The sequence below is a fragment of the Eulemur rufifrons genome, chromosome 23 (assembly GCF_041146395.1).
Source record: "Eulemur rufifrons isolate Redbay chromosome 23, OSU_ERuf_1, whole genome shotgun sequence".
Lineage (NCBI taxonomy): Eukaryota > Metazoa > Chordata > Mammalia > Primates > Lemuridae > Eulemur > Eulemur rufifrons.
The window spans coordinates 10334940-10405926 of NC_091005.1; the positions used below are offsets into that span (position 1 = coordinate 10334940).

Consider the following 70987-nt stretch of genomic DNA (forward strand, 5'->3'; position numbering starts at 1 on the left):
TGTAAAAGGAAGGCAGATTGGCGAGGAGGGACACAGATGGCTTAGAGATCGGTGCTTCTTCGAATACTGTCCACCTCTGTCAGGCCAGTCACCAGCCACTCTGTCCCCACCCCAGCCCCTCTTTCAGAATCCGGGAAGGAAAAGCCACGGATGCAGAAAATCTCCCAGGGGCTTCGCACTGCGGGAGAGAAGCTCTTTGCAGAGGACTTTGGCTCCCCCCGGTGGCCATCAGGGGCAGCAGCACCCGGCCGCGCTGCCGTTCTAAGCCGGGACCCAGGCCTCTGGCCAGAGAAAGGGAAGGTCAGGTCCAGCCAGCCGGAACCGCCCGGGCACCGCTCCCGCCCCTGGCTCCGGAGCCGAGCCCCAGCCCGAGACAGCCCCGGCTGGCAACGCTGGAGGCAGGGTCTGCACGGTGCCCCGGAGGCCCATGGAAATTTCATTAGCTCAGAATTCGGAATGTTTGTGAAGGTTCTTTTCCCCCAAAGAACCTTCCTCACCAACGCTTTAAATATTATCTTGAAGCTGGAAATTAATAACACTGCTGTTGACACTATGTGGGCTTTAAAGGTGTCCCTAAAAGCTTTTTTCTCCAGTTTCCCATATCTGAATAATTGGTAGTTTTTAATAGCTCTTATTGAGCCAATGGCAGCCACTTATTCAGGTACTTACCAGAGTTTTGTGCCTCCTTTTGCCTTGGAGGTAAGAGAGGAAGGTGTCTGGTTTTCAGTAACCAGTGGTTTGGGGGCTATTGAAGGGCCTGAGCCTCCCAAGGGAAGGACGATCTCGCCCCTGCCCCACCCTCTTTGGAGCCGGGACTGCCCCAGCCTCCTGTGCAGCCCAGCGAACTGGAGTCCCTGTGATCTGTGCAGGATTGAGGGGGAACACCCCCCGTCAGTGCTGCAGTGTGAACCACCCACAAAACAGCTCCTTGGGGAGAAATTGCCTTGGAGTTTCAGCTCCTTAACTGCCGTGTGCACAGCCCGAGAACCTGCCATATTCCTTCCTTTCTTTTATTAAGGATTTTTTTTTTTTAATTAATGAAGTTCTTCTTAGTCCACTGGTTTCAAATGAGTGGCTTAAAATGTAATGCCACTTAATGCTTTTAACACAATAAATAATAATGAAACAAGGACTCTCATTTGTCGAAGGTCTGCTGCGTGCCGAACCCTGCCATAGAAGTTTCCCACGCGAGAGCAGCTCTCACGCCCAGCTCTGCGCACCGGAATCGCCAGAATTTCCCCATAAATTCTGATGAAATCGGTCCAGGTGGGACGTAGGGTGGAGCCAGGCACCGGTGCTTGTTTTAGTCACACTGCTGATTCTAAACGGGTTTGAGAAACACCCATTTGATCCTCACCAGGACCCTTTGTGGGTCCTGGTGGTTGTAGTTAGTGGCTCCATTATGTAAATGGGGAAACTGAGTTCCGGAGGCCTTAGGAAGAGGTGGAGGAGGGAGGAGGGGCTGCCCAGACTGGGTAATTGGCCTGGCTGTTGGGGGCAGGATCCTGGCTGGGGTTGAGGACGTCGGGTACAGCCAGGGGCCACGCACAGCGAGTCACCAGTGGGTGGCAGCGGGCGGAGGAAACAGGTTCCGGCCACCAGCCCCAGCAGACGAGGAGGAAGTCCAAGCAAGTGTCCCCACCTGCTTAGGCATCAGCCTCCCACGCCGCTTCCCCAGGGCCCGGCTACAGCAGGAACTGGCAGCCGGCCGCGTGGGGCTGCCCAGGCTGAGGCAGGAAGTAAGGACAAATTTCAGAGAGGACGGAATTTTGCAATTAAAAAAAATAATAATGGCATCCCCATGAATAAAATTCCATATGGGGGTAGAGAGGGGGGTTAGTCCTCCCGGCCCCAAATCCTCCTGCTTCAATTCCCACAGCCAGCAGCAGGGGCAGAGGGGGCTGCAGAATCAGCAGCTGTTATCACATGACCGTGTGCGAGCCATGCTGGTTAGATGCCGCTAACACGGAAAGAACCTGGACGACTCATGCCCCAGCCCCGTCTGGTAGAAACCAGCAGACCGGAAGGCGCAGGGAAGTGGTCAGGGGGGGGTGGAGACCCCTGGCTGAGCTTCCGGGCCTCTCAGAGCACCCAGGACGTGCCCCACCCACCCACAGCCCCCCGCCCCCGCCCCTGCCTCCATGGGGCTCTTTTTCTTCCCGGGCAAGTGTGGCTCGCCCTGTCGGCCCCTCAGCCTGCTGGCCCCAGCAACCCCTGCCCCCAGAGCGCCACTCCAGGGCCGGCAGCAGCGACACTTAATATTCCCCGTCAGGCTCTCGGAAGACGTTAGGCATGTTAATAACTTCAGGACGCTTTGGGATTCTGAGCAGCGATTTCAAAGCAGCGTTTCCCAGGGTCGGGCAGGCAAGCCCTGCCCGGGACTGACACCAGACAGGCCCCCGGGCCCAGAGTAGCCTTCCCGGGCCTGCTGAGGCTGGGGGGAGTTGTGCTCTAAAGCTACCACCCCGCCAGTTTGCAGAGGTGAGTCCTGGGGTGGGGGGCGGTGAGGGATGATGGATACTGGGTCTCCCTCAGGACTGTCTAAGCCACCATCCTCAAAGTGTGTGCCACGTGCCACCCGCGTCACCCTTGGTGCCTGTGAAAATGTAGATTCCAGGCCCAACCCCAGCCCTGCTGAATCACTCTGGGGGGGAAGGCCTGGGAATCTGTGTTTAACAAGCTCCCAGATGATTTTTATGCACATAGAAGTTTGGGAAGCCCCGATCTGAGGACACAGCGAGGGGCCACATGGTCGCCAGCACGAACAGCCGGACGGCTGAGGCCGAGGGCGTTGCTCAGAGGCCCAGGGCTCCAGCTCCACACAGAATCTCCATGGCAACATCGGGGAGCGGGCATGTCTCCATCACCATTTTACAGATTAGGAAACCGAGGGTCACGAAGGTTCGGGTCTTGGCTCAACCCCTTCCCTTCCTCTCAGAGGCAGGACCACCAGGGCCAGCGGAGCCCCCAGTCCCTCCCTGTCATGGGACTTGCTCACAGCACCTGGAACGGAAATCGTTCTGTTTGGGGAGGCGTTTGTGTTTCTCATCTGCCTGTCCCCCGTCACCGTGACCATCCTGTCCGCTGCCACGGCCCCAGCACCGGCGTGGAGCCGGGCACAGGGTAGACGGGCACTGAAGGAGGAAGGTGATGGGGTCACCTGGGTTTGTGACTTCAGTGGCGGCGGGGGATGGGGGATGGTGGTTAGAAGGGGCAGGGAGGGGGAGGGGAGAGGGGGAGAGGAGGAAGAGGAGGGATGGGGCAGGGAGGGATGAGCCGGGCTGGCATGAGCAGACATCACCTGGCCTTCCTGGCGCTGCCAGCAGAGGAGCCGATTCAGAAGCAGAGCCAGGCAGGGTCGCAGCTCCTGTTTTGCTGGAGAGGAGGCAGATAGAGCAGGGGGACCGAGGGACCCAGGGCCCCCAGCAAATGCACCTCAGCCATGCCCCCCCCCACGCTCCTCCTCCCTCCCCGCCCAGGGGTGGAATTCTTTCCCATCAGGGCTCTGGGGGCTGAATCCCGCCTTGGACCCAGGTCAGCCCACACCCAGCCTTCCAGGGTTCTGGAAGGGTCTGCTGAGCGGGCGGGGCCTGGACGGAATGTGGGCAAACAGCCAGTCACGTCCATCTGCCAAAGACAATGGCAGTTGAGCCTCTTTCTCGGAGAGACTAATATTTATGCTGCATGCTAAGCAGCCGCGGCAGCTGGGCCACGCGAGGCCTTCAAACCCGCCCCACCGGCGCCGGCTCCGGCCCAGAAAATGGACTTTTAACAGGCAGCAAATGAACGTGTCAAGCCCCATCACTCCACGGCCTGTGGGGGGTGGGGTGGGGGGGACAGTGAGGGACGGTGACCTCTCGTGGCACAGCTGTCCCCGATAGCGCCGGGCTCCTCCTGTGCGTGGCAATCTGCTCAGCCCCTGAACCGTCACACCCAGTCTCTACACAGCTGGGCCTGGGCAGGCACCACGCGGAACCCGGGGACAGCTGTCAGGGGGACACCGATGGGGACAGGGGCTGGGCGGGTCAACCCTGCACCGGGCACAGCGGAGCACTCTGGGGTGGGGGACAGGCCTGACTGGCAGGCGACAATAGACAAGTCTGCAGCCCCACAACCAGGGAGGCGGCGCCCTTCTCCACCCCACAGCGACTCAGCAGCCGCCTTTGTTCTCCGCTCTGCTCCGCCCAGAAACGCTTTGAGGGAAAAGTCTCTGCTTCAGAGGAACCATCCTGATGCCGGTTTAGAAACTCAAACCCGGCCTGAGGTTCCCCTCAGACCTCGCCCACCACCCCACACACCCCTCCCCTCCGCAGGCTCAGCATCGGTCACCCATGGGTGTCGGGGACCCACCCCTGACTCCACAGCACGGGGCTGTCTCTCCCCTTAGGCTGTGCCGTGAGCTTCCGGAGGACAGAAAGAAGCGTTTCCTGCCTGTGTCCTCAGGCCCCAGCCCAGCACAGTCTCTGCCGAATGACGGCAGAGGGGGGCACCGCTGGGTGGCAAGCACTGGGCTGGGGGCTTTGCTGAGCTCTCTAGAGGCACAGTGACCCTGAGAGGTGGTCATCAGCATCACTTCCTCAGGAAGACTGAGGTCAGTGGGGTTGAGACTTGCTTTGGTCACTTGGCACGTGGAGCACACCCAGGACACACAGGACACACCAGGAGCATGGGGCACACCCAGGACACACAGGACACACCAGGAGCATGGGGCACACCCAGGACTAGAAGCCGGCGTCCTTTCTGGTGTCCCAGCTGGGGCTCTTCCCACCGCAGAGCCCAGCCCGTCTTCACCAGCTCATTGAGTCATTCTGTGTTTACGATTCCGGCAGAGAAGAGGAGTCATCTTGCTCTTACACGGCACGGTTGTTTTTTGAACTAACCGCCAGAAGCTGGGCACCCTTCCTGCCTGTCCAGACTCCACAGAGAACAGCCAGCCCCTCCCCCAGCCGCCCGCCTCCCTGCCCTTTCCCTGAAACCTCCCTCCGTGGCCACAGACGTCACTGAACGCCGTCCCACCGCCCAAGGCAGCAGCCGGCTGGACAGACATTGCTCACGTCCAGATCTCCTGCCAGGTGGCCGCCGACTGGTCACTCCAAGACCTCTTCAGGAGCCACGGCCACCTCTGCCTGCCCCAGGGCCGCGGCCTGCCCTTCCGCTCCTTCCCCGGGGGCAGGGCCAGAGTCAGGGGTGACCCGGGCTCCGGACAGAGAACAGACCCTCCGGAGGTGCCTGAAACCTGCTAGTCACAGACGGTCGAGGCCTGCAGGGTCCATTTCTGGTGGGATCTGCTCCCATCAGGATTTCAAAGGGCGGCTCATCTCTCCTAGAAGCTCGCTGGCAGGAGTCCTAGACAAGCCAGGGTTGAGGGGTTGTTAGAGACCCCGGGAGCAGAGCCAGCTGTCTCCTTTTACAGATGGGGACGCTGAGCGGAGGGAGGAAAGGGGCCTTGCCTGAGGCCACACGAGAAGTCAGTGGCCCTCTGAGAACTGCAAGCACCACGCCAGAGCCCTTCCCACTCCCCTCCACCTCCTGGAAAACACACCCAAACTCCTCAGTCCCACTTGGTCCTCAGATCTACTGGGCAGGGTCACTGAGCCACATCGATTAGGTTGTCACTTGCCTAGGTCTCCCCTTTGTGTCCCTGTAAGCAGGGGGACTGGTGGGAAGCAGGGAACACGGGCTGGCTCCCTACCTGGGAGGGCTGATACTTCTAAGTGAGGCAAGACTCAACGCACGATGCGTTCAACTAAAGCCTGCCTAGACGGCCCCGCTGTGGACAGAATGTTTACATTCCCCCAAATTCGTATGTTGAATCCTAACCTCCAGTGTGACAGCTTTTGGAGATGGGGCCTTTGGGAGGTGACTAGGTCATCAGAGTGGAGCCCTCTTGATTGGGATTAGTGCTCTTACAAAAGAGGCCCCAAAGAGCTCCCTCACCCCTTCCACCATGTGAGGACACAGAGAGAGGACGGCCGTCTGTGAACCAGGAAGCAGACCCTCGGCAGATACCAAATCTGCCAGCACCTAGATGTTGCACTTCCAGCCTCCAGAATTGAAGTAAGGGAGAAATAAGTTTCTGTTGTGTACAAGTCACTCAGTCAATGGTATTCTGACCGCCTGAACGGACCAAGACACACCCCCTCCCGGCTGGTGGCTGATGGAGATGATAGGGTGTGTGGGGCTTGGGGGATTGGAGTTTCTCATCTGGCAAGAGGGTAAGAACTGAAGCCAGGGAGAGAGCAGAGCCAAGAGCCCAAAAGTTAAGTCCCAGGGGAGCTTCATCACATGCATTCTCTCTCTAAACTGAAAGGGCTGGGCGGGGAGGTGCCCAGTATATTGCTTTGCTAAGTTAAACTTAAGGCCAATTATCAGAGTGAACAGGTGATGACAGAGAGAAGGGCCATTCTTGGGCCACATCCAGAACACGGCTCAGGTGCAGGTGGGTGTGGCCTGAGCGTCTGGCAGGAGCTGGCTGGTGTGAGTGGGGCTGGGTGCCCCAAGCTCTCAGAATGAAGTGTGCGAGGTGGAGGGGGCCTTTGCAGTCAGGCTCCTGGCAGAGGGACACTGTTTGTGCTTCCAAGTCCTCAGCAGAGACAGTGCGCCTGAGCCCAGGCCAGCAGGACACACTCAGCTCACCGGGGAACCTGAGGAAGTTGGCATATCTGCCTCTAAACACAGACCTGGCATCCAACTAACTTGGGCAGCATTTGGCAGAAGAAGCTGGATGTTCATCCCTCAGTGTGTCTCCTCTGGGGTCTCGCATACAAATTAGTCCCACTCCAGCTCCTTCCCTTGCCGGCTGCAGACCCAGCATCACCATCCATGCACCCTCGCATGCATGCATGCACCACAAACACTCATGCATGCACCCATGCACCACAAACACTCATGCATGCATCCAGGCACCCTCACACACATGCATGCACCACAAACACTCATGCATGCACCCATGCACCACAAACACTCATGCATGCACCCATGCACCACAAACACTCATGCATTAATCCAGGCACCCTCACATGCATGCATGCACCACAAACACTCATGCATGCATCCAGGCACCCTCACACACATGCATGCACCACAAATACTCATGCATGCACCCATGCACCTACAAACACTCATGCATGCATCCAGGCACCCTCACACACATGCATGCACTCACAAACACTTGTGCATGCTCATATACTCAACCACACCTATTCTGTATGCACAACACACACATCCTCTCACACACACACACAAATCCACACCTGGGTGCATGCACACCTTTCCATAGATAAATCGGTACAGGCACATACGCTTGCACACACCAATTCACAACCATACCTTGAAGGCTGTGGACTGCAATTCACAGAGTTTCGCACACGCAGAGAGCTCTCTTTCATAATGCCCAGCCTCACAATGGCACCCATGGCTTATATTTAAAGCATTTTCCTGGCTCACCAGTGGAACGTAAATTTCTCTTCTCACTTTCCAGATTTGCTATCATCAACCTGGTGCCAATTTCCATTTAAAAAATGGTGCCCAAGAAAGACCAAGAAGCTAGAAAGGAAAATGAATCTCAGCCCCGATAGATGGACGGGCTCCAGAGCTTCCCTACTGTGTGGCTGATGCTGTAACAGCCTGTCTTTGTGGCTGGGGTGCAAGGTCATGGGCAGTGGGGAATATTTGAATAGGTCTGTGAAGCTGGTGCTGAGGCCAGTTGTCAGTGGAAATGAAAGGGTGAGGGGTGAGAGTTGAGGGGTCCCACGGCCAGCAGCAGGCAGACACGGGGGCAGGCAAGCAGGCAGGTGAGGGGAGCAGGAGGAAGAGACAAGGGCTCAGGCACATAAACAGGCCCAGGGCCACTCACTAGGATCAGCCCGGTGGGGTGGTGCCACCTCTGAACTAGGAGTGGGGAGGGAGAGTCCCATGGTTTTCCAAAAGTTACTGCGGCAGCTTGGGCCCTCATCAGGAAGTTACTTCTGCCTCTTTGGGGTAGTAGAGGCAGAATGAGAAGAATGGAGTGGCTTGCTAAAACTCAAGAGCATTAAAAGGAGAGAAATCAGGAAAGTCCACTGCATTCCTTTGCCAGGGCTGTTGTCAGAAAGTACCACAAATGGGCACTCAAACAACAGGCATTTATCGTTTCCAGTTTCTGGCGGCTAAACGTCTAAAACCAAGGTGTTGGCAGGGTCAGTTCCTTCTGAGGACTGGAGGGGAAGAATCAGGACTCTCACCTTGGCTCGTAGATGGCCATCTTCCCACTGTGGGTGTTTTGTTTTGGTTTTGGTTTTGGTTTTGAGAAGGAAAGAGAGATTTATTAATTTGCTGGCAAATGAGGAGGATAGAGACTACTGTCTAAAAATCCCATCATCCTACCCGCTGTGACTTCACATAATCTCTCCCCTGTGTGTGTCTTTCTCTGTATCCAAATTGATCCTTTTTATTAATAGAAGGACGCCAGTCATATTGAATTAGAGCCCACCCTAATGACCTCTTTTTAACTTGATTACCCCTATAAGACCCTTTCTCCAAATAAGATCACATCCTGGAGTACTGCAGGTTAGAACTCTAACATATCTTTTTTTTTTTTTTTTTGCGGGGGGCGGGGGAGGGGGGTAGACACAATTCAGCCCATAACACTGCCAGAAAAAAAATTGCCTTAATAACAGAACTGACAAAGACCCTGGGGTTGAACTTAGCTCTCGTTGTTCATGACCAAGCAGTTTAGCAGTTAGACCCCAATTTCAGAGGGTCAACCTATGACCGCCCTGACCACCTCTAACTGCTCCTCATGGAAAATCAAGGCTCTGCACTGTGTTTGAAAGTTTTCTGTTAGCGTCACTTATTTATTTTTCTTGCAAAATAATCTTTCTACAGGGATGAATGGCTTTATTTGTGTTCCTAATTGAGAATCAGCACAGTCTTTTGTGTTGGTTGAACTCATTAGAAATAGGTCCCTGAGGTCCCCAGGAACCCATTTTCACAGAGTTGCTAAGTCTTAGGAAAATTGTAGTTTACAACTTTAAGTGAATAAACACAGTTTTCTACAAACATTCTAACAAATTTCGTTTCCTATAACAAATATTCACAGTCTCCAATGTAAAAGTCTACAGTCCCTGGAACTATTAAAATAAACCTTTCAATATTTCAGGAAAGCTCCCTGTCCCCTTAGGAAATACACTTGGACAGAAAATCAACTTTATGATGACGAGATACAGAATAAATACGGATTGAACTTGAATTTCATGGTAACCGGAATGTAAATATTTGCTGCACTTCTCTCATCTATCTAAATAAAGGCTAATGGTTAATCCAGGGTTTTGCACTCTCAGAAGTGCTTGTGCCCTCTCAGGGCACCTGCTACTGAAGCTCAAAACCTCTGGGCTCAACTTAATTTTAATCAAGTTTCATCCAACAGTGTTTGGAGTTTATAATTTTTAATTTTACAAAGCTACAAGGAAACACTCCCAGGGCCCCTTTTGTAGAAGTCATGACCTTGTGAGGGGGTCTTAGGGCAACTCAGGGGAGACAAAGACGGGCCCAGAGCAAAGACTTTGGGGTTGGTCTGCACAGGTTGGAATTCCAGCTCTAACACGCAGTAGCCATGTGAACTTGAACAAAGTATGTTAAGGGCTCTGATCCTCAGTTTCTTCATTTGTGAAATAAAGGCAATAATAGTGCCAATTTTGTTAGATTGTTGTGAGATAACATACGGGTGGTGGATATTGGGATGTGTCTCCTCCTTCAGAAGCAAAGCCCTTTCCCCCCAGCTGCTGGGTGTGCTGACAGAAGACAGCTTCAGCTGTCAGCCCTCTTTGGGGATTGTCTCAGGGGCAGAAAACTGCCTTGCCCAAGGTTACACCTCCTTCCGGGGGCAGCTTATGTCAATGACTGACCAACATAGGAATGTAAAGGTGTGGTCCCCCCTTGTCCCAATCCAGGCAGCTCTAGGGGACCTTCCCAGCTCCAGGGCTCCCTGTGGGGCTGGGGAGCACTTTGTTAGGACAGCGTCACAGCTCAGCTTCTCCCTCTGCCCCGCCCTGTTTCCTCCCCCCCTTTCTTCCCCAGGTCCTGATCCCAAGACACTTTCCCTCCTTCATAACCATCCTGCACTCTAATCTTTTACTCAGAGTCTGCTTCTCCAGCAAGGACAGTATGTGACAACATGTAGAGTGTTCAGAAAAGTGCCTGACACGTAATAAGCATGATTTAAGTGTCGGTTAAACAGAAAGTTAGAAGATGAAGTAGAAGTTGGAGGAAACACCATCAGACTTCAGGCCTCCAGGCCAGGGGCGCCCTAATCCAGCTCCCTGGAAAGGAGAGAAGGAAGCAAAGATTTGGGGGTTGCTCTACACCTCCCTGCCTGAAGATCTCTGGCAGAGACTTGTAGAAAGGTGGGAGATGTAGAACTTTCTTCCAGAATTTTTCAAATTCTATTTTTTTTAATTCTATTTTTTCAAACTCTATTTTAAGATGAGATCTCTGGATGATTTATACTACTATAGCTCAACACTTTCCCAGAGCAAGAACACCTGGGACAAACAGAAGAGCAGAAGTTAGACCAGACAGGAATAGACATCTGGGACAGCTCTTAGCCCAATACGCCTGAGACACAATGTGAGTTTTTCATTTAAAACTTTCAATGTCCAGCTTTTAAAGGGAGTGTCTCTCTCTCTCTACTGTGACATGGGCCCACTCACAGCCAATGAATGAAATGGCTGGCCGCATACACCCTGACTCTTACCATTGGTCAACATGGAAGTCAAAAAGCAGACATCAAAGGCATGAGACTAGGGCTATGCTAAGAAAGGCCTTTAAATGCAGTGGAAGCCCATGGCGGGGTGGGGGTGGGGTAGACATTAATTCTGTCTGGAGCAGTGATGGTGGGCTTCCCAGAGGAGGTGATGGTCAAAGTGGGTCTTGACAGATGAGTGGAAGTTCTCTAATCACACAAAGAGCAGAGGGATTTCTAAACAGAGGAAACAGCACATTTGTTGACACCTAGACACAAACAGGCAGAGAATGTTCAAAAAAAATTTAGGTGATTTGGTTTGGCTGGAGCTTGGGGTACTTGAGAACTGGCTTGAGAGAAAGTTGGAGAATCACAAAGGGACCCGACCACGGCTGGCCCCGAATCCCAGACCAACTTGAATTTTGTTCTGAAAATGATGGGGCACCCATGGGATCCCCTAAGCACAGGACTGACTGGGCCAGACATGTTTTTTGGAAATATCACTCAGGTGGATGAAGTGAAGGGCAAACCTGGCCACAAGGCATGTTGTTCTGGTTTGGGCTGGCCAACGAGGAGACAGAAACCTGAGTTTTGCACTTCTAAATGAAAGCCCGAAGACAAACACTGGTTTGGAATAGACAGAAGGCCCCCAGTTGGAGGAAACCAGGGAGCTGGAGCAGCTTCCTCCTAAACAGCTGTGGTGTACAAGCGTTTGGATTTGGTTTGATTATTTAAATGTAATATACTTCTCACTGCCTTTCCTTGTTTTATATCAACATCTGAGGTGGCCGCAACAGTATCCGAATTATCCAGGGACGTGTTCAGCAAACAGCAGACGCTCAGCCATGAGCCACAGCTGGAGAGCCCGTTTATCTCTGGAATTTTTCAGCCATAAAAGGACCCAGATGTTCTAAGACGATTTTCTTGGTGCTGAAAAGACGCCAGATCTTAGCAAAGAACTGCCAAGAAGATGGGTGTCTTACGGTGGGTTCCTTGGAAACTGACAGCCTCCAGAAGCTGCCACATTCCTGTCTCCTGGTCCCTCCCTCCGTCATCAAAGCAGCAATGACTGTCGTATCACTCCAACACTCACTCTGTCTCCCTCGTCCACATTTAAGGACCCCTGTGAACATACTGGGCACCCCAGGATAATCTATTTAAGGTCAGCTGCTTAGCGACTTTAATCCCATCTGCAACCATAATTCCCACTTGCCATGTAGCATAACATGTGCACAGTTTCCAGGGGTTAAGATGCCGGACTTCTTTGGGAGGCCATTATTCTGCTGACCACAGCCCCAACAAGTACCCTGGACCAGGCACTGCACCTGCTGTGCCTAAGGGATAAACTGGCTCTGGGCTTAGTGTTCCCACTTTACAGCTGAGAAAACTGAGGCTCAGAGAGTAGCAGCAATTCACCCAACGTCACACAGCCAGGAAGCATGGAGCTAAAATGCCAGCTTCACCTTGCCTGACTCTGAAGCCAGGGGTGCGGTGGGTGGCTGTGGTCAGGGTCCTGGGGAAGGTCACGCTGGGGCACCAAAGCTATCTGCCCCAAAGGGCATGGCCCCTGGGAAGGCCCGGGTTGGGTGGGGAGGGGAAGCAGCACTGGATGGCCGGGACTGAGCTAGTCCCCTTCTGCCAAGGCCCCAGTACTCAAGCGGGAAAGCGGTGCTCCCGGAACTGCTCAACGGCTCAGGGGCTGGGGGGTCCCGGGCTCTGTGATTCACAGCCCAGCAGATGCCTCCCTGAACCAACGTGCTGATCCTTAATAAAACAGATTCATTTATCTCTGACATTTATGACCAGAGACAGAAATCATGTTGGGGGAAATGTATGACTTTTCCAATTCACATTTGTTTCTCCCTCGTCACCTACCAATAAGCAGATGGGGCTGGGAGTTATTTATCTGAGGTTCCTATTAACCGGTGGTTAGGTTGCTAACACGCTATGAAAAATGCAGTTATGCAGGGAGGGGGGAAGCTGGGATGCAGAGTTAGCTGGAGACCCCCATATGCCCGTGCCATGTGGGGACTGTGACCCAGGGAGCCCAGAGAGGCCAGGAGTGGAGGGGAGGAAAGGGGGCAGGGGGCAGGGACTATTGTCCAGCAGAAATCAAGGACCCTGAATTCTGAGCTTGGGATTTAAGGGAAAGTTTAGGAGCTCAAGGGGCACCAGGAAAGGTGATGATGGATTCTTTCTGGGGGTCACAGCAGGGCTGACAGCAGGACACAGTGTAGTGAGGAAGATGAAGCATCTAGAACTTCAGGGTGGAGCCCCAGAACCTCGTTAGTGCACCTCAGAATAGCATAGCTCCGCTTACAGAGCACCTACTAGGTGCTGGGCACCTGGAAGACGGCTTCTTCTTTAACTCCCACAGTGTGAGAGCCGTAGTTGACATGTATTGGCATGCTGGCTATGGATGGCACTGTCCCTGCGTCTCACACGATTCCTGCCACAAATGTTCCCAGTTTGCCAGGTGAGAAAACCAAGGCTCAGAGAGGTTCATTCACATGTGCATGATCACACAGCTCAGGGACTGGGACTCACACATAAATGGGTGGGCACTAAGGGCCAGAGAGAGGCAGGTACCCCCTCTCTCTGCCAGCCACCACGAGTCTCAGCGAGGCCCTCAGCCCCTCTGCCCGTCCCCAAATCCACCACCCGCCAGGCAGCCCTGGTGGAGTCTCTGTCGCTGCTGCTCGCCCCACAGTGGCCGAGAGTCTCAGAGTGGGAGCAGAAACGGAGGCAGGTCAGCGGGGTGGGAATTAACCACCCCTCCCTCCCCAGCTGGCCGCCCCAATCCCCTTGCAGATAATTCTCCCTAACGTTTATTGCCTTTCCGCTTATTTATTAGTCAGGCTATCTCGAAATTTATGCTAAATCAATGTTGTGGCAACAGCTCAGCTGCAAGGATTGATTTCTTTTATCTAAGGTGAAGCGAGTTTAGTTTGGAGGCCCAGAGCAAAATTCCAACGTTTGCTGAAAAGACACTGCTTGGCAGGAGGACTCCTCGGGAAGCTTCCAAAAGCCGCAGCCCCTCTGGGCGAACAGCCTTCAAGGCTCATAGTTCCCAAGGTAGTGCCACCAGCGCCAAGGAGGACGAGAGAGAAGGAAGACTCTGCTCCGAGTACCTCCCATGTGCCAAACAGGGCACAGGGCAAAGCCGAAGCCACCTCCTCAGCAACATTGGGGCAGGGGTGTCCCCTCACCCCCACCCCCATTCCTAAATGAGAAAACTGAGACACAGAAATATCGAGAAACGCATCCAAGCCACATAGCTCGCTCGAGTTTGTCTACCCCTAAATATATGAGTCTTCCCTGAATCTGGTGCCTGTGGAGTTTTTTCTCCCAAAGTAAATTTGCTGAGTTTCTGAATCCGCATCGTAAAATGAACTGCTGTAAAGCAGGACACATTTTTCCCACAGAAACAATGCAAGATATTCAGTCGGGGTTCCTGACCAATGACCGGGCATCCCGTACATCATAAATGTGACCAACCCTCTGTCATAAATATAAATGTACAATAAGTATAAATGTCATAATAATCAGCTGAAACGTAAACCCTAAATGGCCACGTAAAATTTGTCACAAGTCCTAGAACTCAAGAATAAATATAGTGTGTATACTTGCCGTCTGAGAAACCCTGAAGTATTATAAATAATGCATACATTCCATGCATAAAAAATATAGTTCTCCCATATCATAAACTTGACTTTAAAGTTGTAAGTTTCTATAGCAGAATTGTAGAATAGCAGAGGGAGGAGGGACCTTAAATATTATTTTTTCTAGACTCTACCAGATGCTGGGATTCTCATCACAACAGCACTGCCAGGGTCTTCCAGTCTCTGCTTGAACATCCCCCAGGACGGGGAGCTCACTACCTCCTGGCCTCCTAGTCCAGTTTGGGTTAAACTTCCCTGTGGCCGTTCCCTGTGCTCACACTGCAAGGAATGAACATGTGCCCCACTCGAGGTCTGGCCGGGGCAGGGCCAGCAGGCCCAGAGGGGAGTGCTTGTTCTTGGTTAATGCCCCATCACCTATTAGCTCTGTGACCTTAGGCAAGTTATTTAACCTCTATGAGCCTCAGTTTCCCCATCCGTGGAATGGGAATCAATTATAATGATACTTATCTCATGCATTGTTGTGAAGGCCAAATAAGGTAATCCATGTTAGCTTCTGTTATTTTTATTATTATTACCCCAACTATTGACCAAATGGTCCTCAGTTTCTCTCCCATGTGTCTCCCCTGTCTCTGGGAAGATACGCCTGACTTTTTTCTTAACCCAAGTGCAGGCCCTTCAACTCACAGTTGTAATGTTACATGTTGATATTTTGAAACATTTCTTCACCCTGTCGAGACCTTGGGATCCTGACCTATTCTCCATCCCATCAGGGTCCGAACAGCCCATTGATGTTTTCTTCTAAGTCACTGGTGGAGAATGCTGGTCTGGAATGCCTGGGACAGAGCCCTGTGGCATACCACTGGAGACCTCCCTCTGGGTCAGTGTTTCCCAAACTGTGTTCCTTGGAATTTCTGTCTCCCATGAGATGCACGCATGTGTTTGGGAATAAAGGAGCCTGTGATCAGGTGAGGCTGGCACACAGCAAATGCCGAAACAGCATTTACAGGAAAAAGCAAGGACACAACATCTAACGCTAAACTTCCACGCTAGGGGGTTTACCTTCCAATAGGAAAAGCCCTTAAATCTCTTTTGTCCACTAAGATTTATTTTTACAAAAGAACTGCATCCTATGAGCGCCCTGAGAGTAGTCAGTAACTCCCTCCTTCCTCAGATAGCCTTATTCCTTCCCACGCCCTGCCCCTGGTGAAAACCCCAGGGACACCAGTCCCAAGATAAGCCCCTGGTGGCTCTTGTCCGGTCCCACGGAGCCAGCAGGGTGGGCAGCGGCCCTGAGTTCGGACTCATCTCTGGGGGCTCCTGTTCAGACCCTGGGCACCAGCTCCCAGAGGCTGCCCCATCCCACAGCCACCTCAGGTCTCCCGACAGGGAGCATCACCCCCTCCTCACCCCACCTGCCTCAGCAGGAGCTTCTGCCCAGGGCCAAGAGCAGACCTGCTTGGACTATGGGGGACTGAGCACGCAGAATATTCCATGCTTCCCGCCCTGCTGTCTGAAAGCCAATGCAGCCTCAGAGGTGACCCGCAGCAGCTGTTTGTCGAATGAATCGGTGCCCAAACTAAGGTCTGACAGCCGCTGAGGGCAGACCGAGCCCTCCTGCCTGCCTGCATCCCCTTCCCGGCCCTGCCTGGGACCCAGCCTGGGGACCAAGGGTGAACCCTCATCAATGGCTCTTAAACTTGAAACCCGCCATCATTCTGCCCTTCTTCTCAAAGGACACTTTTTGGGAAAATGAACCCACGTCTCCCAAAAGTACCTGTCTGAGCGATTGCGAATGATTCCTCTCTCCACAGGTGTCACCTGGGAGCCTGGTCGCGCCAAGTCCAGAAGATGCGTGTCAGTTCGCACCGGTAACCACTAGATGGCGCCATCGGGAACCATTCACTTTTCCAAAGGAAGCGGCTTGGGGAACCACGGGCGGTTCTAAATCGAGCAAAGAGTAATGAGAGGAAGAAGGGGAAGTGGAATGGCAGGGATTTACGATTCCAGCGCCCCATCCCTCTCCATGGCTGTATAGCCAGGACACATCCTTTAATCCAGCGGTCCAGGGACTGATTTCATGGAAAATAATTTTTTCCATGGATGGTGGGGCAGGTGGGGAAGGGTTTCGGGATGATTCAAGTACATTACATATATTGTGCACTTTATTTTTATTATTGTAGAGCAGGAAGGAAAACAAGAGTAACTCCATGACAGACTGGACCTCCTAGGATAGGCCTAAGTTTCGGTTTCTCCGAAGCAGGCCTTCCCCCTCCCCGGAATGCCGCTAGTAACAACTGAAAGCCCCTGGCTTGGAAACTGGCCAATCAGGAGCCAAGCCCCCCTCCCCCGCTTGGAAACTGGCCAATCAGGAGCCAAAGCCCCAGCTTGGAATCTGGCCAATCAGGAGCCAAAGCCTCAGCTTGGAAACTGGCCAATCAGGAGCCAAGGCCCCGGCTTGGAAACCGGCCAATCGGGAGCCAATACTATCAGCCACTTTTGAAAGAGCAAATGAACTAAAAGGGGGGTGAGGTGATGGTGTGCCCGATACATGTACCCTACTGATGAGTATAAAAGCTTAGTGCCTACCCTGGGGGGGGGGGGGTGTCCTGGCTCGTGGAGAGGCCACTGCGTTGGTGCTCTGAGCCTTGGACCCTAGCTCGAGCTAGAGAATAAACTCTTTTGTCTGTTGCAGCCTCAGTGACTCTGCCTATCTGTTCCTGGGGCTGAGGGAAACCGGTTCAACATTATTATTACATTGTATTATATAATGAAATAATTATACAACTCACCATAGGTTGGGGACCCCTGATTTAATCTCCCAGAGCTTCTGCACCTGCAAAATGGGGCCAAGAGTGGGACCTCCCTCCTAAGGCAGTGATTAAAGCCCTGGGTGCAACATTTTATACACATTAATGTTCTTGGGAGCTCTAAAAAATAGTGAAGTCCAACCCCCACCAGACTGATTAAATCAGAATGTCTAGGTGTGCCTTCACCCCACCTAGAACTTGGGGTGGAGAGGGGGGCTCCCCAGGCTATTCCAGGGGACAGCCTGAAGTGAGCATCTCTGCTCTGGGGCAGTAGCTCTCAAGCCTGAGCCTGCAGCAGAATCTCTGGAAGCTCTTAATGACACAGATTGCTGGGTGACACCCCCGAGGTCTGGGGTGAGACCTCAGAATTTGCTGATGCTGCTGGTCGGGGCCACACTTTGAGAACCACTGCCTTGGCGAGAGGGCAGAGAGAGAGGGAGAGAGGGAGAGAGGAAGAGGGAGCAAGCCCACGCTTTAATGCATATAAAACCCCAAGCACCAAGCCTGGCCCAGAGGAAGCTGTGTGGTCTTTTCTAACAACCAATTGTCCAACTCTCCGACACCGCTTGGGTTTCCAACAATTCAAGTCAATTCTGACACTAGCTACTGAGGGTTCATGCAGACCCCACAGGTTAAGGGCTGTCCCCACAAGGCTGCCCCCACTTCAGACACCAGCCACAAATGGGGTCCCTAGGTGACCCACACTTCTGCCTACCCACCTACAAAGTCAGGGGAAGCCTCCCTCAAGTTCGATAATTTGCTAGAATCACTCCTAGAATTCAGGAAAGGGCTTTACTTATGATCACTGATTTATTACAAAGGATACTACGCAGGCACAGTTGAACAGAAGAGCTACATAGGACAAGGTTCGGGGGTGGGGCACAGAGCTTCCATGCCCTCTTGGGCCACAGCAGAGGAGGAGAAGGCATTTCTCAGAGTTTACAAAGTACATTGACATTTGTTACTCTTGTGACCCTCTCGGGCCGTCTGTGAATTGAGCAGAACATGGCAAGTCACAACCATTTCACGAATGGTAAAACTGAGATGAAAGCACTGATTAGCCGTGAGCAGCAGAGGCTGAGATCAGAATCAGGACATGTGGCCAAGCCCGCTGCTCTTATCACTGTGCTCCTCTGCCCTGGAGAACCAGGCTTGTTAGACCTGTATGTAAACAAAGAGTTAACAGGCTCGGAGACACCCCATAAGTGTGGAGCTTTAGCACAGGAGTTGGAAGGATTTCTTTTGCCCGGTCAGACCCTCTCTCATTTCCCCCTTGGTTCTCAGTGGCACGGAGGGTGGGTACGGCTGCAAGGCCTCTGCCGGCCTGTGCAATCAGTTCCATCCCATCCACCTCGGCTTCTTCCTGGCACTTCCTTCCCCAGGACTAGGTCTAGCTGGATTGGGCCCAGAAGACCCGCCTTGGGCCACAGGGGCAGGAGCACTGCGGGGTGTGCAGATGCCCTGGGGAAGAGACCCGGACAGGCAGGAGGCTGGCGAGCTAGGCTGGCCTGGTTCTGGGCTCACCGCCACTCTGCCGAGCCCAGGGCTGCTGCAGGAGCCGTGTCTGTTTGCTCCATCAAGAGGCGGGACAGACGGGGCCCCGACCCACCTTCCTGCCCCACAGATGGCGAAGCCTCTGACCCATTGTTTTCCAGGACGCTTTGACGGAGGGCGCGAGGAATGTGGGGCAGAGAAACAGGAAGTCCTGGCTTCCTCTGGACAAGGTTTCTGCCGGCCTCGGGCCTGCCCTCCAGACGGCGCGGCAGGGCCCTTGGTCCCGTCTTACCCGCCTGGCTCATTGGGCCACGCTGAGGAAGGCCCTGCCCTGTCTGGGCCTCTGCAGGAGATGGGGAACCAGAAGGCTTGGTCAGTGGGGTGACACAGGCCGATGACTCCAGACAGGGGACGAGGAGGATGCTGCCCAAAGCATGGCCCTCCCGTGGCCCGGCTACACGCACCCCTCAGCCCACTCATGAGCCACAAACACAGCACACGTGGTCACCATCCATGCGGGCGCCTTACGCACTCCATGCCTGTTCCTGCGCGTTCATATATAGCCACACGGTTGCCCGGCAAACACCGTGCACACGCCGGGCCCATGCTGACACCCTCACATGTGTGCACACTCGCAGGTGCCCCCACAATTAACGTCTCTGCGCATCACTGTCATGACGAACATTTATTGAGCACCTACGGTATACCAGAGACCATGCTAGGCACTTTACATAAATCTCAATTAGTCCTTCCCGCAACACCGTGAGGAAGGCATGCAATCACCCCCATTTTACAGAAGGGAAAACTAAGGCACCAAAGGCTACATGGCTAGTCCAGAATCAGCCACACAGTAAGTAACAGATGCGCCCCAGCGTGTCACCGCAGGCCACCACTTTCCCTCAGCCCCTTGGAGCACCATTTCCCTACAGCCTTCCAGGATGTTGTGAGAGAAAAGCGAGAAACATCTGGGAAAGTGTTCTGAGCAGCCTCCCGCTCCCTCCCAGGGGCTGCGCATAGGGTATTGTTCTCACTGTCGGGAATTCAGTCCCTGTTCAGTCGGTCCTTTCCTGGCCAAAGAGAGGCCTGGGTGTCCCCCAGGTCTAGCACAGGGCTAGGCAAAGCCTGGGCATCGAGTGTGTATTTTTAACAATAAATGAGCATTCAACATTGGTAAACAACAACAGGTTATCAGAAGAAGGACGATGTTGTGCGGGGCGCATTAAATCGGGAACAGGAACACGAGGGTTGAAATGCTGGCTCTACTACTCAGAAGCTGTGTGACCCTGGGCAAGTCACTCGGCCTCTCTGAGCCTCTGCTCCGTCATCCGGGAAATGGGAACACAAATAGTATTTGCATCTGTCGGGGCTGTTGTGAGACATCATTACATGAGAAAATGCGGGAAGAGGCCAACAGGCTTTGAAACTGAGCAAGCGGGGTGCAGGCAGGGTGGACAGACAGCGTGTGGCATGGGGACAAGATGCTTTCCAGAATGGAAGCTAGGAGGCTGGATGGAGGGGTGTGTTTGAGTTGGGCACTGACGTGCTGGGAGGATTTGGGGCTGGGAACGGGAAGAAGGTGGCAGGGACAGGGCAGGCAAAGGCTCGGAGGCAGGACATCGGAGCAGCTCAGCCTCAGGTTGGATCTAGAGTGTTCTGCAGCAAGGCTCGGCGGACTCACCAAAGCCTGGTTTGCACTGGGCAGTGCCACACTGGGCAGCCACTTAATCCTGTAAAATGAGAGGATCCATACCCCCTCCCAAGGCCACTGTGGGTATTAGAAAGAAAATTCTGACCCTGACACAAGATGAGGCATAGTAGGTGCTCAGGTCTTGGTCCTGTTGGTGACTCTAATTAACTCCACCCCAGTCGTGGAGCTTACCAAGGGACAGTCTTTTTTATTTCCCTGAATCCCCACCCCCAGCCTGGCACAGAGCTTGGTACCCACCTGGGCTGAGAGACTGACCGACTGATCTGGTGCCTCCTTCATGCCTTAGAGACAGGATCCGCTCTGCACCGGACACCAGAACATTCCACAGCAACACAGGTGTGCAGCCAGCCCCCACCCCGTGTCTGCCTCCACATGCCAGTGGTTCATCTACCCATGACTCGCCCACGCGTGCACGCATTCATTCATACAAACCGTGGGCCCTTCCCCCCCATGCTGTGCCCACCCTGAGCTCAGATCTGGGCACCAAGCTGAGCCCGGCCCTGTCCTGCTCCGGGGCGCTTTCACCTGGGCCCGCAGCTCCCATCAAAAGATCCCTGTTCCCTTTGGAACCACATCTGCAGGCAGGACCCCTCCCTGCTCCTCCTCCGTCCTGCTCTCCCTCCCCTCTGAACCCCAGACTCCCCCAGACCCACCCTATTCTATTAATAATTTTTCCCCTGAAGCTCTGCCTGCCCCCCTCACCACAGCCCAGCCAGCTCACCACGCCCATCAGACCGCCACCTGCCCGTGAATGCAAAACGCTCAGCTGGCCCCTTTGCACCCTCTGGCCCCGGGACATTCTGAACCTCGATACCCTCACTCCTCAGGAGGCCACAAATGCAGCAGCCTCCTGCATCTGGAGCAATTATCTGGAGAAAAGAGAAAGGAAAGAAAAATTCTTCAGCAGCCCAGTCAAGCTGCCGACGGAACCGTGGAGTGAATTCCAGGTGCTTCCTCACAGGCAAATCGAACTTCATTCCTCAATTTCGCGGCGAGACTCAACTCAAACAAGCAGGAGCAGCTGGGACTGAGCCCACAGCAGATAAAGAACCTTAAATAAGAAAGAAAGAGAGAAAGAGAGAAAGAGAGAGAGTACGAATACGGCACTCATGCCAGCCACACTGAGAAGTGGCGTCCTCCCTTCCAGGCAGGAGGGAAGCCGGGCGGGAGGGAAGAAGCAGGGGGCGTGGGGAGGGTCGCGGGGACCCCAGCTCTCTGCAGAAAGGCAGGGGCCATCCAGAGCAGAGGGGAACAGCCCTGCACCCCCAGGGGGCCCCCGAGGAAGCGGAGATCCGGCCCGCAGTGCACTGACTGCGGGTTCCAAGGAGCACCCCGTTTCAAGTCCGCACTTAGGGAGAACTTACCCTGTGCCCAGCGCCAGGGACCTGCACCCAAATGAGACATGACCTGGGTGGGGAGGGGAGGTGGGCCGTGGAGGGGCTCTGTTTAAAGTGCTCCGGGAGCACAGAGGAGGTGAGACCTGGGTGGAAAAGGCTGATGGGGCTCTGTGAGCAGGCGACGGGGGAGAGAGAAGGACACACAGTAGGTGGAGCAGCCTGGGCACCGGCCCCCTCTGCTAAGCCAAGGGCATCACCCCCCTGTCCCATGCTCTCCTCGGGTGTCTCACACTGTGGGGAGGAAGAAAAGGGAGCTCTGAGGGCCTGGGTGAGAATTTCTGTTCCACCACTGACAAGCTCTGTGATCTCAGGGAGCACTTAACCCCCAGCCTCTGTTTTCCCATCTGTACAATGGGACCAACAATAGCACCACCTTCCAGGATTGTCCTGAGGGCTGACTGAGGAGTCCCATGAGAGCTCAGTGTGCTGCCAGCACACAAGGCAGCTGTGGTCCCCAGACATGAGCATGCAAACATGTCACCTGAGGAGCTACAGACATGTAGGTCTTGGGGTTCTATCACCAGCCATTCAGACCCCATTGGCCTGGGGTGGAGCCCAGGAATCTGCATTTTCAACACCCACCCCAAGAGATCCTGGGGTAGGTGGCTCAAAGACCACACTTTGAGAAACACCTACTCAGTAAGGCTTGTGGGTACTGTCATTTATCCTCATTGTCTCATTTGATCTTCCCAGCAGCCCCGCAAAGTCCCACCGGGGGATCCATTTCACGGGCGAGGAAAGAGGGAGGCTCAGGGAGGCAGGTCGCTGCCCCGGGTCATACAGGCAGCGACTGGCCACACTAGGATCTGATCCTGGGTCTGCAACCCCCACGCCAGTCCCTCTCCCAGCAGGGCTCCCTGCCGGACAAGCCAGCACCCTGGCAGGGGCTGGGTGGGCGTCCCTGGGGCTCGCTGTGGGTACACCCACCCACCACGGCTTCCACTGTTGCTTCCTCCTCCCTGCTAATCTGGCCTCGCAGATCATCCCACTTCCTGCCGGTCCACTACTGGCTCCTGCCCTCCAATGGCACTTCCTGACCTTGTGCCCTCCTGTTGCCACCTTTGCCTCCAGCGGGGCTGGAGCAGGGGCTGGGCAGTGCCAGAAATCAGGTGTGAGGTCCCCAGAGAGCCCCAGGCGGCACTAACCTCCCCTCCTGCAGTGCAAGCGACCTGTGCTATCCGGGCGCCCAGGCGCGAGCCTGGCGGACCATTCCCTTGTTTATGGACGACACGCATGGCACAGCAGCTTTGGGGGCAGAGTCAACTTCCTCGTGCACTGGGAGTACAAAGGAGACCGGCAGATGGTGCCAGGACAGGCCCTGTCCCCACCTGCCACCAGCCCCGAGTCTGAGACCCGGCAGGAAGCAAAGCCCAGGCTGGCGTGTCCCCCTGGGCACGTAGACCGTGAGGGCAGGCAGTGGGCACAGGCGGGGCAAGGAGACAGCAGGCTGGGACACAGGGAACGGGGCGCTGGCCTGTCCCAGCCCCTCTGCGGCCAGCCCACCTTCTGGGAGAAGACAGAGTTCACCCCATTGGAAAAGTAAACGCTGAGCTGTTGTTTGTTCATTCCACAAACGGTGACTGCATGTGCTGGACCCCATTCAGAATCCCGCCCCGAGGACTGTTCTCCTTCCAGCAGGTCACTCGTCTCACCCCAGCATCATCTGCCTTCCCTGTCTGCTGGACGCTCCCTGGGGACACAAGCATGCTGCCATAGCTTAAAAAAACCCTCCTGCTTCTCCGCTCCCATTCACTGCAAGACTTGGGGAAGGAGCCACAACCACACATGACTCCCCTTCCCCGTCCGCCCTTCTCGGGCCCCTCCGATCTGTCTTGTCAATTCCTTTCAGTTTAACTTGCTCCGGTCACAGTCATCGATGACCTCGTCTTCCTAATCCAGCAGTCGAGTCCCCGCCCTCTCCTTACCCAGGCTGACCCCTCCCCTGTCCTCTCCTGGCCTCCCTCCTTCCTCGCTGGACCCTCTTCTAAAGGACCCATAAATGTCAGCGGGCCCAAGGCCTCCCTCCCTGCAAGCTCGTCCACTCCCAAGGCCTCAGGTGCCAGCCGCAAGCTCACGGGTCCCAAGCCTCATCCCCAGAGCGGACTCAGCCCTGTATCCAACCACTGACCTGCCATCGCCATGTGGGTGTCTAACGGGCAGCTCAAATTCAACCTGCCTGAACCAGAGAAATCTTCATCTCCTCCGCCCCCAACAAAATACCCTTACACCCCCATACCCCATCTCGTGCACTGACTGAGTGCCCCTGGGCAAGGGCCCGTCCCTCTCAGGGTCTCCGTGTGCCCAGCTGTACAATGGAACAAGCTCAGGACTCCCGGCCATTCCCCTATGGAAACACAGGGGCAGCTCTTCAGAGCACAGATTCCTGGGGCCTGCCCTGGGAGGTTCCAAATCAGCTGGTCTGGGACGGGGCCCAGGGACCTGCAGGTTGCGGAAGCCCCTCCTGTGGCTCTCGGCCCTCCCCATCTCTGGCCTCTTGGTTCCAACGGGTTCTGGTCCAAACTTCAGCTTCACTGTCTTCCAAGCCCCTCTTCGATTCTTGCTTACCTCAAGAGCCTTGTGCAGTTGAGGCTGAGATTACCCCCATTTTACAGATGAGGAAGCTGAGGCTCCATGGGGACAGGACTGGCCCACGGTCACATCAGAGGCACAGCCAGGTCACTTGACTCCACCCAATATCCCCAAACCCAAATGGCCCCCACAGACCCAAGCTGGTGCCTTAGAGCCGGAGCCCAGGCCCACCCCGACCTGGAAGAGCCAAGAGGTGCTGTCTGTTCCCCATCTCCCACCCAACACACCCCCAAGGCTCCCGAAGCCTCCCCATCACCTTTAAAGCCTGTCCCCCCAAGGATGTCAGGGGGTCACCGTGGAAGATCCAGCTCTGGCTGAGGCTGACCCAGCGGGATTTCTGGCTCCGTTGCACCGCGGCCGGGTGGACAAGCACCCTAGACCCATGAGCCTCCGCTTCCCGGGCTGTTAGATGGGGGTGAGGACACCTGCCTTCAGGCTTCCAAGGAGGGTTAGATGTGACACTGGGGGCCTGGGGTCCCACAGCAGGCCCTTGGCAGGTGCTGAGCTCAGGGCCCCAGAGCCGAGGCCTGGAGCTAGGGTCTGAGTTGCGGTCCCAGGCCGGGGTCAGGGCTAGGCCTCCATGGGGACAGCCTGCCCGGGCCGAGGTGCCGCCCACCGCGGGGCCTGCCTATCTGCAGCCAGCCCGGCCCTCACAAAGGAACAATAACAGGAAACCATCCCGGGGGGAAGTGGGCCAGGGCCAGCTGGAAAACCTGAAGGGGCGGCGGCCAGGCCTCCCTCGCCGTCGGGGTGTGGCTCCCCTCGAGAGGCGGGTCGGCCGCTCCGCAGAGTCCACGCCACACTCAGCCCGGACGGACGGACAGACGGACGGACAGAACGGAGACGCCCCTCGGCCCACGGGCGCAGTGAGTGGGGGCCCCACACGGGAGGGTCCTTGACTTCCCCGTCTGTAGAACGGACGCCGTGGGCTCCCCGGGGAGAGCAGGGCCAGGGAAGGTGTGCCCCGCGGTGGCGCCAGGGGCACAAACGGGCCTCCCAGGGCCGAGGGAAGCGGTGAGGGCTCGGCTGTCCCGCAGGTGGACTCTCCAACTCAGTGTGACCCCAGGGCCCGCTGGCCGGACGGCAGGATTCTGCCCCGGTTGTCCAGTGTGCCAGGGCAGAGGCCTGGCACCCAGGCCTTGGTTTCCCCTGTGGGAGAGGACGTACCAAGGCCTGACATCACCCCCTCACCCCTACTCTCAACCCCCACGAGGCTCTGTGTTGGGAGCTCTGAGCCTCAGCCCCTCTCCGCCAGCCAGTGTCCCCATTTTCAGGACAGACAAGCGGAGGCTTGGCTCTGGGCACTAGCGGCCGGGCCTATGAAATCCCTCCCCTTCCCTGCCCCAAACGCCACAGTGGTGGCTGTGTGCTGAGGGCGCTATAGTTGGGAAAACGACCCACCCTTTCTCTCCTCGAAACCCAAAGGCCCCAAGGCTCCCATTGCCCAGGGAAGCCCCCCAGAAGGCCCTGAAGGCAGGAAGTCTGGGTGAGAGCCTGGCTTGGAGACCTGGGTGCAGACCTTCGCCCTCCCATTTGCTGTGTTGTGACCGCGGGAAGTTATCCAGACTCTCCAACCTCAGTTTGTCTGTCTGAACAATGGGGGCTGATCCTTTCTGCAGTTCACTGTAGGAACTACAGATGATATGGGCTCATTATTTTACTATCAGCAGCCCCAAAGAGTAGATATATTCTTTCTTCCTATCTCAGAGGAGGAGAAGGAAGAGGCGGCGTGGGGATTCGAACCAGGATCTCACCTGCGAAGCCCAGGCTCTTTCCACACGTTGTAGAGGTCTCAGGTCTCCTGTCTGTAAAATGTGGGAAACAGTCTCTTCCTCAGTCAATTAAGTGAGGTGATGTGCACCCCTGGTTCTGGGACGGGCTCGTAGCAGGGGGTCTTTAAGGAATGGTGGCTGAATTAACCTGCTACCCCAGACCTGACCGTGGCTATGAATGTCATGAAGGTTTTGACCCCGAGTCACGGGGTCAGGTGCCCAGGAGTGGCGTGGGAGGGGTGCAAGGGAGAGGACTCTGCTCTTCTTTGGTGGGCACCTGTGGGCACCTACTCCGTGCCCAGACCAGGCTGGTGTGGCTGGAGGGCTCTTCAGAGCAGAGAGTGACGCCGCAGGCCACCAGAGCCAGGACCCGGATGGCCCTCAGGTGGTGGGGAGCTGTGGGACTCAAGTAGAGGGTAGCAGGTGACCTCCAAGGGGGAGGTGACCTCATAAGGAGCTGCTGAGCCCCCCAGGCAGCCCTGCCACTTCCAGCGTATTGTGGTGAGGGGCAGGGGGGCGGGGGGGGGTGTCTACTGGCCTTGAAGGGGTTAAGCTGCCCGCCCTGCAGTCTCAGCCTGGACTATTGTGCTGCTGAACAAGAGCCGGACATGGGGGCAGGAAGCCAGAGGGGCCACTTATTTTCTCCCAAAGTTGGATGACTCACAGCTCCACTGCGGCCTCAGGGACACGCAGTGGACACAGTGGCCACCATCCCAGGAAAAACCTTGGACCCTTTGCCCGCACGGACCCAATCCTGTAACCTCCGTCACCTCTCTGCACCCTCTCGGCCATCCTGACATTACTACGAGAATTCCCTTTTGACAGATGCAGCCACCAAGGCTGAGAGGGGCTGAGCGGCCAGCCCAAGGTCACACAGCTAGTCCAAGGTGGAAGCAGGATGTGAGTGAGGTCATCCGCTTCTGACCCCGCAGCCCGTGCCTCATTCCACAGGGACGCTCAGAGAGGGGAGAAGTCCGGCAGCCCAGGCCGCAGAAGCCAGGAGCCCAGTGATCCTGGGGAGGGAGTGTTCTAGAAGACAGGTCCTGCACTCAGGAGCTTGACTTCTGGCTGAGGAGCTACTGAAAAGCCCGTCCTGGTCCAGGTTCAAGCTGGTTCAGGTGGATAATTACAGATGGCTTCCTGGAGAGACAGCAGGAGCCCAGATCTCTGGAGGCCTCAGTCTACTTGTCTCTCCAGGGCTGGGGATGGTCCCTAAGCTCGTTCAGGGACCTCCAGGTTGTCTGCCTCGGGCCACAGCTCAACGGTCAGATTCTGGCGGATACAGACACTGGAAGGAGGAGGGAGCGGGACCTGCGGGGCAGGGCCGGGCAGGCGGTGAATGAGATTTCCTTCTGGAGAGAACATGGGGAGGGGAGGTGGGCCCGGGCCCGCCGGGAAGTGAGGTCAGGTGTGAGTCGGCCAGCTGAAGCCACAGCTGCCAGGCTGGAGGGGGTGGGTAGATGGGAGTCAAGACACCCACCCACTCACTGAGCACCTACTGTGTGCCAGCGGCGTCCCCATGATCTCACTTAATCCTCCAGTGCAGAGAGACGGCTGTTGTCGCCTCCATTACAGAGGAGGAAGCTGAGGTTCAGAGAGCAAGGGACAGGCCCAAGGTCACAGCGCTCCTGGGCAGCTGGGCAGGTTCAAACAGGCAGGTGCATGGGTCCCCTGCCGCTGCTCCCACTGCCCCCCAGTCCCAGTCAAAGTCAGGAAGCCCAGAGGAGGCTGGGAGAGGCTCCCTAGGATGAGTGTTCCCTCCTTGAAGCCTGGCGCTGTCCCATCAGAAGACTGGATGAGCTGCAGCCCAGGGGACCCAGCACAGATTTGTTTTGCATCAAAAACTTGGTCTGGTCAACTGGTATCCTCTACCTCAAAGACTGTGTTGCGGATTCAAGGGCTGAGTTCAGGTTCAGTGGGAATGAACACTGTGATTGATTAGTGATGTCTGCCATGGGTGAGGGAAGGGACGAGTGGCAGCCCATGAGTTCTGATTTGCCAGCCCTGCTTTAAGAGGTCCTCTGCTTAGGGGTACGTGTGCATTCACTGGGGACTCTTGAGGAGGATGGTCTTGTCCCCAAGGGATCAAAATCCTAAAGATGGCATGTCTGACAGTACGATAGGCCACCTGAGGAGCTAGTTGGGGATGGGGAGCAGCTGCTTTGGGTTATACCAATGATTGGCCGCCCTAGGTGTTCTCTGCAAATGTACAGGTGAGATTTTAATCTAATCTGCGAGTGGGGAGGGAACAAGTGGCAAGATCAGAACTGAAGACAGGGCCAGGCTGACACACTCCCAGGTCTGGGGCCGTGAATTCAGGCACCTGGACGCTGGGAGGAGCGGAGACTCAGGCTCAGAACCTGCCTGGGCAGAGACACTCAGGGAGGGAGGCAGAGGCTGCGCTGGGGGCTGGTAGCATCGGGAGACCTTGTGGAGGAGATGGCCTGGGGCTTGAAAAGAAGTAAAGTGTTCACTCAGAGAGCACAGCAAGGAAAGGCATTCCAAGCAGAGAGAACAGCCTGTGCAAAAAGCCTGCTGGTAAGAGGAAGAGCATTGTGCATTTCAGAAACTTCTAGTTCCCCTCACAACTAGAAGGGCAAGAAGGTGGAGGGGAGGAGAGGTGGTGGAGTGGGCAAGGGTGCACCGTGCTGGGCCCTGAAGGCTGCTCGGGAGGGAGTGGGGAGCCAAGGAGGGTGGGCAGCAGCTGCGAGGAGAATCCAGATGAGAGAGGCTGTTGGCAGAACCCCGAGGGGTGGGCAGCAGGTATGGGACCCACAGGAGCAGGCCCCAGGGCCGAACTGGGCCACAAACCGGGAGAAACACCAAGGAACCGACTCATGGCTGCCTGGCCAAACCCCATCCCCAAGGCCCCCAGGGCCTCACTCTATATCCCACCAGTGTCTGTGGCTGCAAAGGCCCGATTTGGGAGTCCCTGGAGGAATCTGGGGATCTTTGGGTCCCCCTGCCTTGTTCTAGCCTGAGATGCAAGATGAGGGGGAGGGAGCGCTGCCCAGGGCCACACATGGAGCTGAGCCCCTGCGCTCCCCTCTGCAGACACACCTCCTGCGTGTTCTGGGCCACCTCCTCCCACCGCCCTGCCCTCATCCCTGACCCGAGGCCTCTGGGCTGGAGTCCAGGGCCTGCGGGAGGCTGGGCTGGGACTGAGCGTGCCGACCACACTCTGAGGCAGCTCAGCTGCCAGATCTCGTCCTAGCTGAAGGCGGGGGAGCCGGGGAGCAGAGTGGCCGGCCCTGCTCGGAGGAGCCCTGTGGGATTGGCGTGGGCAGGGGCCTGTGGACGGGGTGTGTACTTGCGAAGGTACATCTGACTGTGTTGGGGTCCGTGTGGCCTGGGGATGCCGCGAGTGTATCCCCGACCAGGAGCCTCCCTCTACCCCACCCGCAGGGCCCTCCTGTTCAATAACTCACCCCCCAAAGCCCAGACTTGGCCTTGGAATCCAAGGTTTGAGGAGGGCTCTGGGCAAGTGGAGGGCAGGGTCTGGTGGTCAGGGTCAGGGCCACCCAGGAGCATTTGCAGGGCTGCCCCACTGAGGGGCTCCCAGCAGGGCCCAGACTTGCTACAGTCTATTTAGCTACGAAGCAGGGGTCCCAGGGAGTCCTAGAGAAGCAGCTCCAGCCCCTCCCCGCCCTCACTTCCAATGTGCCCCAGTCCCTCCTTTGGACACTGTAATTTAGAGAACATAGAGCTCAGCCGACCTCACAGGCCCTTCTAGGTCAAACCCCAGAGACCAGAGACACCTGGGTGCCCACAAAGGGAAAGGGACCAAAGGGCGCTTTGCCTGATGTCCCGCACTGGGTCAGTGAGAAAGGCAGGACTCGCTGCTGGGACTGCGGCCCTTAGCACCATCAGGGCCCACCCCCCTCACCCCCCCACCCCCCGTGCCCTCTCCTACATTCCTCCATCAAGGCGCATGTCACAATTTAAAATGGTGCATTTTTCATCGCATGGTTAGTGTCCATCTCTCCCACGTAGCTGGAGCCAGTGTCTGCTCCCATATGGCGTTCATTGCCTTGCACATAGTAGATGCTCAGTAAATCTTTGTTGAATGACTGCGTGACCCAAGGCTCTTGAGAGGGCTGCCGAGGAGTGCCTGCTCACGTGACCGAGACCAGGCAAGGAGAGAGGACGTGACCGAGCCTGGTGGGGGTGGGGAGTTTTCCCAGAGAGTCACTGTCACTTGCAGGCTCACCAGGCACCTGGGGACACAGACAGGTGACTAGAAAGGATCAGAAAAAGCCACAGGCCCCCTGCCCTCTTCTCAGGCTGCCCAGCTGGCTCAGTCCACATGCCTGGCCCCGGTGTCTGGGCTCTGACCCCAGTGGCCTCATCCACTCAGACCCGGACCCAGGAGGCTCTGAGCTCCCGACCTCCCCTCTGGGCCTGGATGGGCCCAGCTGTGCCCCCGGTTCTCTGCGGCTGCCCTGCTCCTTATCCTGGGCTCCACGCCTGCTCGCCAGGGGCTTTGGGCCATTCTGTCCTCCAATTTTGGGTCCTCCAGACCTTTTCAGACTGACTGAGGACACAAAGGAGCCACCCTCATCCGTTTGGAACTGCCCCTAAAGCCTCTAACAGGGACAGGGGCATCGTCAAGCATCCTGGATGACAGGGACACAGGCAGGCAGCTGGCCTCTGCATACCCAGCACCCACACCTGAGCATCCAGAGTGTCCCCTCCCCGATCATTACCATGGTCCAGCAAGTTCCTGGGCTGCTCAGCTGGGAATTTCCAAACACGGGAATCACTTCCAAAATCTGAACGTCTGTGGTGCCCCAAAGCCACCCAGCAACAGCCTGAGTCCCTCCGATAACACGGGGCTCTGATCACAGCTCCAGACGCTGCGGGCAAGGGAAATTCTGTTTCCAGCTGTGGCCGTAGCAAACATGCCCACCCGACTTCCTCTCCATCCGCAGGAGGAGGAGGAACAATTGTCTGACAAAACCCCTCCCCTCGGCCCCCATTTTGGTGGCCAAATTCCTAACACAAAAGGCACAAATGAACATGGCTTTTCAAATGGAAAGGTCCCACCAGGCCCTCTGAGATCAAGTGTAGAAGGAGCCCAAGATTTAGAAAAAAATAGATCTAGGTGAGAGTTCCAGATCCACCATATATGAGTTGTTTGTCTCGGAGCCTCAGTTTCCTCATCTGTGAAATGGCAATGATAATTCCTACATCCTGGGGATAGTATAAAAATTAAATGAGGTGGCAGCTATGAAAGGCAAGCACGGAGAATAGTTTATTATTATTACTATTACATGTGAATGTCACCACCGAGGTAGAGAGAAGGTGACATGATGCAAAAAGCACCATTTTGGGTGAAAGGCAGCCTAAAGTCAAGCCCCGGCTCTTGTTGCTGTGTGACTTGGAAGGACTCACTCCACCTCTCTGAGCATCCTCACCTGCAAGGTTGTATTACCTTGCAGGGTTGTTGCAAGGTTTAAATGAAATAACGCAGGCCTCGGAGGGGTGCTCAGGGATGTCGGCCCCCCTCCACCACCCCAGGGAACAGAGAGCTGTCTTGGGAGAATGCTCAGGGCTCCGGCATGGGCGTGGAGACCGGATTATGCGACCCCCACCTCCCAGGTCCTGCCTCCTCACTAACAGCTGACTGATGGGAGCTGAGCGCGCAGACCTCCCCCCACCCTAGCAAATGACACACTGGTGACGAGGGGTGACTACGAGAGGCAGCACCAGTCCATCAGAGGACAGGAGCTTGACGGTGACCCATGTGTGCCAAGGGGTTTCTCTCCAGGGCTCGCGGCAGGGCCTCCCGCTGGACACAGAACAGAATCCCGGGGACACTCTGCATGTAGGGCCAGCCAAAGCCCACCGAGGGGTCAGTGTCCCTCTGAGCCACGTGGTCAGCCTGTGACTGGTGGACTCTGCCTCGCTGAAGGCCAGTGTAGTTCCAGTCACGCATCGCAGGGCGCAGGCTGAGAAATGCAACGTTGCCGTGCAGGCGCCGTAGCGTGTACTTACACAAACCCACCCGGACGGCCCAGCCTGCCACACACCCAGTCTACACGGCACAGCCCGCCACTCCTGCGCTTACGCTACACTGCATTTATTTTAAAATATTTTTCTTTCTTTAAAATTAAATTAACTTTAGCTTACTGTAACTTTTCTACTTTATAAAGTTCATAAAGTAGGTTAGTTTACACGAGCGTCACCGCAAACAGGAGAGTAACGCATTTCGCTACGAGGTCAGGACGGCGGCGGCGGCATCCTTAGGTGACAGGAATTTTTCAGCCCCATCATAATCTTGTGGGACCATCACAGACCAAAACGTTGTTATGTGGCACGTGACTGTATTTCGTCGTTCAGCTGATGGCTGCTGTCAGCTCTAGGTCCCCAACCAGAAACCACTGTTCCTGTCCACTGCATCAGAACGAGTCCCCGGCAGGGGACAGAGTTTGCCCTGCGGGGTCCAAATGAAGAGACTTTATGAAGGGACTGCTTACGGAGAGATGAGCTTGGTTAAAGAAACAAATGGATGCTAGGAAGCTGTTACTGCCCCACCGCCAAAAGGACAAAGAGGAGGGCGTTCCCAGACCTAGGGAGGGACAGAACTACAGAGGGGTGTCAGCTTGGAAAGATGTAACCACAGCAAGAAACACGAGCCCAGCAGGAGCAGACAGCAGCAGGAAAGACAGACCTCGCTTCTCTCCCTCCTCCCTCCGCGCACCTGCTGGGGCCAAAGACAGCCAGAGCCGGGGCCAGGGGGCCGGGGGCAGCCCCCTGATGCAGAGCAGAGGGCGGGGGCGGGGGAGAAGGTCTGGCAGGGTGGGGAGGGCGAACAGAATAACTTGCGAACCCCACAACCAAACGATGGAGTGTTAAGGGACAAGAATGGCAACTAGACCATCAGTGGGGTAGAACCAACGTGTCCTGGGGGATTCACATGTGTTGGTTTCATCACAGTCTCAGCCGCTCCCTCGCCCTGTGTCACATCCCCCCAGTACAGGTCCCTGAGCAGCTCTGGGATCATTAGCTGATGCTTTTCCTCCTTTACTCATTTCCCTGTTGTTCCCACTGCAGTGTGCGTGTCCCGAGGGCAGGTCCTGTCTGTCTCACCCCTTGCTGTACCCCAGTGCCTAGCATAGAGCCCCGCATACAGCAGGCACTCAAAACCTACCAGCTCCGTGCTTGGGCTCTCAGCCCACCCTGCGCAGAGGCCGGAGAACTCTCCCTCTCTCGGCTTCTGGTTTCACTTCGATTTGTTTTACTTTATCATCCTTGAGTCACTTCTCACTTGAGGGAGGAAGAAAGAACCAAGACTTGCAGTTCCTTTCTGGGCAAAGAAGGAAGTGGCCCGTAGGGCCCGGGCCTTGGGGCAGGGGTCACGTATACCGCCTCCCCCGAGTCAGGACCAGCTTCCTGGCCAGGACTCCCAGGACTCCCAGCCTCCCCCCTGCCCTCCTCCAAGCCTTTGTCCGCCGCCTTCCTCCTGCCTGCAACATCCTCCAAGAAAGGAAGGGCACCGGATCTCTTCCAGCTTGACCCCTCATTTATGGAGGAAACTGAGGCCCGGAGGCGGCAGGGCCTTCCCCCAGGTACATGGCACCTGCATTCTGGGGCACACCCCCACCCTGGGGGTCTACTTCCTCCTGGGCCAGAGGCAGAGGCCCTGAATGCTAAGGTCAGCAGGCCAGACACAGCTGGCCTCACGCACACACCCTCGGCCCTCAGTGAGGCCAGCCTGGCGCCAGTGGCTCAGAGGAAATGTTACTAGAGTTTACAACCCCCCTGTGATGTACAGAGCCCAGCCTATCCCTCCGGCCAGGGCAGGGGACAGCCGAGGGAGGAGGCCACTCCATCCAGCAGCCCGTGGGTCCTTGTCTCTTTCCAGGCTTGACTGACCGCCACTCCCACCCACTCGCTCTTCTCCTCCACCATCCCCAGAGCTGCAGGTCAGTGACACAGGGACCCAGCATGGGTGGACAGATGGAGTCAGGGCTGAGAGGGCATAACAGTGGCCAAGGTCACAGCCTGAACCCACCGTGGGGCAGTGGGGAAAACTCCTGTTCCTGGAATTCAGAATGAAGCCAGGCCTTGATCTCTGGGTGACCCACGTCCCTCGCCCACAGGGATGCCTTTGAGAATGCGCAACCTGTGCAATCGTACAGGGCCTGCACATAAAAGGGCCCCATGTTTGGTTTAATGCTCTTCTATCTCCTCAAAAGTCTTAACTTTTAAAAAAAAGACCCACATTTACATTTTGCACTGAGACTGCACAAATTATGAAGCCATTGCTATGAACCCAGCTTCTCAAGCCCTGCTCTTGTGACAGCTCCTAAGCTGACCCCTCTCTGTAAGCTCTGGGGTGAGGGGCCGACCCTGAGGGTTAAGACGTTTGGGTTTTCCTAAGAGCCTTCTGAAGGCAGCATCAAGGCAAAGCTGCCAAAGGGACTTTCAGGCTGGCCAGGGCAGCACGTTTGTTCAGAGGAGCCTTTAAATCCCACCCACAGCAGCGGCTGGGACAGGGGAAGGCTGTAAGACAGAGCTTGGACTTTTAGGCCAGGGAGCCTTGGTTCAAATCCTGACTCTGCAATTTACAATTCGGAGGATCTCAGAAATGTCACTCAACCTCTCAGTTCCTCGGCACATCTGTAAAGTGAGGGTTACAATTATACCAACCTTGAGGGCTGTTGGGAGGATTGAATGAAATAACACGGATAAAGTGCTTGGAACAGTGTCAGGAAAATGATAAATGCTCGATAAAGGTTGGCCATTGGGGTCAGACACCCGGGTTCCACTCTCAGCCCCACCACTTACTCCAATGTGAACTTGACATCTCTGTGCCTCGGTTTCCCCATTTGCACAATGAGGATAACCTGAGCGCCCACTGCTCGGGTCTTTGGGGGCTGCCATCAGCATCAGCCCCACCCTCTCCTCCAGGCCTTCCCTGCAGCCCCTCCTCTGGGCTCCTATATCCCCTGCACTTGCTCCCGCCCTAGCACGGGGGCTCGTATGTAAGGCTCGCAGGTTGGGACTGTTTCTGGGTCCGTCTTCCCCCTTTCAGACTCAGAGCTGGTCAGGGGTGGGAACAGGGGCTGGTTCTGCTGGTGTCAGCAGGGAGTGAAGGATGAAGGAGTGAACAGAAGAAGGAAGCTCCGTGCTCCGTGGGAGCTGCTCACGCCCTGGGCAGTGACCGCCATGCTCTGAGGGTGCCTCTCCTCTGTCCCCAGATCTGTCCCTCCCGGGAAGATGCAGAGGCTCATGATGCTGGTTGCCACCTCGAGCGCCTGCCTGGGCCTGCTGGCGGCAGCCACGGCGGCAGCAGCAGCAGGTGCCACCCCCGCCCAACGGGACACCCCCAGCGTGCTGCACACCCACCGGCGCCAGAAGAGAGACTGGATCTGGAACCAGATGCACATCGATGAAGAGAAAAACACCTCACTGCCCCATTACGTGGGCAAGGTAAGGCTCGGCGCCCAGGGCAGGGGAAGCCACGGTGATGGCGGGTGGTGCCGATGGTGGGAGAGATGGCGATAGATGCCGTGGCGGTTGTCGGGGTGGAAACGATGGTTGTGAGGTCGCGGAGGTGACGGTGGTGGTGGTGTTGGTAGTGAGTTCATGGTGAACTCTACGGTTCATTTTCTCCCAGACTTTAGTCTGTGGACTAGATATTGCTGACGGAAAGGTCGCCCCATGCTCAGGCTGGGGAGGCCAGCCTGGCCTGGGGGTTCAGGACTTAGGGCAGAGCCAGCCAAGGCTGCCATGAAATTTTCCCATTTGAGAGATCAGGAAAGGCCTGAGCCACCTTTGACAAAATTGTGTTAGTGACAAAGTGAACCATCCAGGCCACTGTTGTCAACCCCCGTTTAGGCATCTGAACCTTCTCAAATACCCCGTTCTCTCAGACTATCCCTCTCTGGCTCCCTGTGACCCCATACAGCTCCCCAAATTTCAGAACACCCATAATGAGGTGCCTGGCCCAAGCCTGCCTGAGTCTCTGACCCTCCCTTCCTTCTCCTTTAAAATGTGACCATCCAAGCCCATCCTCCTAGAGCTTGGAGCTCGTCTGAGTGACTACTAAATTGCCTCGCATGCCACATTGTCACATGTCACAGCCATCCACTCTAATCCAAAGGACTGGTCCTGGTGGTGGAATTTCACACGCAATGAAAGGTAGATGGACGACATATTTTTGAGAGTTTTCAATGAGGAAGAAAGTTTCTTTAGAGTGCATTAAAATTCCACCAAGTCAGCTTCTTGGAATCTAAACATCGGGCGCAAAGAAGAACAGGTCAATGTACTGGAGAAAGAGAGGAGAGCCCGAAGCACTGGAAGGACAACAGCGCCAGGCAAGGACAGGCATGGTCCCCACCCTCACGGCAATGGTGGTCTAGTACAGGGTTCGGCAAACTACTCCCTGCTCGCCCAATCTGGCCCACAGCCTGGTCTTCTTGTAAATAAAGTTTTATTGGAACGCAGCAACTCTCATTCATTTACAAATGGTCCATGGCTGCTTTCATGCTACAATGGCAGAGCTGAGTAGTGGTGACAAAAACCATATGGCCACACAGCCAAAAGTATTTGCCACGTGGCCCCTTTCAGAAACAGTCTGCCCTCCCTGGTCTCCAGGGGCAGCATACGTCACAGAACCCCACCAACGGTGGTGCTCTCTGATCACAGAGGAACAGGCTGGAAAGGACCTTAGATGGGAGGGCCCCGTCTGGCCATGGCACCAGAAATGCTCCAGCCACCGAGGGAAGGAGAGGGGCCAGCTGAGGGGTCTCCACTCAGAGCGCTGCCCACAGCCAGCTGACTAGGCCCCAAGAATGGCCTCTCAGAGGGTAACGTCCTTCCCCGGGGCCACACGGTGAGACCAGGACAGAGCCCTAGGAGAACCCCGAGGTCCTGATTCCCAACACGAATGTGTCATAGAGGGAAATGTCGTCAACCCACTTACGTCCTCCCCAGTGGGATACTTGTGCCATGAATCAGCCTCCTAAAGGAGCAGCCGGACCCAGGGAGAGTCTCCAGGGAGAGTCAGAGGGAGCCCGCGGAAAGCGGAGGCCACCTGCACGGCGCGCAGACCTGACAGGCGGCTCTCGAGAGGCCCCCTCGCGGGTCTCGGGCAGCAGGAAGAACACTGGTCGGCCGTCGCCTGCCAACAGCGTCCGCTTGGCACCTGGCATGAGGCCCAGGGACAGAGGAACCCCACGTGGTCCCCACCCTGGAAAGAAACAAGAAACACCCTGGCAGAGGCAAGAACAGGGCTCCGAGGATCACCCCCAGGCCCCCAAGAACGTAATCTGAGGAAAGGAAGTCTCTGTTTATCAAGGTCAAAGCCTGGGGCCTTTGTTTACAGACTTGCATGGACAATGGCAGCAGCCGGAGTGGCCTCTGAATATACAAATACGGGTCATCAGTGATCTTAGAAAAGGGGGTGGGAAAGGCTCCCCGAAACCCACAACCCCAGTGTAATCATAAGGAAAACATCAGACAATCGCCTCCAGGGGGACATCCTACAAAACACTCACCAGGTGCTCCTCCAAACTGTCAACGTCATGGAAAACAAGGAAATTCCGAGAAAATGCCACAGCTATGAGAGAAGCTTAAAGAAATGTGATGACTAAATGTCATGTGCTGTCCCTAGAAAAGGACAATAGGTAAAAACTAAGGAAAGCTGTATAAGCCACGGTCTTTAGTTAATAATAATGTGTTAATATTGGTCCATTGACTATAACAAACGTACCACACTGATGTTAAACCCTGGACCCCTGTACTAGCTTCTCAACTTTTCTATAAATCTGAAACTGTTCTAAAAAATAAAGTCTACCTAAGAAAAGTTGGAGAGAAGGAAAACAGAAACGTCTATGCACATGAAATCACATACACAATTCCAATAAAGCAGGTCCAAGCTAACTTGCTCCTCCCCACCTCCCGCCCTGCTCCCGGGGGTCCTGACCCACCCAGAACCGAGTTTGAAGACTGCCATCTTATCCTAACCCTGGGCAACCCACACAGCGCCCCAGACTGTCCTTTCTCTTTGAGTCCCCGCTGTCCCCACAGGCCACAAGTTACAGAGCTGGGCACGACTTCTTGCCCCCTGGGCAGGTGTTCGTCATACATCCTGGATGCTGGCCCCTGGGACCTCCTCCCAAACCTCCCAGCCCCTTGTCCTCCCTCCCCGCCCTGCTCTGGGATGCTTTACCACTGCTCACTGCCGCCCACCCAGCCCTCCCTGTCCCCCTTGCTCACCTTCCAGGCTTTTCTCTACCCTCTGCCATGTGGCTTCTCACCCACCACCCCTGTCACTGCTCTCACTGAGGGCTCTGATGACTGCACTGCCGCTAAAGCCCAGGCACACTTTCTGGACCTCAGGGATGTGACCACACCCCTCTTGAATCTCCGTCTTCTCTCGTGGGACCCCAGGCTTTCTCGGTTCTCTGGAGGAGTCCATCCTTTCTAAGGAGTCCCCCTCAGATGCCTTCATGCAAGGCCCTTGCCCCATGTGACCTTTCAATGTTGCCCTTCCTAGGAGTCCTCGGAGATTCGAACCCAGGTCCTGAGAGCCAGAGTGCATCTGTGCTATCTCTCTGCTCCTAGCAGGGGCCTGGTATCTTGTAGGCACCACTTTATATTGTTAATTGAATTGGATTCTAGTCTTTGGATTCCAACCTTCTAAGAGAGTACCATTTTACCTGCATGAAACACTATTACCTTATGCTCCTAATATTCTGTTTTAAAGATTCTATAAATGGGATGTTTAGCAATTTCTAACCTAATATCCTTTAACTTTAATAGTGAATCTATTATTAATACTAACTAGCATTTATTGAAAGCCCTGTTCTGTGCAAGATGCTTTACATAGATTATGTTCCAAATCTAATTCCTTGGGACACTAACAGTATGTGTTACAAAGAAAAATAATTCAGTGGTCTAATAAGTGTGGAAAATCCTGAGTTAAATAAAACTCATTGGAGTTCTTTTCTGCCAGGATTGCACATTGTATATCTCCAAGAGAACATTTTATGTGCCTATCCAAAACTAAATTGACCGAGACCTGTGGTGTCCTGATAAATGTTTGACAACTGGCTCTGCCAGGGAAAAGGTCTTGACTTGTAGCATTTGCCAATTTCCGTGGTATAAATACTCTCACTATGTCTTATTTCGAGCTGTCAATACGATAACACTGAAGGCTGAGTTGGGAGAAAATGTGCATGAACGCGTCATTATTTAACATTTCCGTCACACAGATATTAATACAAAAGACATCACTAACCTCAAGAACATAGTAAAAGAATTAGGAAGTGATGAATTCTGAGTATCTGTTACCTTTGTTTTTAATATATTTCACTGCAAGTTTATGTCATTTAACTTTTAATAATGGCTGTATTTAACAATCAGCTCACAAAAGTTCCTGAAAATTCAAGTTGGCTCTCCAAAGCCAAGCTGATACAAACCAGCCCCAGCACACCACTGACAGGGACCCTATATTTGTACGGAACAGCAAAAGAAGCCAAGGTTTCCTGGAAATCATTTCCAAAAGTGCTGTTCTACTCCTTAGAGCAATGCAACATCAGAAGCAATATTATTTCCATTTTACAAATGGGGTGACTACCACTCAGTGACTTCTCTGGGCAAAAATAGCCCTCGCCTTCCAATGACACCAAGTATACTCTTGCTCTCAGAAAATGTTTTCTAAGCACGTGCTATGTTCTGGCACCATTCTGGGCATACTTGGGCACTGCTAGGCAACTCACACCAATGTGTGTGTGTGGTGTTTGCAGTGACCTGGCTGAGGTCAACTCACTGGTGATGAGTCAGGGGTTCTTGTCAAAAACCTCGGTGTCGCATTTAGGACCCCTGGCCAGCACCACACACACACATACACATGTGCACATACGCACATGTATCCAAACGTGCACACAGACGTATGCACACACATGCACACAGACATTCCTGCACACACGCATGTGCACACCCACGTGCACATACCCATGCACAGCCACCGCTGTTCACTGTCAGCTCACATCGCCTCTTCTTTCCTAGATCAAGTCGAGTGCGAATCGTAGGAACGCCAAGTACCTGCTCAAAGGAGAGTCTGTCGGCAAGGTCTTCCAGGTCAACGCAGAAACAGGAGACGTGTATGCCTTCGAGAGGCTGGACCGCGAGAAGGTCTCCGAGTACCACCTCGTTGCCCTCATCGTAGACAAGGACACCGGCAGAAACCTGGAGGCTCCTTCCAACTTCACCATCAAAGTCCACGATGTGAACGACAACTGGCCTGTATTCATGCACCGGCTGTTTAACGCATCCGTGCCCGAGATGTCGGCTGTGGGTAAGCGTCCGATCTGTCCCTCCCCCCCTCCCTCCCCCGTCCTTCCCGAATTCTCAGCCCGGGGACACCTGTCACATCAGCTACCTCACTGCCTGGTGTCAGAATTCGGTGAGTTCAGGGCAGTGGTTATAATGCCCGTGTTGCCACTTTTTATGACTTGAAAGACACTCTGGTCCCTAAAGACTAAGTAAGCTCTGACACGAGTCACAGACTGAGCTCTGATCCTAATCGAGGACGGAGCCCTGGCCATCAGAGGCACATATATCTCATTACTCTTTGGAACAAACCCCACCCACTGCCTCTGACTCTCAGGACTCGCACACCAAGAGTGCTGTCTCTGCACATGCAGAATGCCGAGCCCCGCCACTGAGGGGACAGGAGTCATCTCTAGGGGCCATGCAGGAATGGGGGTGGGTACAGAGCCCTGGCCTCAAGGTGTGTCCCCAGAGGAAGTTACTCCTCTACTGCCTCAATCCTCCCCCCAGCCTCCAGAGGGCGCCGGAAAGGAGACTCCCTCTCCACCCCTCAGTCCAGGGCGTCCAGACCTTCCCGCTAAGTGTGGGACCCTGGAGGTCAAGGAGACAGAAGACATGACACCACCCCTTTGGGGCACCTTCCTATTCCTTTGTAGAAGAGGGAGAGATAGCCCATTACTCTCCTCGGTTTCTCCCCCCAACCCAAACCCTCCGCCCCTCTCTCTTCCCCATCCCCCACCATAGACACCTGTTCTCTTTGCCCCCTTCGAGGTCGACCCGGCCGGGCCCCCGCCGCTGCCAGCACTTTGTCCCCAGACACGCTCCTCAGAAAACACAGCTGCCTTTTCTTCCTGAGGACCTGGGGGAGGTGGGGACAGAGCACAGCCTGGGGCATGGCGGGAGGGACCTTGCCGTCGCAAGGCAGCAACCCAAGCTCCTCTCTCCGCAGGGACCTCAGTCATCCGTGTGACAGCAATGGACGCAGACGACCCCACTTTGGCAGACCACGCCTCTGTCATGTACCAGATCCTGAAGGGGGAAGAACATTTTGCCATCGATAATTCTGGTCTGTGTGACTACCCCTCCTGGGCAGGCACTGACTTGGAGGGACGGGGAAAGTGGACATTCCAGGTGCACAGGGAAGCCCAGTCCAACAGGTGTCATCAACCACGGAACCACACTGTCCCATAGGGGCGGTCCATTTCATGTGTAAGATGGCTGGCCAAGAGAGGAGGAAACAGACAGGTACCCAAGACATGGACTCAAGTCTTGGGAACAAAATCAGGATCTTGTTACCCAAGCAGTGACCTAGAGGCAGCAGAGAACACTGGTTAGCAGCTCTGGGCACAGGTTCACCCAGCTCTGCTACTCAGCCCCTCTGGAGACCTTGGACAAGTCAACTAATCTCTGTGAGCCTTAGTTTTCTTGTTTAGAAAAATGGAACGCTTATATTCATCTTGTATGGTAGCTGTGAAGTTTGAATTAGATAATGTAGGGACAGAGCATGGCCGCATCATAATTGACTTCAATGACTTAACCAAAAACTGTAAGGACTGAGTCTTGGGAGTAAGACAGAAGCCCAGCTGGTCAGGCCAGGCACGCTGTCTTTCAGAGGGATGGCAAATCCAGAGCACGGAGACCACTACTACTCTATAGTGCACAAGGCAGACATCACTAATCCATCACAGCACTCTTCCACTCTGAGCCTGGATGTGGACTCATGCGCTTTCTCAACACAATGCTCCAGGTGGCTAGGACTAATACTGAACCAAACCGTTTGGCTTTGCGGTGCCGGCCATGGATGTGGTGGGTTGTAGACTCACAGTTCGCAGCCCTGGCTGCACAGTGGGATCAGCTCTGAAGTCAGGGTCTCTCCAGTTAGGGCCCAGGCGTCAATATTTTCTACAAGCTCCCCCATAACATCACTCCTGCCGGGACTCTTTTTGCAGGACTCATTTTCACAACCACCAAAAACTTGGACCGAGAGGTGCAGGCCAGGTACGAGATCGTGGTGGAAGCACGAGATGCCCAGGGCCTCCGAGGGGACTCGGGCACGGCCACCGTGCTGGTCACTCTGCAGGACGTCAACGACAACTTCCCCATCTTCACCCAGAGTGAGCCCCTCCTCCAGGGCCCTGGGGGTGGAGCTCCAGACTCAATGACTTAGGGCTGTGGGGGAGGAGTCCCCAATCCCTTTACCTCTCCCCTGACCATAGTCCTTTGGGTGCCAGGAGAGGAGGCCCTGCTTCTGTCCCCGTACCACGTTCCCAAGGCCACCGTCCTGCCTCCTGCCACAGGCCAGAGGGAAATCACACTCCCTGCTGGGTGTCACCACCTTGCCCAGAGTCCCACTGTGACATAGGAGCAGTTTCACCCAGACCTCATGGGCTCAGGGAAGTCCAGGCCCTGAGACTCAGGCCCCAGCTAGAAAATCCCAAGCCAGTGAACAGGGAGATGGCAAAGTTCCATATCCACGGAGCCAGGGCTGGGCCCTGACTCCACCTACAAACTGATTCTTCTCCCAAAAGATGTCTGATGAGAGCTTTTCTCATGCCCCAGGTGGGGCTGGAGGGGGAAGTCAGGTGGCTGTGCCCACCCTCCAGTGCTGATGCCTAATCAGTGGTTCAGCCTCCTCAGGGACAGGCCAGTTCTCCTGCAGTGGCCTCGCTGTGCATGGCTTAAGTTCCCTGAAGGCAGGACTTGTCTGTCTTGTCAACCGATAGGGCCCCTAGCAAAGTGCCTGGCATACAGTGGGTGCTCAATAACCACTTGTTGGACGGATAGAGGGATGGGTGGATGGATGGACAGGTAGGGCAGAACCTCTTTAAAGGCCCTGGGACCCAGAATCCCAGGGGCATTAATATTGCTATCATTATCTTATCATGCCCATTTCCTGTATGTCAGGACAGCCTAGGGGACAATTGTCTTGTCTGTCTCATTAACCCAGTGCCCTTTGGGGTGTCCTGTTTGCATCAGCCAAGTACACATTTGTCGTGCCCGAAGACATCCGTGTGGGCAGTGCCGTGGGCTCTCTGTTTGTGGAGGACCCAGACGAGCCCCAGAACCGCAAGACCAAGTACAGCATCGTGCAGGGCGAGTACAGGGACACGTTCACCATCGAAACGAACCCCACCCTCAACGAGGGCATCATTAAGCCCATGAAGGTTTGTAGGCTGCGGCTGCGACATCAGGCACAGGGTTTGGGGCTCTCGGCATCCAGGGGTCCTGCCTGGTGGCTGCTCCCGGGCCAGAGGCCATCAAAGGAGGATGTTGTGGGTCAGCTCAGAGCTGCTCATGTGCTCACGGAGGCTGTGACTGACCCAGTCTCTTGAGCTAAGGTGTCCCCGAAGCAGACCTTGAGGATTTGAGTACAAATCGTGTATTTGGGAGGTGACCCCAGGAAGCCCAAGGAGCAATGACCCGTGAAAAGACGGAAGTTAATACCAGGCTCATTAAAGAGCAGGTATCACTGTGGGCAGGGAGGGGCCCAACCCCACAGGGACATCTGGGGGACAGTGTGGAACACATTCAGAACTGCAGCTGCTGCGGGTGAGGGAGGTGGGGTGTTTATACCCCACTCTCTGCGGGGTGTTGACCAATGGCCGCCCCTGGGGGCATGAACGCCCTGGCGCTCTCTGGCCTGCCCTGCGTCCCGGCCAGTAGGAATGAAGGAAACAAGGAATGCTGCCGGGACACAGACGGCCACCAACAGTGGCTGCTGCCTACAGTCAGAGAAGTCAGCCAGACCGGGCCTGGAAGAGGAGGGAGAGGTCCTGTCAGGGGCATAAAAATGCCTCCGGAATGGCCTTGCAGAGGACCGGGGGTTCTGGGCCTGAGTCCTTCTCTGGCCCAGCCCCGTGCTGAGCACGGGAGACACTGAGGGGAAGCAGACTCGGCTTCCGGCGTCAGCAACGCTCTCGGTGAGCGGGGAAGACAGACATAACCAAGAAGCGCAGCTGAGCACAAGTGTTACGCAGCAGCGCCACACAGGGAACAATCACCTCTGTCAGGAGGGTCCCTTCTGATTGGCTTCTTGAGGGATGAGTAGGAGTTTGCCGGGCAGGCAAGGGCAGGAGAAGCATCTTGAGGAAAGGCATAAAGAAAAGGCATGTCCTCAAGGACCTGTGGGTAGAACCACTAGACTGTGATCCCCTTGAGAGCAGGACCGTGGCTGATCCACTGAATGTCCCCAGTACTTGGAACAGGGCCAGACACAGAGCCAGAGTTGGGGGTGTGGCCAGAGGCTGCTGAGATGAAATAGGGAGCAGCTGAAGACAGACGTCAGGCCCAGCCACTCTCTCGATGACCTTGGAAATATCACTTGTTCAGGGCGTGGACCCCTCGTCTGTAACCTGGGTGTCACCCCGGTACTATCTGCAGGGTTGCTGTGATGACCACATACCACGTGCTTGGCCCAGGGCCGGCGCTCACCATGCTTTTCCCTCATGCAGCCCCTGGACTACGAACGCATCCGGCAATACAGCTTCACCATCGAGGCCACAGACCCCACCATCAACCTCAGGTACCTGGGCGGCACCTCCAACAGGAACAAAGCGCGTGTCATCATCAACGTCACAGACGTGGACGAGCCCCCCGTCTTCCAGCGGCCCTTCTACCACTTCCAGCTGCAGGAGAACCAGAAGAAACTTCCCATCGGCTCGGTGCTGGCCATGGACCCCGATGAGACGCGGCACAACATTGGGTAAGGGGGAGGCGCGCGTGTTGATGACGATGACAAGGACAGTCCCGGCATCCAGGTTCCTATGCCTGCTGGTTTGACACCAGGACTCAGAGAGGGAAACTGGCTTCTCCCAGCATTTACATGGGACGTGGCAGCGGCAAGACAAGAAGCCCCAGCTCTTCCACTAACCCGCTTGGTGGGCTGGGATCTTGTCCTCCCCGGGCTCCCCTGCCACCAGAGCTGCCTGTCCTCTGTTCCACCTTAAAGGCTTGTTCTTGGGACCACGTCTCCCATCTAGTGAGATCTGACAGTCAAGAGAGCAAGTAGTCAGGTGACACACCTGAAGCCCCTTCACTAAAAATGTTTCATTAATATTAAATTTGTCTTCCCCAAACCACAAAAGTAAGAATCATTCATTTCACACAGTGAAACAACACCAAGATCTATCAAGAAAACATTGATAATCCCCACTCTCAGTAACTCATGTCAGTGGCTTCATGTGTTCCTGTGACACCTTTCTTCATGCCCATCCAAATACATTTACAGTGGACTTATTCTGTGTTTTGTCTTTGGTGTTTGTTTTTAATTTTTTTTTTGGATCATGCCATGCTCATTTCATCAATATTTGCTCTTCTCCCCTACCCTCTGGAACAAAAGATACAGCTCCAATGCACACTTTGTAGAGCCACAAAATATTTGATAGTAACTATGTATTCAATCCCATCTTACTTTATTCCACATGGGTAGCCAATTCTGCCAGGACCATTTACTAAATAAGTCATCATTTCTCACTGTTGTTACACACTAAGTTCCTGAATCTATTTCTGAATTCTGTGTTCTATCATTCTGTAGCAAAGCCATGCTGTTTTGTTGAACTAGCTTTACACTAAATCTTAGGTATATGTAAAAGTCCCTCCTTTGCTATTTATATTATGTAATTTTTTATCCATACTCAAACATTTTTCATTTTATGAACTTTAATGTATTTTAATTTATTTTATCCAGTTTTTTTAAAATTACAATTCTAATGAGAATGTGTTCATATATTCATTTGGGGCAAGTTAATGTTTCTATGGTATTAAGGACAAAATATGTCTCTCTGTTTTGGCCTCATCTGGGACTACTGTTTTCATTGCCATTCTATTCAAAATAGTCTGTGTGGTATAACTTTTGTTTCTTAATCCAAGGTTAAGGGATTGACTTGATTTTTTCTTTTCATTTACAAGTAGTAGGATATTTTTTTGGTTTTGCATTAGCTTGCTTTTTTCTTTTTTAATTAGAGAGTTAGTACTTTTTTTTCTTTCTTTTTTCACTTTCTGTTGCATTAGCTTGTTTTGTGATGTAATACAATTGTATTTGTGTCCATTTTTTCCTTGAATATCTAAGCTTTAACTTTATGTATTTTAATTTTTCTATTCTGTTAACAAAGATTTATAACTATTTTAACATGACTTGTAACATATACCCTATGAAATTATCCAACTGTTCTGCTTAAACATTTTGCCTTCAATTCCGTGTTCCTGATGTTGAATTTGTCGCCCCTGTTTTTATATTATTCATATTTGCCTGATATACATTTTCCAACTTTTACTTTTAACCCTTCCAGATCATTTGGCATTAAGTTGTCTCTTTAAAACAGAGTGTATTAATAGTTGGCTTTGCTTTTTAATCTAAACTGAAAAGCTTTGTGTTTAACCTATTTACATTTTTCATCAGAAATGATATGTCTGATCTTATTTCTTTTATCTTGTTTCACATTTCCCATTTCTCAAGCTTAATATCTTTTTTCTTTTTTCCCCATCTTTGCTATATAGTTTATTTTTTTTTTTTTCAATTTTTTCTTCCTACATATTTGGATGGAGTACATCCATTTTTGCTTATACCAGTGAAATTTACTTCTATCTGTAAAATTTTAAATGTTTTCCTGGACCTACCTTTTCTAGTTAAAAATATTACACACGTACCCATACATATACACAAGCACACGCACACATACGCCATTGCTTTCCTATGTATGATAAATAAATCAATCGTTTCATTTTAATTTCTCCCGAACCAGGTTTTTACTTTATATTGAGACATTTAGTCACATGGAGTAAGTTTTCAAAAAATTTTTTTCAAGACTCATCTTTGTGGGTGATATATTTTCTGAGCTCTTACATGTTTCCAAATAGCTTATTTCTTTGCCTTCCTATTTTAATTACACCTATATGTGTTCATATAGCCCTCAGATTATAAAATCATCCCTTCAGAAATACTATCAGTGAGTTCTAGCATTTGATTGTGTGGGGCATCTGGAGCAAGTTCTATTGCTCTTTCTTCATAAGGAATTTATTTTTTCTATCTGGACTCTTTTCGGTTTCTTCACATACCCTTGAAATTCACAAGTGGCATCAGGATATGCCTACATATGTTCCCTTTTTAAAATGATGCCTGATATCAATGACATCTTTTAATCTGTAGACTCCGGCTTTTCTTCGGATCAGGAAAGTTTTCTCTTATTATATTTTCTGTTTCTCCTGTTCTATTTGTTCTGGAATTTTTTTCAGTAATAGCAACTATTATTCATATATATATTTATATATTAAATATATATATTTATCTTTTCATAACTTTTTTCCTGATTTCCAAAAGAACCTTTTAAAATTTTTACTTTGCAAATTTAATTTCCTTTCAATTACTTATTTCTTCCAGCTCCTTTTGTATTTCTTCCTGGTTCTTGCCTATCTTTTCATTAATCACAAAAACCAGTCCCAGCTGTGGTATAATGTCACCTGCTCCACTGACAGTGCTAATGATGGTCTCAGGTACCACCTGCAGTCCAGGGAATGGCACCATCGCTAAGATCAAAGACATTATCTCGCTCCCCTGAATCTTGCAGTGTAGGTCTGCTCGTTGCTCTGGGGTGCAATGGGCAGTGAGGGGGAGGATGGAGAAGGAAGCAGGGAACAAATCCCCCAGGGCCTTGTCTGTCATGCTGGGGAGTTGGGGCTCAGCAAAGAACAACGGAAAGCCATGAAACTCTCTCCTCTGGGCAGATACTCCCTCCGCAGGACCAGTGACAAAGGCCATTTCTTCCAAGTAACCAGACAGGGGGACATTTACAATGAGAAGGAACTGGACCGAGAAATCTACCCCTGGTATAACCTGACTGTGGAAGCCAAAGAACTGGATTCCAGTGGTGAGTGGCGCCATCTGCCAGGGGACCTGGGCTCTTTTCCTTTTCCCTCATCCTTTCCAAACCAGCGTGACCTGTCATTTGGCGTCTCTAGAGGTATCACAAGTGCCTGCAGAAACCCCCCTTGCTGGGATGATACAGAGCTTCCAAGTTCAAGTGTGGTTCTTGAACCAGCAGCATCTGCATCACAGGAGACCTTGTTGGGAGTGCACAATCTCAAGCCTCACCCCCACACTGAATCAGAACGTCAGCACATGACAGTCTGAGAAGCCCTGTTATAAAACAGGCTGCGCAGATGTCTCTGCGATGAGAATCACCTAAGGCACCTATTAAGCACAGAGCTCTCAAACTCCTCCCTGGAGATTCTGGTTCAGTGAGCCAGAGATGGGGCCAAGGAACGTGCATTTAACAAGTGCCGTGTGATTTTTATCATCCTGGATGTTTGGGCGATGCTAGGGGGTGCGGCTCTGTGTACCAGTTAATGAGTGGAATTCAAAATCTGAAGCAGCTTCCAACTCTGAGACTGTCAGGTTCTCCAGAAACTGCATCTCTTGCCAGAGGGAAGGGCAAGTGTTGGGATTTGCATCCTTTATCTAGATGAGAACATCACAGCCACCCTCCAGGAGAAGGATTAATAGTCCCACTTTTCCCAGGAGCCCACCGGGGCCCAGAGAGGGGTGACTTGGCCAAGACCCCCCAGGTGCTACCCTGAAGGACCCCTGCCCCCTGCAGGGCCCACCCAGACTCACTTCCCCCAACTGCAATGGACTCCCTCTTGTTTCGCCAGATCAGACTGTGCCCTTTTCTTCTCCTCCTGATCCCATTCATATAATTTTTAAATTTAAATTTTTTTAATATAGAACATACAGAAAAGGAGAAGAAAATAATGCCCCCCCCACATGTCACCATGGAGCGACAATTACTGTTAGCACATTGGTGTATTTTCTCTGGTCTTTTTTCTGTACATATTTTTATACAAATGAGATCATAATATTTGTATAAAATATGATATCCTGTGTTTTTATTTAACCTTATTCCAGAACCATTTTCCCGTGGTACTAATATTTTTTTTTAATTACATTTTTAAAATGTAATTTACAGGGGCATTGTGAATGGCCACATTCCATTCTTTTCTAGTGGCCTAATTTATTAACTCAATCTCACTAGGTCGTTTACCTTTTTAATCCTTTTGTAATTAACTAATTTTTTGTATTTACTTACATAAATCACATTGATTTATTTAAATTAATTTAGCTGCTTGATTAAATTATTGGTTTGGGGGATTAGATTGGATTACATTTTTTTAGTGCTCTTAGGTTGTTTATCTTTTTGATTCTTACAAGTAAGTAATAGTTCATAAACCTGCTTATGTATGAAGATTGGCCCCTCTTCCCTACACACTCCTGTCACCCAGAACACCACCCATGGCCTCTCTTCTATAGCCTCTTCCAGCAAACGTGGCCTCCAGGCAGCCCTCCTGGACTACATATCCACACACTTCCCACTCCCTGGGGCCAGCATCAGCTGAGCCCATTGTGGTGACACGTCCTCTTCCTTGCAGGGATCCCCACAGGCAAAGAATCCATCGTGCAAGTCCACATTGAAGTTCTAGATGAGAATGACAATGCCCCTGAGTTTGCCCAGCCGTATGAGCCCAAGGTGTGTGAGAACGCCGCCCAGGGCAAGGTGAGTCTGACTCAGGTGGGAGGGTGAGGCAGCGCCACCCTGGGGCGGATGAGGGGCAGAACCACCCACCCACAGCCAGCTGGAGTTCCGCTGAGCTTAATGTAACCTGTAACAGCCCGAGGATAAGTAACATTATCCCCATTTCGCAGATGGAGAAACTGAGGCTTGGAGAAAATGGAACATAGATTAGCAGTGGGGGGTGGGGAGCAGGACTAGAAAGAGTGGCTTTATGACGACCTCAAGAGGTTAGTGTTGCAGGTGAGAGGCAGCCATGGTCCCATCTAAACCTAAAATCTCCATCACTGACCCTCAGGCCACCCCAACACCCACTGACCTTCCCCCATCTTCCACATTCCAGCTGGTCCTGCAGATCTCCGCAATCGACAAGGACATAACACCACAAAACGTGAAGTTCAGATTTGCCCTGAGCACTGAGGACAGCAACTTCACCCTCACAGATAATCACGGTGCGCTCATCAAAGCAGTCAGCTGGCTCTTAGAAGGGTCAGGGGGGAGGTTGTTTGAGTCCGAAAGCACCAGGGTCAAGGACCAAGCCAACAAATCGGGGCCCCCACTGGAATTTGCAAATTGCAGTACACTTCATACAACTCCTGCCACCTGCATTGTAGTCTTGGCCAAACTGCCAAGTCCACATGGCCTGCGGCTCCCCCATCAACGCCCAGGTCAGCGAGGAGTGCAGAACGGACGCAGGGGTGCAGACAGTCAGCTCGGTTCACGAACTAGCCAAGGGCTCCCTTCCCACGCTGGGATCTCCGTGCCTCAGCAAAACCACAAACTGCTTTATGAGGTGGAATTTTGAGGTCACTCCCAAAGAGTCAAAACTGGAAATGTGACATCCTAAATCCCCAGGACACCGTGAGCTTTGCTTTAATTCACCTGCAGTGACTGCTGACCACTGGGTACGCCCCGAGATGTCATCAGCGGGGCTTCTGACGAGTATGTGCTGACCGGGGTGATGATGCCGAGTTAATTTCATTCCAGCCCAAAGTAGACGAGCTTCCGTGGCCTCTGCAACTTCCGCAGAAAAATAGAGAAAATCCCCCTTGGGTCTAAAGAGAGTGACCCTTCACCCAGCACGGGTGGCCTCCCTGCCTGTCTCTGACTGGCAAGACTGCAGCTGAGGAAGAGCCCTGTGTTGAAGCAGCCCCTTTGCCACCTTTGAGGAAGGCTGGGAGTGAGGTCCCTGAGAGTGGGGGGCAGACCCGGGGGATCAGCCACAGACCTGTCCTTCAGGAGTGTCCTGTGGGATGGGGAAGGTGGCCCTGACGTGTCGACAGTCAATAACAGACCGTTCAGCATCCAGTTGTCTTTAGGAGCAAATAATGTGGTAAAAATACATCACCCCATGCCCAGTGTCCCCCTCAGTCCCACCTCAGAGCAGGGGTCTGCAATGGGGTGGGAAGCTTCAGTGCCACCCAAAAGACACCCACATGCAGGAGGACAGCCCGTTGGTCTCAGACTCACTTATATCGTGAGTGTCTTGCATGTCAAAATCTCTCATGTCTCCCATAAAGTGTCAGTGGCACGTCGTTTATTTTCAGTTATAATAGACTTAATACCGAAATGTAATTCTGAATAATGAAATGTAATTGGCTTTCATTTGGAATCTAAAAGAGGGCGCCCTTAGCTTTGCCGCTGGCTTCCTGAGTGTGCTGACCCCCTGGAGCTCAGTCAGTCCTGGGGCAGGGAGTCCCAGCACCCTCCTCTGACCACTGGCATCCTTCCAGGAGCCCACAAAAGGCAGATTTTCTGGCCTCTGCCCAGAAACTGTGAATCAGAAATATTAATACGTGTGTGTGTGTATAAGGGAAAGGGAAGGGTCTGACGATCAGAATGTTTACTAAGCTCCCTGGAGAATTCTTATGCAGAGAAACCACTGACTGGGGCAGGGAGGAGAAGCCAGTATCTGGACCTGAGCACCTTCCCAGTTCCAAACCAGCCAGAAAATGCTCAGTTATATATGTCATTATTCTCTCTGTGCCCCAGGGAGCCTGTGTGTCATTTTTACCGTCACAAACCTCCTTTATAACAAGGGATTTTCAGGAATAGCAGAAACAGCTTTAGAAGTTAGCCCAATGCTAAAAGACTTTCTTATTTTTCCCAATTGCTTGTCAAAGCATGAAACAACACATTAATTCATTCAGCCGAAAGAGAAAAGCCCGTTATTTGAGTGGGGTTAGGGAAGAGGAAGGGGTTAGGCATATCAGTTGCACACTGACACAGAAAGCAAGGGTTTTACCTTCTGGCCAAGGCGTTCTTGGAGGCTAAGTCAAAACAGCTGCCCCAAATATCCCTTCTGTGGAGGAGCAGGCCTGCACTCAAAAGCTGAACCAAGAGGCAAGGGGTGCACGGGGCAGAGAAGCAGCCCTGGCGCGGTCAGGGAGGGCTCCCTGGAGGAGGCAGGTTCCTCCATCTGTGTGGCCAACGGGGGGTGGGCACTCCTGGCAAAGCCTGATTCCGGCGCTTTGGTGTTTCCAGATAACACGGCCAACATCACGGTCAAGTACGGGCAATTTGATCGGGAACGTGCCAAGGTCCACTTCCTGCCCGTGGTCATCTCAGACAATGGGAGGCCGAGCCTCACAGGCACCAGCACGCTGACTGTGGCCGTGTGCAAGTGCAACGAGCGCGGCGAGTTCACCTTCTGTGAGGAGATGGCCCCCCAGGTGGGCGTCAGCATCCAGGCACTGGTGGCCATCTTCCTGTGCATCCTCACCGTCACAGGTCAGTGCGGGGCAGGGCAGCGGGGAGACACTGCGGGGGGCTTCCCGGGAGGAGCAGAGGCCAGGGATCCAGGCCCAACCCTGCCTCCAGCCTGCAGCGCACCTCTGAGCTCCGCCCACCTGGGGGCCTCCAGGTGTGGAGGGGGCGGGGGCGGGGCCTGAGGCGGGGCTCAAGACCCCGCCCCCACTCCGTCAGGCCGGCTCCACTTTAAATAACATATATATAACAGTCACTCATTCCACTTAGATATTTTGAGCACTTACTGTGTGCCAGGCATTGTTCTGGGCATGTATTTACATAAAACCTATTTTTGAAAAAGAAAAAAAAGGATCCAGTTCTAAAATGGAAAGTTGAGAAACTTCTTGTTTAGATTGTCTCCACGTGCTTTCTTTCCTTTTATAGCATTCCTCCAGCCTTGACAGATTTTTTTTTTTTTTTTCTTGGTTGGGCCTTAGAAATTTTAGCACTTGAGGCCTTGCCTTAGTTTGGATTTCCCAGGAAGCAGTCCTGGGACAAGGATTTGTGCCAAGTGGCTTAGGTGGGAGGTGATTTATTTCCCTGGGACCCTCCTAAGGAAGAGGGGAGTGAAGCAGGGAAGGGAGGCAGCCAATGGAGGGGAGTTATCAGGAAATTTCCACCAGGAGTAACTGCAGCTTTGTGGAGCCAGACCCAGTGTCCTCCTGCCAGGGAGAGGAGCAATGCTTATTCACCAACTGCCATCAGTTGCTACTCCAGGGCTCCTCCCAGGGGTGTGAATTATCCCGCACTTCACCCTATATGCTGGGGCGGGAGCCATCCCGCCAAAGGAAGTCCTCAGATGGTTAGAGATCGCCCTGTGCCTACACTGATGAGGCCCAGAGAGGCCCCTCTCCTGAGGCTTCTGGGGCAGAGAGGCCAGACTCAGGTCCCCCATTTAATAATAATTAGTAATAATGATGAAGATGGCACCCACACACACAGAATTGCATTTAACCTCATAAGCTCCTTCCCAAATACAAACAGAGCAGAGAAGTCATCATTTCCATTTTATAGATGAGGAAACTGAGGCTGGGGGGTGTAGTCTCCCTGGACATCCAGCTTGACTTACACACGTGTAACAGTTTGTTAAGTAACTTGAAGCTGGAAGGACAGAGCCTAGGAATTCTCTGTACCACATGGTCAATCCGCCCCCCAGGGATCTGAGACCCCCGCACAACCACACCCCTCAGAGATCGGAGCAGGGCCAACACCCGCACCGCTGCCTGCCCAGGGGACTCCAGGCAAGTCACTTGGCCTCTCTGAGCTCAGTTTGCTTAACTGTGTACCGGGGAAAGTAGCATCCACACTGAGTGAGAGAACATGAGGATGTGCCAGGCATGATTGCAGTAGGTGCCCAAGAGTGGCTGCGGCCACTGCAATGGGCATGGCGCCACCAGCACCATATCCGTCATCATCATCGTCAGCCACAAAGTAACAGCACAGAATCTTTGCACTCCAAACTCCAACTCCATCCCTTTCCCCATTTCCACCCCAACGCCAGTGCCCGGCCTTTGGGAGAGGGGGAGGAAGGGTGTGTCCCAGTGGCGTTAGGAGGGAGGAAACGAGGATGCAGGAAATGGGTTGAGACTGGCAGAAGAGAATGAACTTGAGGGAGCCCCACCCTGTCCCTCGCCCCATCCCACCGGTGTTGATGACAGCCAGTCAGGACTGAGAGTGTCCCCGGGGCAGCTGACTCTGTCCCATGGGATGGAGGTGTCCCGGGAGACTGGGCTGGCCCAGGAATTTCCAGGGAGGACGGGAGGGAGCAAGTGAGCGGGGGGGGGGGGGGGGCGGAGGTCGGGGGAGAGCCTGGTCTGACACCTGTCCCTCTTGCTCCCCTGCGGGCAGTGATCGCTCTGCTCATCTTCCTGCGGCGGCGGCTCCGGAAGCAGGCCCGCGCCCACGGCAGGAGCGTGCCCGAGATCCACGAGCAGCTGGTCACCTACGACGAGGAGGGCGGCGGGGAGATGGACACCACCAGCTACGACGTGTCGGTGCTCAACTCGGTGCGCCGAGGCGGGACCAAGCCCCCGCGACCCGCGCTGGACGCCCGGCCGCCCCTCTACGCCCAGGTGCAGAAGCCACCGCGGCACACGCCCGGAGCGCACGGCGGGCCCGGGGAGATGGCAGCCATGATCGAGGTGAAGAAGGACGAGGCGGACCACGACGGCGGCGGACCGCCCTACGACACGCTGCACATCTACGGCTACGAGGGCTCCGAGTCCATCGCCGAGTCCCTCAGCTCGCTCGGCACCGATTCGTCCGACTCCGACATCGATTACGACTTCCTTAACGACTGGGGACCCAGGTTCAAGATGCTGGCGGAGCTGTATGGATCAGACCCCCGGGAGGAGCTGGTGTATTAGGGGGCTGTGGCAGCCCAGGCCAGTGAGACACCAGGCACCCAGCCCTCCGAAAGTGGCACTGACTCCCGGGCCCAGCACCCCTTCCTGTGGGTGCCGCAGACCTCACCATCCCTGGATAGCAAACTCCAGGTCCCTGAAATATCAGGGACAAATTTCAGCGCTGGCTACCCTCAAATGCTGGAAAATCCAGGCCAGTGTTCTGTCTGGGCTCAGATATCCATGTAACCGCGTCACCCCCAGACCATGGTCTAACTCAAAGACTTTCTCTGCCTCAGCAAGGTTGCAGAGTAGCCGTGTTCAATGCTGGGGGGTCTTCCCCTGAGGTCCCTGAGCCACCTTCTGGGGTTGGTGAGGTCCTGGTGCCTATCTGCCTGGAGGCACGACCTGTGGGGCAAGACTCTGCCACCCAGTCCCCAGGAAGACTGCACTGGCCCATCAGTCCTGCTCATAAGAGTCCCGGCCCTGCTCCGACTCCCTCACACCCTGCCAAGTGCCCAGTACTCCCCGGCCCCTCCCCAGGCCGGTCAAGAGGGAGGAAAGGGCCACATGGCAGCTCCTGACCTTGGGTCCCGAGGTGACCGCACTGGCCTGCCCCGCCAGTGACTGTGCTGTACTGAGCGTTGAACCATTCAACCAAATTCAGGGAAATGGCTTGTTGAACTTTGAAGCAACTGTGAACTCATCCTGGAGGGACAGGGGAGATCAAATGTGACAGAGCATTGGGTGAAGGCCTGGAGTAGCTGAGACCCTGATTTGAGACTCTTCAACACGCCTCCAGTTTTGCCTGTGAGGGGCTCAGATGTTCCTAGAGCAGAAGACCCCTCCCCACCTCTGCCTCACCTGGTCACTCATTCGAGCTCTTTCTTTTCTCTGCCTACCCCTCATCTGTTCCCTTAGGGCCGCCCATGGTGTGGCCCTCAGCAGGTCTGGCCACCATCCACACCCAAACATGACCGCATGACAGAGCCTTACCTCGCCTTCACACCTTGTTGCCACGTCTCAGGGAACCGACCCTCAGGCACACCTTTTGGAAAAGGCAAGGCCCCTGTCCTGCCCAAGCTCTGTGGTCATCCGAGCATCTCCCACTTTCAGCCACAAATGAAAACATTCCACTGCAACACGCCGTGGGAAAGTGGCCTCCACCAGCAGAGAGGGGCAGGGAAGGAGGCAAAGTCGCCTGCCCACCCCTCATCACAGACCAAGGTTCCCACTCTGGGAAAGGCCCCTCCCACTGCAGGAGATTGTAGATAACACTGACTTTTTTTTAACCAATAACTAGTTTTTTGTAACGATTTTTTTTTTTTTTTTACTAATAACACTTAAATGTCTAGATCTCACACACATATAGAATTAGGGTTTTTGCATAATAAGCAGGTTGCTATTTAGGTTAATAATTTTAATTCAGGTTTTTTAGTTGGATAAACAATTCCTGTAACCTTCTATTTCCTATCACTGTAGTAATTGGTCTACAGATAATGACTATATATTGGTTACACTGGTGCATGAGACAGACTGTATTTTTTTATACCTAAATAAAGAAAATCTTGAAATGTTTTCATGTCTAGACCTGAGAGCACTCACGACACACACACACACACACACACACACGCCACCACTGTCATCAGAGGATCCTAGAGGGCAAGGGGACATTTGTGGATACCTAGGAAAAAAGTTTTCCTAACCAGAGCTTTCCAAAGCCCTCTGTAGACAGCTGATTCCTTTTAAAATTTTTGGTCAGCTTCAAGTTGGCCCCAGCTGTTATCACTGCCTCAGGCAGCTGCAGAGTTAAGCAATTGCCACTGATTGTTCTCAAACAAATGCCCCCAAGGAAAAGTCTGTGTGCAAGCTCCAAGTCAGGTCAAAAAAATACAGCCTTGGAAGTAGAATCTTCTGGGGGACCAGCAAACCAGTCAAATAATGACAGTTATCTGGGAACTGGGCTTTGGAGGAGCCCCAACTCTGCTGTCCCTTCCAGTGGCTGCTAGACTGTTGGTTTTCACCGTGGTCATAGAGCCATTAGGTTTCAAGGTACCGCAGGGCTGGGGAGAAGGGGAGAAGTTAAAACACCACAAAGCTTGCTGTTCTTAGCAAAATTTAGCTGTTATTCTTGAACAGACATTCCCAGGATTGTTGCAAGTGTTTAGTTAATTTCCTGAGTTCTGAAAAAGTTGATTCTGACCATTTTTGCCAGTATTCTCAGTGCTTTTATGGGAGAGAGGAGCTCCTCACTGCCATTCCTGCCGATGTCTCCCCTTCAGGCTGGTTTTTGAGCTCAGTTTTTCCATCTGTCTGCAGTGCCTGCTCCCTGAACTCACACTTGTCCAGTCCCTGGAGCCCAAGAGATCTGTCCTCTCTTTCCTTCTCCAGGATGACTCCCAGGGCCCAAGTCACCTCCAGATAAGACATTCCCTGTCCCTCCAGCCCTCAGGTTGGGCCTGGCTCTGAGCTCCAGGCCACCCTGGCCACCTCCTCTGTTTGGCTCCTGTTTTACCCTAAGGTGGGAGGAGTGGCCTGCCTCTGAGTTTGGAGATATTAGCAGACACCGAGGTAGGGCACAAACTCTGTGCCCCCTAGAATCTGCTGACCACGGCGCACACGCCCACTCCACCAAGCCTGGGTCGCAAGCCTAGCCACAGTGGGCAAGAGAAGCAGAGGCTCAGGGCCCTTCCCCTCCCCCAGGCCAAACCTATGAGGTGGGCATGACTTTCTTCATTTCACAGATGACCCAGGTGAGACCCAGGGAGGGGTGAGATCTGACCGGAGCCACACAGCAAGTTAGGGACAGAGTTGGGGCTAGACCCCGCCTCCTAGGTCCCAGGAGAATGCGGATCTGCAGGAGACTTCCTGAGACCTGGGGGCTGGAGGCTGGAACTTCAGGACCTCCAGGAAGCACCGTCCGCGCCGATTGCGCTAGTCGAGAAATGACCACGAGAGGGCGCGCTGTGCCAACAAATGCTCAGCCCTGGCCGGCAGCGCTAGCTGCGCGCCCCGACATCCGGGCTAGACCGCACGCTCCGGGGGGCCTGGAACTTGACTGACAACCTGGATGATAGAGGTGGCCGCGGATCAGGCCCCACAACCTACCTGGGCTCCCTCTCCGCTCCTCCTTCGCGCCAGGCTCTGATAAGGAAAAGAGAGGCAGGGACCTTGTCCCCACTCCCGACGGGATGGGGTACCTGCGGCCTCCAGCAGCCCAGCTGACATCGGGAATCTCAACTCACGAGTTGCAGCTGGCTCTGGCCGCGGATCCTTGGGCTTGTGAGGTCACGGTGCACGCCAAGATCTCTCCCTACACCAGGGGGCCCCTGCCTCAATGTCCACGCCCAGCCCTCCTGCTCTGTCCTGCCCTGCCTTCTCCCAGCCAAAAACACAACCGCAGTCCCCTAGTGCCCTGGTTCCACGGCCTCCCCTTAACTTAAATCCTACTGTCCTCGGGATGACAAGTTGAGTCTCTGATCCTCACAACCAAAACCAAGACCACGACCACCCCGTACTACCCCTTATAAAGTTTAACCTAAGAGACGTGCACAGGGTTTATCTACCACAAAAAAAATTCCGCATTACTTACGAGTAAAAAATTGAAAATAACATAAATGTCCAATAAGAGATTAGTTAGGAAATTATGGCAGATCCATAAAACACTACCAGACAGTCATTAAAAGCCGTGTTGTGACGTGGTGATCTTGAGCTGAATTCAAGGTCAAGCAAAAAAGCGGAACTGAGTGCATTATTTAGATAGATCCTAATTTTTTGCTGGTAGATATGCATCTCCAGGTTATGAGATTGTGAATAAGGTTTCTTTTCTTCTTTATTCTGTGATTTCCAAGTTTTCTGTAATCAGCATGTATTATTTTTATAGTTAGAAAAAATGTTATTTTATGTTAATTTGTAAACATGTTCTTGTAATTGCAAATCAGTGAATTGATAAGCAAAATTTGTCCCCAAATATGATGTTTAAATATTGAAAGTTTTTGTTTAAAAAAAATGTTTTGAGTTCACTATTAATGCAACAGACTGTTAAAAATTAACTACATTGCTGTAAATCTTTACTCTTAAAACCAAAAAATCTGCTGTTGGAGGGTTGATTAACTTTATTGTTTATTTACTTTTTTTTTTTTTTTTTTTTTTTTTGAGACAGAGTCTCACTCTGTTGCCCGGGCTAGAGTGCCTTGGCATCAGCCCAGCTCACAGCAACCTCAAACTCCTCAAGTGATCCTCCTGCCTCAGCCTGCCAAGTAGCTGGGACTACAGGCATGCACCACCATGCCTGGCTAATTTTTCTATGTATATTTTTAGCTGTCCATATACTTTTCTTTCTATTTTTATTAGAGACAAGGGTCTCGCTTTCTCTCAGGCTGGTCTCGAACTCCTGAGCTCAAACAATCCGCCCACCTCAGCCTCTCAGGGTGCTAGGATTACAGGCGTGAGCCACCGCGCCCGGCCTGTTTATTTATTTCTGAAAGCATTTCTCTGAGCTTGGTCTGTGGGGCCTAAACTTCTTTGCCTTTGGAGTTTTTTAACGCCAGATTTCCAGGGACTTTCTATATCAGAGTACTTGTAGTCTGCAGAATGAGGAAAACCTGGTTTTCCACCCAGGTGACCTCTATAGGATTCTGCAGTGCATAGAAATACCCAACGTTCCTCTTTTAAAAGACTTCTACGCAGCCAGCAACATCCTGGTAAGAATGAAGTCATTCCCACCAAACCTGGTTTTGCTGAATTGTCCATGAATGTGGCTTATTTATTTAGCAATCATGGATATTGTTCTCTCCAGAAACATCCAGTTCTTCCGTGAAGATTAGACATCTCAAACGGAAGGAGGAAGAGAGCTAGAAGTGCCACGCTGAGAAGTGGCAGGAAGAGAGAAAGGGCCAGTACAGGCAGGTTGGAGCCGTTTAGTGCAAAGGCAGATAGGCCTGCACACGCGAAGAGCCCCCAGACGCAGCCCCCTGTTCCAGCACAGCCGCTGGGGTCTTTACGATCCAACTCCATTTGTGCGACGGATGTTTGTGGAGCCCTAAGCCAGACCCGGACCTGGGGACACAGTATTCAAGTCCACAGTCCTTTGGAGAGCAGGACTCAGTTTCTACCCTCCAAAGGCTCACAAAGAGAGAGGCAAGTTTGCACGAACACAAAAGAAAATCTTACGTGATTTCAATCATTTCGAAATGTGAAGTGTATTATGGGGTCACAGAGGAAGAAGCTACTCATTCAACCTGCAGGAAGACAAGGTCAGAGAAGCCTCCAAAGAAAGCGGGTATTTGGGTGTTAGAGGTGGAGGGTGGTTGGAATAGAAGCCGGGGAGGTGGGCAGGGACCAGATCAGGAAGGACCTCAACTGTTGTGCTACATCCAGGGCCATGTGGACGGGACCCGCCGCACCGGGAAACTCCCGCAGGGCTTTAGCAAGGGTGTGGCTTGATTGAAGGAGGCTCCCGAGGCTGCAATGGAGGGGTGCCCTTCCTTCGAGAGTCTGAGTCAGGAGAACTTAGAGTGAGGCCAGCCTGTGCCCTGCTTTAGAGGGTGGGATGCCCGCAGCACACTGTGTGACAGTGACAATGACCAAAGTGACAATCCAAACAGAGATGCTGAGAAAATAGCTTCTTCCCCACAGGGCTGAATTCCTGCACAAGGCTCCGCTGCCCACCAGGCAGCCCTGCCTTTCCCCACGAGCAAAAGCTCAGCTGCTCCGGGCCGGGGGTGTCAATTGTTCATGTGCTGTACTGAATTCAGATGACACGAAGAACGTTCTGCCCAGGAACAACTTCCCCAGCAGCATTTCAAGTCCACGGTCAGCTCAGAACGAATAGTGGGAAGACTCAGACACCTCTCCGAGCACCTGCCTTAGGGGAGCAGGAGCAGGGGGCAGGGAAGCCCCCCACGGCCATCGCCTTGGGTTCTGGGATTCCCTGTCCCTGTTCTTCTGCGCGTAGTGAATGTGTGGGGGGTGATATGGAGACATTCTTGAGTCCCCAAGAGTCACCAGGAACTCTGAGAGAGGGGGCCAGGACAGAAAGGAGAGGCGGGTTCAAGGTTCCCATCACAGCAGAGGAAGCCACAGGCTGAAGACGCTGCAGAGCACCCAGGTCCCACGCAGTGGCTGAGGGAGACCCCCGCTGCTGGACTAGGCCTGGAAACATGTGATTTGTTCCTGGACACACACAGCAGGTAAATGGCAGAGGGGTGATCTGAACCCAGGTCTGCCGGCTCCAAACCCAGAGCTCCTGAGCCAATCAGAGTGAGCATCTCTGTGCCTTCTGGAACTCAGAGAAAGCAGAGACCTCGAATGGTCCCCTGTGTTCTCTCCCTATTCCCCTGCTGGCCACTGCCTCACAAGGGTATATGGCACCTACTAGGTGCCAGGCCACCCACAGGGTGGCTGAACCACGGCCCTTGCCCCTTTATCCTCTGAAATGAACTGCGGAAATGCCTCAAACACACATGGATTTTCCATAAATGTGTTCTGCACGATTTTGTTTATCCCTAAGCCATCTTATTCCAAAAAGAATCAAAGTCACTTGAAAACACATACACAATACAATGTTTTCTCCAACAAATGAGTAAATAAGGGCACATGAAATACATATACATCTCAAATTTTTAAAATCAGGGAGTGAATCAGGACAAAAGAAACACATACATTACAGTTTAAAAAAAATAAGTGAGTGAATTGGGACAAAGGAAAAATCAGGATAGGACATAAAAGAAAAAGACCAGGGTGACACTGAAAGGCACAATTCCTTCACTTTCCAGAAGCAGACTCTCCCCCAAAATTGTCTTTTAGTACCAGTCACTGCACAGGGAAACATTCTCTGTCGCAAGATTCACAATATTCAAGAGACATTTTAAAATAAACAAAAAGAAAAAAGCTGTCGTTCATAAAAAAAAAAAATGAAACTATTTTTGTCTCTGAGACCAGAAAGAAAGTTCTCCCATAGACTGAATAAATATTGCTCCCTTTCCTTTTGCCTCTATTGCCCGGAATCCCAAATTCCTCCTCTATCTTTAAGCTGGGCAGCCTCTCCTGCCTTGATTGGGCAAATGCATAAAGGTGGGACATTCTTTTTTAAATTAAAGTATAGCATATATACATCAAAATGCACATAAGTATTCAGTGAATTTTCACAAATAAAATGCACCTCTGTACCCACCACCCAGCTTAAGGAACAGCGTCACGAGCAAGCCTGAAGCCCCCTCCCAAGTCATTGTCTCACCCTGGGTAAGCACTTCCCAGACTTCCAACACCATAGATCTGTTTTTCCTGCCTTGGAACTTTATATAAATGGAGTCATACAGCATCTGGCTTCTTTCGCTCAACCCTGTGTTTGTGAGTCATATTGTCACTTGTAGTTAGTTGTAAGACGCTCATTCTCGTTGCTGTAGAGTATGCCGTCCTGTGACTCTAACCACAATTTCCCCTCCTGTGGATGGGCAGATCCATCCACCCTTGGTCAGGAAAACACAGATGATCACAGATTGCACACAGGTATTTTTACCCAAGTTAACACTTGATAGTTCATTTAAGTGCTTGAGTTCAGGAGATGCCAACGTTATTTTTCTAAACTTTTAAATTAGACTCAAATGCAGCATCTGAAAACTGTCAGTCTGGCAGCTGACATTATTTTGAACACTGAAATCTATTTTAGTAACCAAAGATGTCTCAATCCTGTGGCCAGAGGATCAAAAAACAAATAGAAGCTATAAGAAATGTTTTTTCTTATGAATAGACTTTCAAAATTTGTAGGCAACATTTGTTAAGACTCTATCGTGTGTTGGGAACTGTACTAAACGCTCTTCATGTATTATTACATTTAATCATAACAACCCTGTGAAATAGTTTCACTGTTATTACTCCCATTTTTTAAACTTTGTGTCACCCAGTACCTAGTGCAGAATCAGTACAAACCAGGCACTCAATAAATGCTTATTAAATATAGCAATGAATGAATAACAGCAGCTACCATTGATTGAGCCCTTGGTATATCCCAGGCATTGTGCCAAACGTTTACATTCATTATCCTATTTAATCTTCCCAAAAAACTTGTGAGGTGACATGGGAGATACCTACAGGGATTTTGCCCAGCTCACAAGTCCCATTCTCTCTGAGAACTCCCCAGGCTCATGTGCACTAGCAGCCATGTCTGTGCTATATGACCCCACCCTTTTGGTCACAGTTGATTGGACCAGGGATGGGCAGCTACTGCAGCTCAGCCAATCAGATTCTTTCTTAGGAATTTTGACTTGTGGTTGAAAGATGGCCAGTGAGCCCTGCTTGTGGCTAGAACTGAGAGGCCATACAGTCCTTCCTAAGGTGCAGGGTTTTTTGGTTTTGGTTTTGGTTTTGTTTTTGTTTTTGGAATAATGGAGAAAGAAGCTCTGCAAAGAGAAAAAAATTAACTGGGCAGAGAGGCAGAGTCTTGCCTGGATTCCTGTCTCCCTCTCTGTTTCCCATTCCAAGACCTCAAAAAGCCCAGACTTGCATTCTAGTAAATTCTCCTTTTTTGCTTAAAATGGTTCAAGCTGGTTCCCATTAGTTACTACCAAAAAAAAAAAAAAAAAAATCTAAACTAAGATAGGTAAATATTATTTTTCCCATTCCACAGATGAAGAAACTGAGGCACAGAAGAAGTACAGTGACTTACCCAAGGCCACACATCCAGTGAGTGGCAGAGTGAAGACTTTAAGCCAAGTCCATCAACTCTGCAGCCTGAGCCATTTCCCCTTCACACACTAGTTAGTGTTCCTTGGTCCAGGCCAATGCGACATCTGTTTTACAACAGCACCACCCACCCACCCCACCCCCTGCTGCAAGCTTTTTGAGGCCTGGGGTCCTCTCTGACTCACTGTAGCAGCTCCACCTGGGCTGCACACTGTCAGGTGTCACTTGCAAGCCACCATGATGGAGATTTCACGGTGTTAGAGGAAATGTCATGGTGTGACTGATGGGAAGCTAATGAGCTAATGGATGCAAATTGTAGAGGCAGAAAAGTGGGACATGGAACTGAGACACCCCATGGTGACCTTGACAGACAAACCAGTGAGCAATTGATGAACGTCCATGGCAGCCCTAAAGCTGGAGAAGGACCACCACAAGACTAAAGCCTTTAATGGGGGCAATGCATGTCACCTGGGAAATGGAGAACCCCCAAACCTTCCCCATGCCCACACCTCTCAGCCTGGCTGCCTTGATTTCAGCCTTGGCAGGGTAAGTGGAATGAGAACTGGGTTTGGGTCCAGGCCAAATGTGGAGGGGCTGGGCTGACCCCAGAGACTGGCCCCAGAGAACCCTAAGTCCTCATTCTACTGGAGGCTGGACCATTTGATGCCCTCTGCACACAGGTACCCTGCCCCATCTTCCACATGGCAGCCAGAGAGATCTTTCTAAAGCACAAACCTGACCATGTCACCCGCTCTTTGAAGGCTTTACATGGCCTCCATGGCCTTCAGCTATCATTCAAGGCCTTATGACCTGCTTTTCCCATCTTCCCTCATAACATACCACTCATTTACAGTCAACTTTGCTCCCAATATTGCAAGTTACCTGTGTCCCTGAATCCCCTTGGTCTCTTCACATCTATACCACCATTGTACATACAAGTTATTCCCTCTCCTGGAACATCTCACCCTATCCCATCCATCTGGTGAAATCTTAATTGAACTTTAAGCTCAACTCAAGAAGTACACCCTCAAAGAAGTCTTTTCTGACCTCCACAGATCCGATTAAGTGTTCTTTCTTTATGTCTGGCACAGAAAATGTATTGTTCTGTGACCATTTGTTTATACATCTGCCTCTCCTAACAGCTTATGGGCTCCTGGAGAGCAGGGACCTGGTTTTCTATATCATTTTTTTTCACTAGTTCATAGCAGAGTGCTGAGCCTGTAGTGGGCATCAGGGAGTATTATGGGATGTCTGGGTAGATGGGTGCAGATGGGGTAAATGGATGGGTAGATGGGTGGATACATGGGAGTTTGCATGGATAGGTGAATAGAGGGTGGCCAGAGTGGGAAGGAAGAATAAATACATGTGTAGGAAGATAGGGAGGTGGACAGAGGGGAGGAAGGAATGATGGATGAATGGATGGATGAACTGGAAGATGGGAGGAGGGAAGGTGGATAAGTGGGAAGATAGATGGGTGAATATGTGGATAAATGGGTAGCTGACAGGAGGATGGAGAAAGGATAGGTGGGCCCATGGGAGGACAGATGAGTGGATGGAAGAAAGGGGTAGCCTGACCCAGTCCCTCCAGCCAGAAGAAAGAGTGGGCAGGATTTATTAACTCCCCAGAGGCTTGTTCTTGACCCCAAGAACAAGCCTTCTTAACATGTCCATTTCATTACGTCCCTTCCTCCCCCAAGAGCCTGCAGTGGCTCCCTACTGCCTACAGCATCAAGTGCAGCACCCTTTACCTGAAGTCTCACTCCCAGCTCCCATCTGGTCTCCGGCATCTTGGGGCTCACCCTCCATTCAGACAGGCCTCTTCTCCCACCTCTATGCTCCTTCCTGACCCCAGGCCCCTCCCTCTGGCCTAGAAAGCCCTCTCCCCTCAGATCTCACTCTATAAACCCTTCTCCACCTTTCAAGGCCCCCTCTTCCAGAAAGCCCTCTAGGACTGACCCAGCCCACACTAATTTCCCTCTCTTCTGAGGTCTAATGTCTCCAACAAAAGACAAAGCTCTGGTGTAAAATAGACCATCTGGATGAAATTCCAAGCTTACTACTGTTGGAGGACACATTTTTTTTTAAAGGATAAAATCGTGAATGTCAGACAACTATAAAATGAACATATGTCAAAGATTTTATTTAACTCATTAATGAGGAAAACAGTAAGATATTTATACACAATTCAAAGGAGAATCCAAAGAACTTTGACCCCCCACCCCAAGATATCAATTGACCTCACCTGACAAAATAATGAGTTGCATTATTACCAGTTTTCTGTAACTTACAGAATAATAAAATAGCTCACAAACCCCTACAAAAACAGGTTAACACCTAATATTCAATTAAAAGGACACCTGCTAATCTTTTTTGTCTATTTTAAAGTGTTTCATAATCTTACCTGGCACTACTTAACCAGCTGTGCATCTCTGGAAAGTCAGTTAACTTCTGAGGGCCTCAGTTTCCTCATCTGTAAGGTGGGAGTAAAAGCACAAAACCCTCCAAGCTCTCAGCAGAGAGGAGCTCCAGAAGAAGTGTTTCTGGGGTTACAGACATTCTCTGCCCTAAATTTCCTCCTTCTATGTCAGCTGTTACCTCTGAGCTTGTGGCTTTGGGAGGGCCCTGTTCCTTGTCCCCTTCACATTGCCCCCACCAAGTATGAACCAAGGTCTCTTCCTGCACCTCCCCATAGCACTACCAAGGCATGTTCAAGGGGACCTTTAAAAATCACATGGAAAGAGGAAACACTTTCACAAAACTGGTGGGATAGGTTTTCCACCTCCCTTTTTAAAGCATGGTGTGCTCCCCACCCCCAAGGTCAAGGCAATACAGAGAGCTGGCATTGTAATTCAAGGCTGGGAAGACACTGTTGATATACAGTACTCCTGTAAAAGGGATATACTAGCAAGAGGTAACCTTCCAGAAAAGTCTGATGGGTTTTTATAGACAGACATCCCACCCAGAGGCCAGACCATCCTGAAGGTCTTTCCCCCGCCCCTCTTCCACCCTTAATATCAGAAGATGCCCCTAACAATAAAATTGACAAATTAACCATCACTCGGGGGAGGGGAGGCAGCGAGACAGAGAGGTTCAGAGGAAGGAAGGATGGTGGGGAGGCAGAAGCTGAACAGGCCCAGAAGGCCCCTCTGACATCTCTAACCCAAGGGCTCTTTTGGAATGAATGACATCATGGACCTTGTTCTTTACAAACTGAAAGCATGGTCCTTGGGATTCCCTGTGAGTGACTGGGGTGACACAAAGCACGCTCTAGGCCAAGTCCTCACAGCCCCAGCACTTGGGGGCCCTCTGGGAATCTCACTGTCGTGACATGTCACTGCATGATTCCCACAGGGTCCTTCCTCCAGCCTCCCTACCTGACCCTTGGCCAAGCAAACTCTAACACCACTGTGCTTCCCTGGTGTCCAGGAGATGCCACCCCATGCAGAAGAAAGCCCCAAAGATACAACATGCCTACTGACGTTAAGAATAACCATAGACATGGACAAACTTACCCATGAAATGTCCATTGCAGTGTTGTTTACAAGTGTGAAAACCTGAAACAAACCAAACACCCAGCAATAGGGGATTGATTTAATAAAATACAGTACAGGAAACTGGGGTTTAAAGAAGCAAGGGGATTCAAATCCATTTAAGGACACTTGTAGAGTTATACAACTAAAAACAAAGGAAAAAAGAAACCTCAATATTAACAGTGACTGGTTTTTATTTTCTTCTTTCTCCTTCTGGTATTTGCCAAGTGTACTACGCTAATGTGTATTTGTGGACGGTTAGACAGAGACAGGTAGGCACACAGCCATAAGCCAACTCCCTGAAACTAGCTAGATCCAACCCTGCTGGAAAACAATTCTAGGTTTCAGTCTCAGGAATACGCCAGATTTGCCAGACCAATGATGCTCAAATGGGGAATGGAGGGGGATGAACTCTTTAGGGAAAGAACCTTCCACAAGGACTCAAAGTGGGCACCATCACAACACACACACACACACACACACACACAGTCTTGCCAAAGGGGACGGCTTACAGGTAAAACTGCTCAACAACTAGAATAGCCATCCTGTAAGGGTCAGCAGGTGTCTGCTCAGGGAGATCAAGGTCACCTTAGCAGTGTTGTTTCTCTTTATCCTGACCCCATCCCCCACACAGTGCAGATGCCACCGTGACAGCCCCAGATGGAGCAGTAATGCCCAGTCCCAACCCCCACAGTCTGCAGGACGGATGGGGTAAGCAGAGCAGGAGGCAGAGCCCAGAAGGAACAGTGACCAATGGAGGCTGGGAGGTGTCCTCACCCACCCAGGCCCTGGCCCACAAGGCTCCCCCACTTGCCCCCCGGGAAGCCCAAGGCGGGATGATAGGCAGGGCCACCGCTGGGTGGAGCAGGGTTGTTTTCCCCACCAGAGCCTGCTCTGCCCCCGCCCTTCCCTTCCGTCCATCCCCACGACTCTCCCAAGGCTGATGGTGAACATGTTCAGCTCGTTGTCACCATGTTTTGTCTTTGAGAGCCTTTCCAGGCGGGGTGGCAAGACTTTGGCTTTTGAGACAAACCCAGCTTTGACTCCCCCAGGCCTCTTTAAACCCCAGTTTCCTCATCAGCAAAATGGGGGCTTCGAGACGGTCGGCAACAATGTATTTCACTGATTCCTTTATCAGATTTGCTGAGTGCACAGTCTGAGCAGACTCCGGTCCCCTACCCAGAAGCTGCCCTCATGGGGCTCCTAGGCAAGTAGAGGAGATTAAATAAATGATTCCACACAGGAGTCAAGCACAACACAGTAGGGGTGCAGTGAATGGCTGCAATAGCATAATGAAGAAAGGGGGTTCTGGGGGATGGGCAGGGATTTGTCCAAGGCCCCGAAGTAGGTGAGGACAGAGCAGGTCCTGGAAGCCAGGAACCCTGCCCTGAGCCAGGCATCCTCTTGGGACAAGCTGGCACCTGCCAGGACTGAGCTCCATGCCCTGAGGTTGCGGGCGGAAGCAGGGAGCACAGGGTGGAGTGAGGGGTGAAGGAAACAGGCCTGCTGGTGGCTCAGAGGGAAGGCTTCAGCCAGGCCTAGCTGCCACCCTGGCGCGCCCCAGAACTCACCTGCTAGCAACTGGGAGTGGGAGGCCCTGCCAGGCTGTGTCCCCCTCTCCATGCTGTCCTTCGCTCTCTGCCTGTGACAGGGTTCCCCTGCTCAAGTGCCCAGTCTTGCCTCCGTCCAACCTGTCTGGCTGTTCTTCCCTGACATGTCGTTTGTCTACCCTTCTCTGCACGTGTCAGTCCTCCGCTCGCATCTGCGTGTCATTCTCTACACACGCCTGTGGTCTGTCCTCCTCTTCACACGTCTGGCTGGTGCGCCGGCCTCCCTGCATCCCTCGGCCTCCCCGCCGCCCTGCCCCGCCTGCCTGCCGCTGTGTGGGTGTCGGGCTGGCTGTGCGCAGAGGGGCGCGGCTCGGCCCTCCCCCCTCAACCCGCGTCCCCGGTCTCAGGAATGACCCGGGCCGCGGCGCAGCGGTGCTGAGGCCCCGGAGCCGCGCCGCCGCCGAGGGGGGCCCAAGCCAGTGACGGTGGCGTGGGTGGCGGCGCGGGGACGACAGGCTGCCGGGCGAGGCTGTGGCAGGGCAGGGCCGGGGCCGGGGCCGGGGCCGGGGCCTGGGAAGCCGCCGCCGCCGCCCCGGCCAGGGATCGCAGGCGGCGGGTCTGCTCGGCTCGGCTCGCCCGGCCCCGCCCCGCCCCGCCCCTGTGCGCCCCGCAGGCCGAGGCGGAACGGCGCGCCCCCCGCGACGCCCGAGCCCAAGCCCGAGCGCGGTGGCATCCGAGCGGGAACCGGCGCGGGAGCGGGAGCGGGAGCCGGGGCCGGAGCGGGAACCGGAGCTGGAGCCGAAGCTGGAGCCGGCACTGCGGCGCACGGAGCGGAGCGCGGCAGCCAAGCCGAGTAAGGGGCGTGGGGCCGGGGGCGGCGCTGGGGAGGGGTCGGGTGGGGGTCCCGGCCCCCTGCCCCCGCGCTCTGCGGCGGCCCCGGCGAACGCACACACCCGGGGGCGCGCCGAGCCTCGCCGCGCCGGGCGGGCGGATGCGCGGTCTGGAGCGGAACCGCAGCGCGCTCGGAACGGAGCGGGAGCGCAGGTCTCCTGCCCACCCGCGCCCACCTGGACCGGCGCGGGCCGAGGCTGACCTGGACACGGGCCCGGGGAAAGGGGAGGTCTCTGGGGCTCCTGCCTGACTCGAGTCCCGGACGAGCACCCACCCCATGTGGGAGCCAAAGGCAGTCTCCCCATCTTCGCGCCCTCGGTTTGGGGGACCCCTGAACAAACCACCCAAGAAGAGGAAACTGGGGCGCACTCTGGGCCGCGGTGGGAGAGGAAAGGGACTGGGGCTTTGCAGAGTTTGGAGCTTGAACCACCCCTTACTCCTTTGAGTCGGGAAGTTTGACCCTCCGACAGGCGGGTCACCCGAGCCATGCCCCTGTTTCCGTGCCTGCCGCGCTGGCCTATTTCAGCACCCAGCGGGGGAGAGCGAGCGTCCCCGCCGCACCTTCTCCCCATTTGGGGCAGACTTTCCCTTGCGCTGTAAGAGTGACCCGAGGCTGAGTCCGAGGCGGTGGCTCCGGCGGGCTGCGCAGCGCCGAGTGGCATAGCTGCCTCTCCGCAGGCGCCCTCGGAAGCCGGGCAGTGCCCCCCTCCCCACGGCTGACTCTCGCGGCCCTTCTCTCCCCATCGGGCTCCGCGGTCTGAAGGCCGGTGAGCTGGGAGGACCCAGGCCGGTGCCAGCGTTGGTGGCCGGGCGCAGGCTGGGAAGGGGAGGACTCGAGTGACCGGTGTGAGAGGCGTGGGTTTCCGGGGCCTGGTCCTGGCTCTTGATCCACGCAGTCCCACGGGCATCAGCCAAGAGGATGCCCGTCTGGACTTTCTCCGCAAACGTCATGACTGCTTTACTGGAACAAGTGGCTTCACCACCCTGTGCCTCAGTTTGCTCATCTGAAAAGTAAGCAGGATTCCTTTGTAAATAGAATGTATACGGGCTTTGGAACCAGAGGGTGGGCTTGGATGACTTCCTGGCGGTATGACCTTAGGCAAGACACTTAACTTCTCAGAGCCTCAGTTTCCCCATCTGCAGCATGGGGAAGGTTAATTGGGAGGATTAAATGAGATGATACTCATGGGGGCGGGGCCCTAGCCTGGAGCCTTGTGCACACAGCCAGTGCTCAACTGCTGTTGGCTACAGGTGTCATTTTATGAGATGTCCAGCACCTCGAGATGCC

The 70987-nt window shown here is 53.4% G+C and overlaps 1 protein-coding gene across 1 annotated transcript; it reads left to right on the plus strand.

Annotated features, from left to right (window-relative positions):
• Nucleotides 1-25162: 25162 nt before the first annotated feature.
• On the plus strand, nucleotides 25163-55080 carry CDH5 (cadherin 5). Its single transcript, XM_069497803.1, has 12 exons — nucleotides 25163-25204; nucleotides 35317-35548; nucleotides 40133-40421; nucleotides 41346-41462; nucleotides 42346-42510; nucleotides 43373-43560; nucleotides 44848-45098; nucleotides 48116-48258; nucleotides 49817-49941; nucleotides 50300-50408; nucleotides 52441-52686; nucleotides 54553-55080. Exons 2-12 carry the CDS (start codon nucleotides 35336-35338, stop codon nucleotides 55068-55070), a joined length of 2364 nt encoding a protein of 787 aa, XP_069353904.1. The 5' UTR covers nucleotides 25163-25204; nucleotides 35317-35335; the 3' UTR covers nucleotides 55071-55080.
• The last annotated feature ends 15907 nt before the right edge of the window (nucleotides 55081-70987 follow it).

What these genes read in the sequence shown, in the direction of transcription:
- CDH5 (XM_069497803.1), top strand. Translation starts at nt 35,336, where the DNA reads ATGCAGAGGCTCATGATGCTGGTTGCCACCTCGAGCGCCTGCCTGGGC. An exon ending in CTTCCCCATCTTCACCCAGA is followed by an intron (nt 42,511 to 43,372) that starts GTGAGCCCCTCC and finishes TGTTTGCATCAG; the next exon opens with CCAAGTACACATTTGTCGTG. An exon ending in GAGACGCGGCACAACATTGG is followed by an intron (nt 45,099 to 48,115) that starts GTAAGGGGGAGG and finishes TCCTCTGGGCAG; the next exon opens with ATACTCCCTCCGCAGGACCA.